The sequence below is a fragment of the Gossypium hirsutum genome, chromosome A13 (genome assembly GCF_007990345.1).
Source record: "Gossypium hirsutum isolate 1008001.06 chromosome A13, Gossypium_hirsutum_v2.1, whole genome shotgun sequence".
NCBI classification, from domain to species: Eukaryota; Viridiplantae; Streptophyta; class Magnoliopsida; order Malvales; family Malvaceae; genus Gossypium; species Gossypium hirsutum.
In genome coordinates, this window is record NC_053436.1 from 99,750,806 (window position 1) to 99,822,894 (window position 72,089).

The following is a 72,089-nucleotide window of genomic DNA, read 5'->3' on the forward strand; positions in this document are numbered from 1 at the left end:
TAGGCATTCCAAAGCCTATAAATACGCACTAGAAGAGGGGGAAAAGGAGGACAGAGAATAGGGAGTGAGGAATTACTCCAAAGAAGCCGATTGATCCATCTCAGAAGCCAGATTCGTCATCAAGACTGAAGATCTCTCCTCAAATTCCCTTTGGGAGTTTTGGGTTTTCTTTATGTTTTGTATTATTTATTCTTCTGAGATGTTTTCTATTTAGTTATGAACTAAACCTCTAAATACAGTAGTTTGCTCAGTTTGATGGTTTGCAAGATGAAGACTCCAACGCTCACTTAGCAAATTTTTTGGAATTTTGCGATACATTCAAAATCAATGGCGTTTCTGATGATGCGATTCGTCTTCGGTTATTTCCCTTTTCACTAAGAAACAAAGCTAAACAGTGGTTGAACTCGTTACCACGAGGGTCTATCACTACTTGGGAACAAATGACCAAGAAATTTTTACTAAAATATTTTTTGCCACTAAAACAGCTAAATTACGTAATTATATCTCTTCTTTTGTGTAGATGGATTTAGAAACACTTTACGATGCATGGGAGAGATATAAGGACTTACTGAGAAGGTGCCTCACCATGGGTTACCACTTTGGCTTCAAGTACAAACATTCCACAATGGCCTAAATCCCTCGACTCAGCAAATGGTTGGCGCAGCTGCTAGCGAAACCATCAACAATAAAACACCAGAAGATGCCTATGAATTTATAAAGGAGATGTCACTAAATAACTATCAGTGGAAAGTTATGAGGATAAAGCCAACGAAAACAGCTGGCGTCTATAACATCGATTCAGTCACCATGCTCTCAAATCAGGTAGAACTTCTCAGTAAAAAGATTGATAGTTTTCTTGGTTTTAAACAGGTACATCCAGTAATGAGGTGTGACTCAAGCGGAGGAGGTGTGCATACAGAATATCAATCCTTCAATCCCACAACCGAAGAGGACAAGTCAACTATATGGGTAACAATAACTTTAGATCTCAAACTAACCCATACAGTAATACTTATAATGCAGGTTGGAGGAACCACCCAAATTTTTCTTGGGGTGGTCAAGGAAATCAAAAGCCACAAAATCCTCAGGGCTTTCAACAGCCACCTTATCAACAAGAGAAGAAACCAAACCTTGAAGAGGTGCTTTCTAAATTCATCTCGGTGTCAGAAACCTGTTTCCAAAATACTGAGACAACACTTAAGAATTAACAAGCATCGATCCAAAGACTCGAAACTCAGATAGGCCAACTTTCCAAACTAATCTTCGAACGACCACAAGGTAGCCTACCAAGTAATACTGAACCTAATTCGAGGGAACACCTCAATGCAATTGGTACTCAAGATAAGGAAGGATTCATTGCACCTGAGCCAGAATTACAGCAAGACAACGCGATGAACAAAGGACGAGAAGAGGTAAACAAGAATGATCTCAAACAGGTAAGTACGAATCATGAACCTCGTGTGCCATATCCTAAAGCGATAACGAAAGACAGAACAGAAGAACAATTCGGTAAGTTTGTCAAACTCTTAAAAAAATTACATATTAACTTACCATTTATTGAAGTTTTTTCGCAGATGCCCAACTCAGCAAAATTCTTAAAGGAACTTCTGAGCAATAAAAGGAAATTAGACACTACATCACATGTGGAACCCAATGCAGTCTGCTCAGCTATTCTAAAGAATTAGCTACCTAACAAATTGAAAGATCCAGGAAGTTTTACAATTCCTTGCTTAATTGGTAGTCTATCTGTGAATAATGCTTTAGTTGATCTAGGGGAAAGTATAAATGTTATGCCATATAAAATGTTTAAACGATTAAGTCTCGGTAAACCTAAATAGACTAGGATGAGCATACAATTGGCTGATAAAATAGTTAGATTTCCTAATGGTATTATTGAAGACATTCTTGTTAAAATTGATAAATTTATTTACCCAGTAGACTTCATTGTCTTAGATATGGATAAGGATAAAGAGGTACCTTTAATTTTAGGACGACCATTTTTAGCAACTGCCAGAACCATTACTAATGTAGGTACAGGAGAGCTAACACTTTGTGCAGGTGACGACGCAGTAACATTCCAAGCACGCGACTCAGTCAAAACCTCTAAGACTCAAGATAATGCTATAAAAACTGTCGATGATAAAACTAATATTCAAACGTCCTTGTAGGAACTTCCTCGAACAGAGACAACAGAGATAGTGCACTACTATCATGAAGAGAACAAAGACATCCATGAAGAATGAAGACTACGGATAGAAGAGCTAGATGAATGGTGAGAACACAAACTGAGAACACGTGATAAACCGAAACTATGCAAAAACAAGCCCAATATCTCTCCTAATCAACTTAAGGTCAGTGATACAGTCTTACTAGATGCCGTCGATCCTCACATTGTCACTACCACACCAAATGAGGAAGTCTCTCTTATGGTACTTAGTATTTTTCCATTCGGTACAGTGGAGGTGAGTCATCCCAAGTTCAGCACTTTTAAGGTAAACAACACTGTTTAAAACCTTATTTTAAAATTGACAACAGGAATGAGGAGTATGAACTCCTCGAACCACCATGATCATTCAATAGGAGAGGTAAGTCGAGCTTAGACTATAAATAAGCGTTTCTCGGGAGGCAACCCGAGCACTAACTGTATTAACTTCTTTAAAAATTTAGCCATCAATACCTAACTTACTAACAAAGCTTTTTGAATACAGGTTTTTCACAGAGACACGGCCAAGCACACGGGTGTGCTTACGGCCGTGTGAAAACAGGGCACGAAATTCCCCAAACACGGGCTATGATAACATGCCACGGCCATGCGACATGGCCGTGGTTGAGCCTACCAAAACAACACAGGCGTTTCGAACGCCCGTGTTAGAGAACCGTGGTTGAACCTGTTAAGACAACACGGATGTGTGACATGTTCGTGTCTAACACCTGTGGTAGAGCCTGTTCAATTACCACAGGCGTGGGGCTTGAATACACGGGCGTAGGAGAAGCGAACAATGCCAGATATGGTCGTGCGACACGGCTGTGTGCACCCACACGCCCACACAATACAGGCATGCATGAAATGTCAGACGCGTCAAAATAGTAAAAACGTGAAACACACGGGATAAAATTGGGGCACACGGGTGTGTCCCATAGCCGTGTGTCCCAAAATCTATAAATAGGCTGCACTATTCATCGTCTTCCCTACTCAAAAACTCTAACCCTAGCCGCTACAAGTCTACACGGCCTCCTTGCCAATCCCGTGCGCCGCTCCTCAATCCATGTTTTGACGACCAATCTCTCTCCCTTAGCGTTTGTTCATTCTTTTCACCTCTATTCTACTTATTTTCCATGCTTATTCTTAAAATAATTGTTATTTTTATCACACTATGTTCATCTTGTTCATAAGATTATCTATTATGCATTTTATATTAATGTAGGTTGTTAGGAAAGCTTCATTCCTTTGTCATTCACATACCGTTATTATGCCCATCCTCATGCCCTTACAATGTTACGGAATTATGCTATCAAAAAGAATTTTGTTGGTTGAATTTGGTTCATGTTTTGGCGAAAGTAGTAGTTAAATTTATGGCTTTCCAAATTCATGTATTTACTATTTATAGGTATACGATGTCGTCTTCACGAGGAACAAAATCTGCTGTCCCTGCCTCAAAGAAAAGAAAGGGAGCATCATCTTCCTTGGGTCCTACCGCAGAAATTCGTCACCCTTTCCTCCAATTCCCCAACGAGCCCCAAGAAGAACTGTTTCAAATACTACGGGCTCGACCTTTAACAGCGGGCCGTTGCATCGACTGGGCTACTGTCAAACAAGTCCAGTTGGCTGACGTGATCCTTGCTCTATTAACCACCGACCCGTGGGAGCTGTTCTTCGCAATTATCAAGTCGACGTACCTTGAACTCACGATGGAACTCTGTTCAACGTTCCATCTCCAGATAGTAATGACAAGGTACGATGATCCCGGCATGGTCCAGTTTTGCCCAGGCGGATTAATCCGCCAGCTAACCGTCCTTGAGTTTGGTGTTATATTAGGCCTATATACGGAAGAGTTCAGGGAAGAGAATGAACTACATGCTCTCAGTCGTCACATACATTTCTCTCCTTCGAAGTGCTGGCACACTTTGGCCCCTAGCACGGCCTCGTACAATCCTAGCCGCTCCAAGGCATCAGTTCTCCCACCATCCTTGAGGTACTTACACGCTATTTTAGCTCACACGATTGCAGGGAGGCGACAGAGCACTGGTGTCGTCAACACCCACGACATCTACTTCTTATGGTGCATGTCGTAAGGGCACATCATTGACCTTGCCCATTTCATCGCCCTTACGATTCAGCACCAGACAGAGAGGCATTGAAAGGGGGTCATCTCCATTGGCCCCTACGTGACTAGGCTAGCGCGACACTTCGAGCTCCCAAGAATCATCCCTCACCCTCATCGGCCAGATGTCTCCACAAGGCACCTTGAGCATGCTTAGCATGAGGATGATCGAGAGGCGCCGAGGAACCTACCCTCCCTAATATTGTCTCACCCAATCTACCGAGGAGGAGGCCTATGAGGACATTCCTGATGATGTCCCACAGCACGAGGACCCACTGACTCAGCCTCCACCACCCACTCGTCCAGTTCATGCGGCGGCTTCGTATGCTGACATCTCTGAGCGCCTTACCAGATTCGAGCAAAAATGTTTTCAACGATTTGACAACATTGATGCTACTTTACAGCAGATTTTTCAGCACCTCCACATCTCATCGCCAGTCCCACATTGCGAACCATCCAACGATGAAGATATTTAAAAATATTTATAATTTTATGTTTTTTTCATTTTCATTGCAACTAATTTTTATTTTTATTTTTAGTTGATTTTAGAATTTTATTTTTAATTTATTAATTTCGGTTATTCCTTTCTGAGTAATTACTCTCCCTAATATCATCTAAAAAGTTCCTAATTTTATCTCAGTAATATAGAGCTCTTAAGCTCACCATCGCAAAGGAACTAAAAACTCCACCGGAAAAGGTTCTCCATGACTGCCATGTCCACGACCATAGCCACCACTAGATATAATATTCTTTTGGCGTAGAACTTATGGCCCAATGAACCTCTACAACCGCCAGAGTATGCTCCTCCACTCTCAAACTGATCACCCCCAAAACTCTATGTTCGAGGAATTCATCATACAGGAAGTTTCACTTCTCTCCCTATCTTATTTTTATTCTCTAACATCTATTATTGTACATTGAGGGCAATGTACATCTTAAGTGTGGGGGGGGTATGTATTTCATTATCAGAAAAATCCCTGAATAATCACCTTATTCTCATAAAAAAACTCTCATATCATATTTAGAATAAATTTTAATTAATTTATAATTTTGATTGATATATCTTGAATTAAAACATAGGCATTTATGCATTGATTTTTTAAACTTTAAGACATTAGAGAATCAAGCATGATAAGTTGATTTTTAAGAAATTAAATTATAGGTTGTTTCCCCAAGTCTAGGTATTACTTTGAATTAGAATTCACGAGTCTAAACATCAAAAAGCCATAATTTTTTGTGAGATTTTTTAGCCTTTTGAGCATCTATTCATCCTTTCATGCTCACTTTTATTATTGCTTTGAATGCTTCAGTATTGAATTGTTATTCTAGAACTTGCTTGATTATGCATGTCGAGACCACACCATTTGATTTGATATATCAAAATGATTAAGGCACTTAGGATTAATCCACTCATGCCATGAAAAACCTACCTCCACGATTAACCCCTAGTAAACCCCCTTGAGCCTAACAAACCATTCTTTGTATTACCCTTAATATTAAACCTTAACCCATTATTATTGAAATCCCCTAAATTAATCCTTATTTTTTGTCGAGATTTGAGTTGAATTGATTGCTTAGCTATGTTATGTTCTGGATATTTAGTCTATATTTTTTAACTTGTTCTTAAAAAAAAAACCACAACTATGTATGCATATTTGTAATGTCATATTCTGAGAGTAGCTCTGTTGTACGCAAGTGAAGATTAACTCTTTTTCTAGTCAGACAACTTTTCAATTCAATCTCGATTCTAACCCTTTCTTTCAGCTTGCGACAACACCCCCTAACCAAGCTTCATTACAACCCTCTAAAGACCTTTTGATTGATGTATCATCTTAAATTATAGTGGTGGAGATTTGATTTTCATGCAAGCCTATGGTAATGACTTTCCATTATTGACTATTGAGTGCTTCTTTTATTGTCCTTAAAACACCTCGAGTGATTTGAGTGAATCTTTAATGAGGATGTGAAACTCTATGATATTCTGAATTGAAGGTAAGTACTTAGATGAGGGGAGACACCTATGTTTTCGGAATAAAATGCTCGACTTGGAATGATTGAAACTTTTATGTTCTTTTAGTTGAATTCTCAATGTATGATTACTAACGGATTAATGTAAGATATTATCGATAGAAATTATAAGTTGAGAAGATTTTATTTTGATTACGAGTTGAGAATTTTTCATGAGGACAAGCAAATGCTTAAGTGTGGGGGTATTTGATAAACCGTGAATTATACATATTTTTACCCCATGTTTAATGCATTTTATGGATGATTTCTCAATAGAATTAGTGAATTCGATGCTCCTAATGCTTTAATTTCATGTTTTATACTTAGGAGAGCATAGGAGAGTGAAAGGAACGAGAAACGGGCCAAAAATGGAGAAAATGGGCCAAAATACAAAATCAACATGGCCTGGACCTCCTGACACGGGCAGACCACATGGCAGTGTCAATTTGGCAGGCTCGAACACGGCCTGAAGTAATCGAACACGGGCGTGTGCCGCGAGTGTGTCCCTGCCGAGCCCAAGTTAAGTCCAGTTTGGAAAAGGCAACTTTTGAGGGTTTCTAGGCATTCTAAAGCCTATAAATACGCACTAGAAAAGGAGGAAAAGGGGATCAGAGAATAGGGAGTGAGGAATTACTCCAAAGAAGCCGATTGATCCATCTCGGAAGCCAAATTGTCATCAAGACTGAAGATCTCTCCTCAATTTCCCTTCGGGAGTTTTGGGTTTTCTTTATGTTTTGTATTCTTTATTCTTATGAGATGTTTTCCTATTTAGTTATGAACTAAACCCCTAAATACCTAAGGGGAATGAAACCGAAGACGAATCTTGTTATTATTTTCTGAATCGTATGATAAATATTTAACTTGTTCTTAATTATGTGTTCTTAATTCTTGTTTTGATATCCTAGGATACTAATTCAAGACACGCTCTTATTCAGAGGAGGAATAGACCCTGTCTAGGAGTACATTTGTCATAATTAAGCGGAGTCGATTGCGCGCCTGGAAATAGGGTGACAAGATTTTGCTGGATTAGGGTGAGACCTCATAAGGGGATCCATAGATCGAGTTAATGCAACCCTAGAGTGTTAATTAGAGAAAAGTCTTGATTATTCAATCTAGCGATTAAACGTTAGTAGTCTTGAATAGGGATAATAACATAACTTAAGGATCTCTACGGAACAAGTTGAATGAATAAATCGTCTGATTCGGAGCCAGAATAACAAGTAAAGTCTAGGTGGATTTTTCCTTAGGTATTGTCTCAAGTCAATCGATTTTCCCAAAAGTAATTCCCCAATTATTTTTTCTGTGCGTTCTTAGTTTAAATAATTAGTTAAAACAAACCCTTTTATTCTTAGGCTAGATAATAAAAAGAGAGTTATTACTAGTACTTTTGGTTCCCTTGGGTACGATATCCTGGTCCTGCCATTACTATACTATTGTTCGATAGGTGCACTTGCCTTTTCGTCGTGATAATAGTTAGTCTAGGTTTGATCTTCATTATAAATATTTATTATTTGTTACGAAACACGCGATCAACCGAATAAGCTGGCCAACAAATTGAAAGATCTAGGGAGTTTTACGATTCCTTGTTTAATTGTTAGCTTAAATGTTAATAATGCATTGGCTGATTTAGAGGTGAGCATTAATGTCATGCCCTATAAAATGTTTAAACAACTAGGTCTTGGAAAACCCACACAAACTAGGATGAGCATTCAGTTAGAAGATAAAACCATTAGATTTCCTAGGGGTATCATTGAAGAGTACTTGTCAAAATCGATAAATTTATATTCCCAATTGATTTTGTTGTTCTAGACATGGAAGAGGATAGTGACGTACCTTTGATTTTAGGACGACCCCTTTTAGCAACTGCTAGAACTATTATTGATGTTGGTATAGGTGAACTCACACTTTGTGTGGGTGATGAAAAAATCACTCTTCAGGCTCGTAATTCTACTAATCATGTGGTGCATGGTACGTGATATTCGCGACAGGTTTTAAAAATTTATAATTATTTGTTCTTGAAACTAACTATTATCACGATGAAGGCAAGTGTACCTATCGAACAATTGTATAGCTTTAGCAAGACCGGATTGTTGAACCCAAAGGAACCAGGAGTACTAGTAATTACTTTCTTTTTATTAACTAGCCTAAAAATTAAGGGATTTGTTTATCTAAACTACTCAACTAAACTAAGGGTGCACAGAGGGAAAATTGGGAAAAAGCTTTTGGGAAAACTCGATTGATCAAGACAATACCCAAGGAAAAATCCACCTAGACTTCACTTGTTATTTGACTCTGAATTAGACGATTTATTCATTTGACTTGATCTGTAGAAATCCCTAAGTTATATTATTATCTCTCTCGAGACTAATAACGTCTAACCCTAGGTTGATTAATTAAAATCTCTTTCTAATTAATGCCCTAGTGTTGCATTAACTCGATCTATGGATCCCCTTATTAGGTTTCACCCTAATCCAGAAAAATCTTGTCACCCTATCTCTAGGCGTGCAATCAACTCTGCTTCAATACAATAAATTTACTCTTAGACAGGGTCTATTCCTCCTCTGAATAAGAGCATTAACTTGAATCAATATCCTGGAATATTAAAATAAGAATTAAGAACATATAATTAAGAACAAGTCAAATATTTATCATACAATTCAGATAATAATAACAAGATTTGTCTTAGGTTTCATTCCCCTTAGGTAGTTAGGGGGTTTAGCTCATACTTATGAAAGAAAACATTTCACAAGAATAAAGATAACAAAACATAAAGAAAATCCAAAACCCCTGAATGGAAATTAAAGGGAGATCTTCAGTTTTGACGATGAATCCGGCTTCTGAGATGGGTCAATCGGCTTCCCTTGAGTAACTCCTTGCCTCCTACTCCGTGTCTCTATTCTAAGTGCCTCCCTCGGTGTTTAAAAAGGCTTTATAATGCCTAAGAGCCCTCAAAAGTGGCCTCTTCCAAATAGGGCTATGCTTGGGCTCGGCAAGGATACGCTCGTGTGACACGCCCATGTGCGATTACTCAAGCCCGTGGTTAAGGCTGTTGAATAGGCATGGGTGTGTAGTCTACCCGTGTAATTCATGCTTCGATCCTGCCAAATGAACACGACCGTGTGACACGCCCGTGTAAGGAAGTCCACGCCGTGTTGATTTCCCACGTGGGTCCATTTTCTCCGTTTTCGGCCATTTTTGCGTTCTTTTTACTCTCCTATGCTCACCTAAGTATAAAACATGAAATTAATGGATTAGAAGCATCAAATTCACCAAATCCAAGGAGAAACCATCCATAAATGTGCTAGGCATGAGATAAAAATATGTATAAATTACGGTTTATCAAATACCCCCACACTTAAGCATTTTCTTGTACTCAAGCAAAATCCTCAACTCACAATCAAAATAAATTCTTCTCAATTTATAATCCCTATCAATAATATCTCAACATAATCCATAAGTACTCATACATTGAAAATTCAACTAAAAGTACATCAAAGTTTCAAACATTCCAAGTTGAGAATTTTATCATGAAAACATAGGTGTCTCCCTCATCTAAGTAATCACCTTTGATCAAAATATCACAGAGTTTAACATCCTCACTAAAGGTTCACTCAATTCACTCGAGGTGTTTAAGGACATCAAATAAAGCACTCATTAGTCAAATATGAAAAGTTATTACCATAGGCTTGCATGAAAATCAAATCTCCACCACTATATATTGAGATGATACATCAATCAAAAAGGTCTTTAAAGGGTTGTAACGTGGCTTTGGTTAGGGGGTATGGTCACAAGCTGAAAGAAAAGGTTAGAATCGATATTGAATTGAAGAAATCACCTAACTAGAAAAATAACTAATTATCAGTTGAATACAAGTGAGTCTCTTCTCAGAATATAGAATTAACACTCAAGCCCAAAAATGACGAATTACTACTAATATGTATGTAAGTATTTTTTTAACTATAAGTCAAATAACATAGAGCTTAATTGTTGTAATGAAGAATAAAACATAGCTAAGCAATTAGTTCAAATCAAATCTTGACAAAAATAAAGATCAAATTATGGGATTTCAACAATAATGGGTTATGAGTTAATATTGAGAGTAAACCAATTGATGGTTTGTTAGGCTCAAAGGGATTTACTAAGGGTTAATTATGAAGGTAGGCTTCGGTAGAGTGAGTAGGTTAAACCTAAGTGCCTTTATCATCTCGACATATCAAATCAAATGGTGTGGTCTTGACATGCATAATCAAGCAAGTTCTAGAATAACAAATCAATACTGACGCACTCATAATAAAAGTAAGCATGAAAGAAATAAAATATGCTCTAAAGGCTCAAGATCTCACAAAAATTATGGCTTTTTGATGTTTAAACTTGTGAATTTCAACTCAAGATAATATCTAAAATTAGGGAAACAACCTAATTTTTTTTATTCTAAAAAATCAACTTATCATGCTTGATTCGCTAATGTCTTAAACTTTAAACGATCGCATAAATGCCTATGTTTTAATTCAAGACATATCAATAAAAATCATAACTTAATTAAAATTCATTCTAATAGTGATATGAGTGATTCATGTGAGAATAAGACAAAATTCAAGGATTTCTGATAATAATATAAAAGACCCCCCACACTTAATATGCACATTGCCCTCAATGTACACAGGTAGATATATTGAAAAATATAGATATATAATCATAAGATAGGGAGAGAAGTGAAACTTCCTCAATGATGAATGAACTCCTTGAATTGGAGTTATGGAGAATAATCGGCAAATGTAATGATGAGGAGGAGGATGCTCTGGTGGTGGTAGAGGTTCATTAGTCCATAAGTCCTGCGCCAAAAGAATATTATATCTGGTAGTAACTATGGTCGTAGTCGAGCAGGACATGGCAGTCGTGGAGAACCTTTGCTAGTAGAGTTTTTAGTTCCTATTTGATGATGAGCTTTAGAGCTTTATATGATTGTAATAAAATCAAGAACTCTTTAGGAAATATGAGGAAGCATAATTACTCGTAACGAAATAGCCGAAACTAAAAATTATTCAATAAAAATTATAAAAACTAAAATTAAACTAAAATTAAAGGGAAATGAAATAAAAAGTACTTAAAGAAGATAAATAAAGATAAAAGTGGAAATAAAAAAAAAATAAAAATTTTTTAAACATCGTCATCGCCGGATGGTTCGCAAGGTGGTGGCGGCGATAAGATGTGAATGTGCTGACAAATATGATAAAAAGTAGCATCAATGTGATCAAATTGCTGAAAACACTGCTGCTCAAATCGAGTAAGGCACTCAAATATGTCAGAGTATGAAGACGCCGCATGAATTGGACGACGTATGGGTGGTGGGTATGGGCGTGTCGCACGCTGGTGCTAAATTCTTAGTTTAAACCACGATTTCTCGACACGGGCGTGGCGCACGCTCGTGTTGTTTTGACAGACCCACCCACGGTTATGTCGCACGGCCTGGTGACTTGTTGCATCCCGTGTTTAAGGAAAATTTTGCCCTGTTTTCACACAAACGAATCGCACAGCAGTGTCTCCTCTCGTGGTGTGGGCACGGCCAAAGGCACGCCCGTGTGCCCTGTCGTGTAGATTAGAGAACTTATGTTTCAATGACTCAGTTAGTGATTAGATGTTAAAACTAAAATTTTTAAAGAAGTTAACATCGTTAGGGCTCGGGTTGCCTCCCGAGAAGCGCTTATTTATAGTCTAAGCTCGATTTACTTTTCTGGTGCATGGTTATGGTGGTGCGAGGAGTTTACACTCCTTATCCCAGCTATCAATTTTATCAACATAAGGTTTAATACGAGTGTTGTTTACCTTAAAAGTGCCATATTTGGGATGAATTACCTCAACTGTACCATATGGGAAAAGATTGAGTACCGTAAGAGGGATTGCTTCATTAGGTTCAGAAGTGGCAATGCAAGGGTCTGCTGTATCTAGTAGTACTTTGTCTCCAACCTTAAGTTGATTTTGTGTGACATTGAGCTCGTCATGGCTTGGTTTTGGTTTATCGTGTATCCTCGATTTATGTGTCCGCCATTCATCTAGTTTCTCGATTTGTAGCCTTCGTTCTTCATAGATAGGTCCTTTATTGTTACTTGAACATAGCTCATGTAGGTTCTTCGAACTTATTTCCTGCAAAGTAGGTTGCACTACATGTTCAGTTTTAGTAGAATGATTTATATGACCATCTTCAATCTTTGATGTGTTACTCGTATTACAAGCTTGAAGGGTGATTGTTTCGTCTCCCACACGAAGTGTGAGTTCACCTGTGCCAACATCAATAATTGTTTTAGCGGTTGGTAAAAAGGGCCTCCCTAAAATTAAAGGAACGTTACTATCCTCCTCTATGTCTAGAACAACAAAATCAACTGGGAATATAAATTTGTCAACTTTAACGAGTACATCTTCAATAATCCCCCTAGGAAATCTGATTGTTTTATCGGCTAATTGAATACTTATCCTAGTTTGTCTGGGTTTCCCAAGACCTAGTTGCTTAAACATTTTGTAAGGCATAACATTAATACTAGCCCCTAAATCAGCCAAAGTATTATTAACATCTAGGCTACCAATTAGACAGGGAATTGTAAAACTCCCTGGATCTTTTAATTTGTTGGCCAACTTATTCTGTAGTATGGTTGAGCAAACTGCATTTAGCTCTACATGCGATGCCTCATCCAACTTCCGCTTATTTGTTAAAAGCTCATTTAGGACTTTGACTGCGTTTGGCATCTGTGAAAGAGCTTTAATAAATAGTAAGTTAATATGTAACTTCTTTAATAATTTAAGGAATTTACTGAATTGTTCGTCTGTGCGGTCTTTCCTTGTCGCATTGGGGCATGGTACACGAGGTTTGTACTCTTTACTTACCGGTTTCTGGTCATTGTGGTCCACCTCACCTTTACCTTTATTTACCATAGTTTTTTTATCTCGATTCTGGTTCAGGTGCAACTAACCCTTCCTCATCTTGAATGGTACTTGCATTGAGTTGCTCCCTTGGGTTAGGTTTAGTGTTAGTCGGCAGGCTACCTTGTGGTCATTCAGATATCAATTTAGTGAGCTGACCTATCTGAGTTTTGTGCCCTTGGATCGACGCTTGTTGATTTTTAAGTGCTGTCTCGGTATTCTAAAAATGAGTTTTTGACACTGAGATGAATTTTGTTAGCATCTCCTCAAGGTTCAGCTTTTTCTCTTGTTGGTAGGGTGGTTGTTGGAAGCCTAGAGGTGGTGGTCTTTGATTCCCTTAGCCTCCCCATGAGAAATTTGGGTGGTTCCTCCAACCTGCTTTGTAAGTATTACTATAAGGATTATTTTGAGATCGAGGATTATTACCCATGTAATTTAACTGCTCGTTCTCCATGTTGTAGCCATAGGGTGGGTATTCTGAATTGCTTGATCCACCTCCACTTGCTTCACACTGTATTACTGGGTGAACATGTGAAGAACCAAGAAAACCGTCAATTTTTCTATTCAAAAGTTCTACCTAATTAGAGAGTGTGGTGACAAAGTCAATGTTAAAAACGCCGGCTGTTTTCGTTGGATTTGTCCTAATGACTTGCCACTGATAATTACTCAGTGACATATCTTCTATAAATTCGTAAGCATCCTCAGGTGTCTTATTATTGATAGTTCCTCCAGCAACTGCGTCGATCATCTGTTGAGTCGAAGGATTTAGGCCATTGTGAAATGTTTGAACCTGTAGCCAGAGTGGTAACCCATGGTAAGGGCACCATCTAAACAGATCCTTGTATCTCTCTCATGCATCGTAGAGTGTTTCTAAATCCATCTACACAAAAGAGGAGATATCATTATGTAATTTGGCAGTTTTAGCCGATGAAAAATATTTTAATAAAAACTTTTCGGTCATTTGTTCCCAAGTTGTGATTGAGCCTCGTGGTAATGAGTTCAACCATTTTTTAGCCTTATTCCTCAACGAAAAAGGAAAAAACCGAAGGCAAATGGCATCATCAGAAATGCCATTGATTTTAAAAGTGTCGTAAAACTCTAAGAAATTTGCCAGGTGAACGTTGGGATCCTCGTCCTGCAAACCATCAAACTGAATAAACTATTGGATCATTTGAATGGTGTTAGATTTCAGTTCAAAATTATTTGCAGCAACGGCAGGCCTAACTATGCTCGATTTAGTTCCTGTTAAAGAAGGTTTAGCATAATCATACATAGTTCATAGAGCAGGATTCTGATTAGCAGCAATTGCAGGAGGAAGTGAATTTTCTTGGTTTTAAGCCATCTCCTCGGTTGTGGTTGAAGTATCGTCCTCTTGCTTTTCCTCTGTGTATCGTAAGCTTTGCCTTATTTCTCTTCGATTTCTACGAACTGTGCGATCAATCTCACTATCAAACAGTAATGGTCTCGACGGGTTTCTTCTAGTCATACACTATAAGAACCTGCCAAGAACGAACAAAAGAAAAATTAGAAAAGAAAATAAAAATTGCAAATAAAGTAGAATGACTAAAGTAATAAAAATCAAGTGTTCCTAATATCCTAGCTCTCCGAAAACGGCGCCAAAAACTTGGTACGTAATATCTGCGACAGGTTTTAAAAATTTATAATTAATCGTTCTTGAAACTAACTATTATCACGATGAAGGCAAGTGTACCTATCGAACAATAGTATAGCTTTAGCAAGATCGGATTATCGAACCCAAAGGAACCAAGAGTACTAGTAATTACTTTCTTTTTATTATCTAGCCTAAAAATTAAGGGATTTGTTTATCTAAACTACTCAACTAAACTAAGGGTGCACAGAGGGAAAATTGGGAAAAAGCTTCTGGGAAAACTCGATTGATTAAAACAATACCCAAGGAAAAATCCACCTAGACTTCACTTGTTCTTTGACTCTGAATCAGACGATTTATTCATTTGACTTGATCCGTAGAAATCCTTAAGTTATATTATTATCTCTCTCGAGCCTAATAACATCTAACCCTAAGTTGATTAATTGAAATCTCTTTCTAATTAACGTCCTAGTGTTGCATTAACTCGATCTATGGATCCCCTTATTAGGTTTCACCCTAATCTGGCAAAATCTTGTCACCCTATCTCTAGGCGTGCAATCAACTCCGCTTAATTATGACAAATTTACTCTTAGACAAGGTCTATTCCTCCTCTGAATAAGAGCATTAACTTGAATCAATATCCTGGAATATTAAAACAAGAATTAAGAACACATAATTAAGAACAAGTCAAATATTTATCATACAATTCAGATAATAATAACAAAATCTGTCTTAGATTTCATTCCCCTTAGGTATTTAAGGGGTTTAGCTCATACTTATGAAATAAAACATCTCAAAAGAATAAAGACAACAAAACATAAAGAAAACCCAAAACCCTTGAATGGAAATTGAAGGGAAATCTTCAGTTTTGACGATGAATCCGGCTTTTGAGATGGATCAATCGGCTTCCTTTGAGTAATTCCTTGCCTCCTACTCTGTGTCTCTGTTCTAAGTTCCTCCTCCGGTGTTTAAATAGGCTTTAGAATGCCTAAGAGCCCTCAAAAGTGGCATTTTCTGAATAGGGCTATGCTTGGGCACGGCAGGGACACGCCCGTGTGTGATTACTCTAGCCCGTGGTCAAGGCTGTTGCATAGGCACGGGCGTGTAGTCTACCCATGTAAGTCGTGCTTCAATCCTGCCAAATGAACACGGCTGTGTGAGGAAGTCCAGGCCGTGTTGATTTCCCATGTGGGTCTATTTTCTCTGTTTTCGGCCCGTTTCGCTCTCTTTTTACTCTCCTATGCTCACCTAAGTATAAAACATGAAATTAAAGTATTAGGAGCATCGAATTCATCAAATCCAGGGAGAACCATCCATAAATGTGCTAAGCATGGGATAAAAATATGTGTAAATTATGGTTTATCAGTACAACCTTCTTTGCAAGAATCACGTGCAAAGAGCATACATGAGCCATGTTTAAGTAACAACAAAAGACCCATCTATAAAGAGCGAAGGCTACAAATCGAGGAACTAGATGAATAGCGGATACAGAAATCGAGAACACAAGATAAACCAGAACCACACCATGACAGACTCAATGTTTCACCAAATCAACTTAAGGTTGGAGACAAGGTACTATTAGATGCAGCAAACCCAATGGAGCAATCCCTTTTATGGTACTCAACATTTTCCCATACGGTGCAGTTGATGTAACTCATTCCAAATTTGGCACGTTTAAGGTAAATCGTACTCGTCTAAAACCTTATTCTGATAAAATTGATAGAATGAATGAGGAGTGTAAACTCCTCACACCACTATGACCACACAACAGAGAGGTAAGTCGAGCTTAGACTCTAAATAAGCGCTTCTCGAGAGGCAACCCGAGCACTAACGGTGTTAACTTCTTTAAATTTCAATTTTTAACATCTAAATCACTAACTGAGTCCTTGAACACAGGTTTTCTAAAATCCACACAGCCAGGAACACAGGCGTGCCTCAGGTCGTGCGCATACCTCGGGCGGCGACACGATCGTGCGATAGGGCCGTGTGGAAACAAAGTAAATTTTTTCCCAAAAAACAGGATTCGATACATTACCACGATCGTACGATATGGCCGTGGGCAAGCCTGTCAAATTAACACGGGCGTGAGACACGCACATGTTTCTGAGCTGTGGTGGAAACTGAGAAATTAACACGGGCGTGCGAAACGCCCGTGCCCACCATCCGTGGTCGAGACTGTCAAAATAACACGGGCGTACTCATTTATACATGGGCGTGGGAGAAGTGAACGAAGCTGGTCACTGTCGTGCGACACGGTCGTGTGCACCAATACGCCCAACGAACACGGGTATGGGCCGAATTTTAGACGCTCCCAAATTTTAAAATCACAAAACAGACAGGCTGAAATATGGGGACACGGGCGTGCCCCACAGTCGTGTGCCCCAATATCTATATAAACCCCTCACTATTCATCATCCCCTTCCCCCAAAACCCCTAATCCTAGCTGCCGAAATCTTCCCCCTCCACCGACCGACCATCCCTAGCTCTCCTCTCTTCTTTCATTTTCCCCCTTTCTTTTCCCTCTCTCCTCTTCTTCCCTTGCACGAACCGCACGACCTCATCGCCCACGCCTGTGCATTCCACCACCGTTCTACTCCAGTCCACCCTAACCACCATCGGTTCTCTTTTCCTATTTTATCCTTCACATATTTTTTCCTTTTTATTTTTATTTCATTTTGTTTTAGTTATTTTATTTAGTAAATTACTTTCGTAATCATTATTATTATTCTTCATCATTATATTTGTTCTTGTTGAAATGGTCATTCTTAGTTTTTATTATTATGCCAATTTTAGTTTCTAGCTATTTCTTGTTACCTTTACTCTTTGTTTTCATCATATTTTACTATGCTAAGTATTAACAATATGTTCCTATAAAGTTCCTATTAGTTTTTAGTTTTTGCCATAATTAGTGTTAGGGTATATCCTTTCGACTCTTGACTGACTATTCAGGACTATTTTCGACTTCTGTTATTTTCAGGTACAACATGACGAACACAAGAGGCAAGAAGACTGCTGTCCCCGCCTCGAAGAAGCGCAAAGGAGCAGCATCTTTCTCGAGTCCCACCTCTGAAACCTGGCACCCATTCCTCAAATTTCCACCGGGACCACAAAAGGAACTATTCCAGATACTACGGGCCCGACTCCTAGGTGTGGGTCGTTGCATTGATTGGACCGCCCTAGAGCAGATCCAACTCGCTGATGCGGTTCGGGCTCTCCTAATGACTGACCCATGGGGAATCTTTTTCGATATCGTCGAGCCGACGTACCTTAAACTCACGCTAGAACTCTGTTCGACTTTCCACCTTCAAACCGTTATGACATAGTTCGATGATCCCGAAACGGTCCAGTTCTGTCTTAGTGGTTTAGTTCGCTAGTTGAGCATGCCTGAATTTGATGTCGCATTAGGACTCTATACGAAAGAGTGCATGGACGATAACGACCCCGACACTCTCCATTGCCACATCCACTACTCTCCTTCAAACTGCTAGAAGGCCTTAGTTCCTGCTTCGGCCACTTATGACCCCAACCGTTCCAAGGCATCGCTCTCGCCCCGTCACTAAAATACTTGCATGCCATCCTAGCCCATACACTGACAGGGCGGCGAGAGAGTACCGGCGTCGTCAACACTAACGACGCCTATTTTTTATGGAGCATGGCACATAGGCACGTGTTCGACCTCACCTATTTCATTGTCCTCACCGTTTGCCATCAGACGGAGTGGCATAGGAAGGGAATCATTTCCACTGACCCTTATGTGACTCGCCTGGCACGGTACTTCGGACTCCTCAACACGGCGGTGCAGGCATCCTCCTTCACCCTCATCGGTCAGATGTCACCATAAGGCATCTCGAGTATGCTCCATATGAGGATGATCGAGCGACGACGTGGATTTGATCCTCCTCAGTATCGCCTTGTCCAATCAGCCAAGCAGGAGGACCCAGAGGACATTACTGATGATGTCCCTTCATCTCACGAGGATCTACCCTCTCAGCCACCACCTATTTATCGTCAAGTTCATGCGGTGGCTTCACTCTCTGACATCTCTGAGCGTCTTAGTCGATTCGAGCAGCAATGTTTTCAGTGCTTTGATCACATTGATACAACCTTACATCAGATTTGTCAGCACTTTCACATCTCATTGCCACCCCCACCTCGCAATGAAGGTTTTTGAAGATTTTTATTTATTATCTTTATGTTTTTACTTTTATCTTTTTAAAACTACTTTTTATTTTATTTCTCTTTAATTTTATTTTTACTTCATCCTTAGGTTTTACAATTTATATTAAGCAATTTATGTTTTTGGCCATTTCTTTACAAGTAATCATGCTACTTTATATTTCTTAAAGAGTTATTGATTCTATCACAGTTATAAAGAGCTTCAAAGCTCACTATTACTTAGGAATATGCAACCCCACTAGAAAAGGTCCTCCACAACTACCATGCCCTGCTCGACCACGACCATAGCTACCACTAATTATAATATTCTTTTGGCACAGCACTTGTGGAACCCAACCTCTACCACCACCGGAGTATCCTCCTCCACTTTTCAAAACTCCAATTTAAGGATTCCATTTAACATTCAGGAAGTTTCACTTCTCTCCCTCTCTCTTTTGATATTATCTTTATAATAGTATTATACATCCTTGTACATTGAGGGCAATGTACATCTTAAGTGTGGGGGGTTATCTATATCATTATCAGAAAAATCCCTGAATTTATTATTTTTTTATATATCTTGAATTAAAACATAGGCATTTATGCATTGATTGTTTAAACTTTAAGTAATTAGAGAATCAAGCATGATAAGTTGATTTTTGCGAATTAAAATTTTTTTTAGTTGTTTCCCCAAGTTTAGGTATTATCTTGAAGTTGAAATTCACAGGTTTAACATCAAAAAGCCATAATTTTTGTGAGATCTTGAGCCTTTAGGGCATATATTATTTCTTTCAAGCTCACTTTTATTATTGCTATGAGTGCGTAAACATTGATTTGTTATTCTAGAACTTGCATCGATTATGCATGTCAAGACCACACCATTTGATTTGATATGTCGAGATGATAAAGGCACTTAGGTTTAACCCACTCACTCCATAAAAGCCTACCTTCATAATTAACCCTTAGTGAACCCCCTTGAGCCTAACAAGCCATTCATTGATTTACCCTCAATATTAACCCATGACCCATTATTGTTGAAATCCCCTCAATTAATTTGATCCCTATTTTTGTCGAGATTTGATTTGAATAAATTGCTTAGCTATGTTTTATTTTTTTATATAGTTATCAAAGTTATAAATATTTGATTCGTTCTTAAAAAAAAATTATGTGATGCTTGGATTAAAACGATATTATCCATGAAGAAAAGCTCAATTCTAGGATCTTCTAAATTAGGAATGTAATTTGTCAGCTTTAGTATTTTTCTAGTTAGGTAATTTTTCAACTCAATCTCAATTCTGACCTTCTCTTTCAGCTTGTGACCACACCCCCTAACCAAAGTCACGTTACAACCTTCTAAAGACCTTTTGATTGATATATCATCTCAATATATAGTGGTGGAGATTTGATTTTCACGCAAGCCTATGGTAATAACTTTTCATATTGACTAATGAGTGCTAAATTTGTTGTCCTTAAACACCTTGAGTGATTTGAGTGAATCTTTAGTGAGGGTGTTGAATTATGTGATATTTTGAATCAAATGTGATTACTTAGATGAGGGGAGACATCTATGTTTTTTGTGATAAAATGCTCAACTTGGAATGCTTGAATCTTTGATGTTCTTCTAGTTGAATTCTCAATGTATAATTACTTATGGATTATTTTGAGATATTATTGATAGGAATTATAAGTTAAGAAAAATGAATTCTTAATTTTGAATTGAGGATTTTGCTTGAAGACAAGCAAACGCTTAAGTGTGGGGGTATTTGATAAGTCATAATTTATACATATTTTTATCCCATGCTTAGTACATTTTTCGATAAATTATCATTAGATTTATGGAATTTGATGCTCCTAATCCTCTGATTTCATGTTTTACAATTAGGAGAGCATAAGAGAGTAAAAAGAGCGAGAAATGGGCCAAAAACAGAGAAAATGGGTCAACGTGAGAAATTGACACGGCCTGGACTTCCCTACATAGGTAGACCACATGCTCGTGTATTTTTAGCAGACTCTAACATGGCTTGGATCTCCTCACACTGGTAGACTACAAGCCCATGGCTATTCAACAGACTCTAACACAGTTTGAAGCACTTGCACACAGGCGTATCCCTATCGAGCCCAAGTCTAATTCTATTCGGAAAAGGGCACCTTTGAGGGTTGGTAAGCATTCTAAAGCCTATATAAACACCCTAGAGGAGGCACTTAAAGGACACACGGAGTAGGAGGCAAGAAATTACTCGAACAAAGCCGATTGATCCATCTCAGAAGTCGGATTCTTCTTCAAGACTAAAGATCTCCTTTCAATTTCCTCCAGGAGTTTTTGGGTTTCTTTATGTTTTGTTATTATTATTCTTCTGAGATGTTTTCCTTTATAAATATGAATTAAATCCCCTAAATACCTAAGGGGAATGAAACCTAAGACGGATCTTGTTATTATTTTTTGAATTATATGATAAATACTTGATTTGTTCTTAATTGTGTGTTCTTAATTCTTCCTTTAATATTCCAGTATATTGATTCAAATATTGATGTGCTTATTCAGAGGAGCAAAAGTCCCTGTCTAAAAGTAGATCTAGCATAATTAAGCAGAGTTGATTGCACCCCTAGACATAGCGCGACATAAATCTACCGGATTAGGGTCAAACCTAATAAGGAAATTCATAGATCGAGTTAATGCAACACTAGGGGTTTTAATTAGAAAGAGATTTCAATTAATCAACCTAGGGTTAGACGTTGTTAGTATCGAGAGAGATAATAATATAAATCAGGGATTTCTACAGATCAAGTCAAATGAATAAATCGTCTAATTCAGAGTCAAATAACAAGTGAAGTCTAGGTGGGTTTTTACTTGGGTATTGTCTAAGTCAATCAGTTTTTCCCAAATTATTTCCCTAATTTACTTCCTGTGCAATCTTAGTTTAGTTAATTAGTTTAGATAAAAAAATCCCCTTATTTTTAGGCTAGATAATAAAAAGAAAGTTAATACTAGTACTTTTAGTTCTTGTGGGTTCAACATTCCGGTCTTGCTATAAACTATACTATTGATCGATAGGTGCGCTTGCCTTTATCGTGATAATAGTTAGTTTTCAAGTACGATCATAATAAATATAAAACTTATCACGATTGATGTTCATCACTCACCCATAGCTTTAAAATTGAATAAGATTTTAGTCACTTCGAACTTGTTCTTCATGAAGTACACCCAATATAACCTTGTACAATCATCAATAAATAACACAAAGTACCTACTTCCACTTAGCGAACTTGTTTTCATGGGTCCGCAAATGTCAGTATGTACTAAGTGTATCTTTTCACTAGCTCACCATGCTTTGTTCACAGGAAATGAAAGCCCCGTTTGCTTCCTAATCTGGCACACTTTGCATGCATCTTCATGATCAACCATACTTGATAAATTTTCAACCAATTTAATCTTGGACATTTGACTTAAGGATTTTAGTCAATGTATCCTATTCCCTTGTGCCATAATTTTGTTTCATCTAGCAAACTAGTATAATCTACAAAAGTTTCCAAGTTCCAATTAATGGTCGTGTAGCCACACACAGTTGCATAACACAGCCTTGTGGCATGTTAAATTTGGGTGCAGGTTTGTCCATACGGTCGCAGTGAGTTGCACGGCTGTGTGACCTATGTTTTCAATTTTTACCTGAATTTTGGTAAAAGTTTCAGTTTAATCTAGAATTGTTCTCAGTTTTTTTTAAAGATTTGTATGCTTGATTGAGGTCCAGATATAATCGAATAATATGGAAACAACTATAATTTAATTATGATACAAATTATTTGGTTATTTATGACAGAATAGTGAACAATGTTAATGTTTTACAGTTGTAATACCTTATTGTTCGAGTCGGATGACCGGACCTGGTATAGGGTGTTACACAATTTACAGGGAGAGGGAAAACAACAAGGTAAGAATATGCAATGCTTAGTAAGTTCATAGGCATTAAACCAAGTAACTTAGCTTAAGTTATAATTAAACACTACATGCTAATTAGCTTGGTAAATTTTGTCTATCATGGCAAATCAAATATAAAAAAGGTGAGCTCAATATTTATCATACCATATAGTAACTCAATTATATAACATTCCAATTCACATATTCAACATTTCATTACCATTCCCAAACAAATAATCATTTAGTCAATTCACTATCTTAATCATATCATACAATCTATTTATCTGCAATACATCTAATTTCAAATTAACGCCAAACATTATTTTCATTTCATAATTTGAATTGGATTGTATTAAACCATATGAGCTTCATTCTCATATAATATAAATTCATCTTTATACCAAATATACAACAAATGTCAATTTAATGTCAATCACTACTTCGTTTCATAATACAAATTTCGAATCACATTCATCAATTTGTCATGTCTCCATATTGGCCCTCTAGGCTTGTATAATTGATTCACAATATGTATATGTATTATCCGATCATCATATTAACTTAATTTGAATATCATTTATTCCATTCACATTATACATGTCCGTATTAACCTAACTTGAACTCGAACGGATACACAGATTCAACCAATCACATTAATTTGGCACCCAATACCTATCGGATAAATTTGAAATAGTAAGTTGCACCTAGTGCTAGTCGGTAAACTTGAAAAATAAACCTGAACTCTTCCTATCCTATGCTATGCCAACTATATTTGACTCTGCTCGGACAGTTAATAGGGTAATAGTTTTTCAATTTCATTACATAATTTCATAAACCAATCACCAATTCTCAAATATGGTAGCATATCACATAACAATGATGAGTCAATTTCACATTTATAACATTATATCATATTTCAACATATATTCAATCCTTATCACTATCAATCGGTCTAAATCGAACCAATTCAACACATTTCATCAAATCATCACTTTATCACATAATATATCTGATCGTGATTTTCGTGATAGGTAAGTTTTTTATTTTTATAATTAATCGTTCTTGAAACTAACTATTATCACGATATAGGCAAGTGTACCTATCGAACAGTAGTATAGTTTTAGCAAGACCGGATTGTCGAACCCAAATAAACTAAAAGTACTAGTAATGACTGTCTTTTTATTATCTAGCCTAAGAATAAGGGGGTTTTGTTTTAACTAACTAATTATCTAAACTAAGAGTTCACAGAAAATAGAATTGGGGAATTACTTTTGGAAAAACGATTGAATTAAGACAATACCTAAGGAAGAATCCACCTAGACTTCACTTGTTATTCTGACTCCGAATCGGACGATTTATTCATTTAACTTGTTCCGTAGAGATCCCTAAGTTTTGTTATTCTTCCTATTCAAGACTAATAACATCTAATCCCTAGATTGAATAATTGAGACTTTTCTCTAATTAACACCCTAGGGTTGCATTCACCCGATCTATGGATCCCCTTATTAGGTTTTACCCTAATCCAGCAAAATCTTGTCACCCTATCTCTAGGCGCGCAATCAACTCTGCTTAATTATGAAAAATGTACTCTTAGACAAGGTCTATTCCTCCTCTAAATAATAGCTTATCTTGAATAAATATCCTGGGATATCAAAACAAGAATTAAGAACACATAATTAAGAACAAGTTTAAATATTTATCATACAATTCAGAAAATAATAGCAAGATTCGTCTTAGGTTTCATTCCTCTTAGGTATTTAGGGGATTTAGTTCATAACTAAAAAGGAAAACATTTCAGAAGAATAATGAATACAAAACATAAAGAAAACCCAAAACTCCTGAAGGGAAATTGAGGGGAGATCTTCAGTCTTAATGGTGAATCCGGCTTCTAAGATGGATCAACCAGCTTCCCTTGAGCAGTTCCCTGCCTCCTTTTCTCCGCGTCCCTTTCCTCTTCCTTTAGGGTGTATTTATAGGCTTTAGAATGCCTAAAAGCCCTCAAATTTATCTTTTTTCGAATTGGACTCAACTTGGGTTCGATAGGGACATGCCCGTGTGTGATTTACTTCAAGCCGTGCTCGAGCCTGTTAGAACGGCACGGGCGTGTGTTCTACCCGTGTGAGTCGTGCTTCAGTTCTGCCAAATTGACACGGCCGTGTGGTCTGCCCGTGTGAGGAAGTCCAGGCCGTGTTGATTTCGTGCGTTGTCCAATTTCCCCGTTTTTAGCCCGTTTCTAGTTCCTTTCTCTCTCTTATGCTCACCTAAGTATAAAACATGAAATTAAGGCATTAGGAGCATCGAATTCACCAATTCTAAGGAAAAATCATCCATAAAATATGTTAAGCATGGGGTAAAAATATGTATAAATTTCAGTTTATCAAATACTCCCACAATTAAGCATTTGCTTATCCTCAAGCAAAATTCTCAACTCATGATCAAAATAAATTTTTCTCAACTTATAATCTCTATCAAAAATTTTTCAAACTAATTCATGAGTAGTCGTACATTGAGAATTCAACTAAAAGAACATTAGAGCTTCAAACATTCCAGGTTGAGTATTTAATCATGCAAAACTTAGGCATCTTCCCTTATCAAAGTGGTTACCTCGATTCGAAATATCACGGAGTTTAACATCCTCACTAAAAATTCACTCAAATCACTCGAAGTGTTTAAGAACAATAAGTGAAGCACTCAATAGTCAATAATGAACAGTCATTGCCATAGGCTTGCATGAAAATCAAATCTCCACCACTATAAATTGAGATGAAACATCAATCAAAAGGTATTTAGAGGGTTGTAACGTGGCTTTGGTCAGAGGGTGTGGTCACAAGCTGAAAGAAAGGGTTAGAATCGAGATTGAATTGAAAAATTGCCTAACTAGAAAATGACTAGTCATCAATTGAGTACATTAGAGCTTTTTCTTAGAATATGGAATTTAACTTCTTTAGCTCAAAATATCACTACTACTAATATGTATGCATTTTTTTAGGAACAAGTCAATTTACAAAAAAGAATAAAACATAGTTAAGCAACTATTCCAACTCAAATCTCAACAAAAATAGGGATCAAATTAATTTAGGGGATTTTAACAATAATGAGTTATCGGTTAATATTAAGGGTAAATCAATGAATGGGTTGTTAGGCTCAAGGGGGTTCACTAGGGGTTAATTGTAAAGGTAGGCTTTTCATGGCATGGGTGGGTTAATCCTAAGTGCTTTAATCATTTTGACATATCAAATCAAATGGTGTGGTCTTGACATGCATAATCAAGCAAGTTCTAGAATAACAGTTCAATATTGATGCACTCAAAGCAATAATAAAAGTGAGCATGAAAGAATTAATAGATGCTCAAAAGGCTCAAAAATCTCACAAGAATTATGGCTTTTTGATGTTTAAAACTTGTGAATTCCAACTCAAAGTAATACCTAAACTTTGGGGAAACAACCTAGGATTTTAAATTCTTAAAAATCAACTTATCATGCTTGATTCTCTAATGTCTTAAAGTTTAAACAATCAATGCATAAATGCCTATGTTTTAATTCAAGATATATCAATAAAAGTCATAAATCAATCAAAATTTATCCTAAACATGATATGAGAGCTTTTCAAAAGAACAAGGCACTCATTCAGGGATTTTTCTAATAGTGAAATGAATACCCCCCACACTTAAGATGTACATTACCCTCAATGTACAAAGATAGATAGAATATATAGAAAAGAATGTCAAAATAAGATAGGGAGAGAAGTGAAACTTCCTGAGTGATGAAAGAATTTCCTTGAACTGGAGTTTCAGAGAATAATCAGCGTTAAGGTGGAGGAGGATACTCCGGTGGTGGTAGAGGTTCATTAGTCTATAAGTCTTGTGCCAAAAGAATATTATATCTAAAATTTGTTATGGTCGTGGTCGAGCAGGACATGGCAGTCCTGGAGAACCTTTCCCAGTGGAGTTTCAAGTCCCTGAGTAATAGTGAGCTTTGGAGTTTTTTATAATTGTGATAGCATTAGGAACTCTTTTAGAAAGTATATAAGGAAGAATGATTACTCGGTAGGAAATAACCGGAATTTAAAATTGTTAAATAAAAATTATAAATCCTAATAAAAATAAGATGAAAGAAAAATAAAAAGTAGTCTGAAAAGAAAATAAAAGTAAAAATATAAAATAATAAATGAAATTTTTTAAACATCTTCATTGCTAGATGGTTCGCGAGGTGGGGGTGGCGATGAGATGTGGAGGTGCTGACAGATCTGCTATAGAGTAGCATCAATGTTTTCAAATCATTAAAAACACTACTGCTCGAATCGAGTAAGGCGCTCAGAAATGTCAGCATATGAAGCCGCCGCATGAACTGGACGAGAGGGTAGTGGTGGTTGAGATGGTGGGTCCTCATGCTGTGAGGGGACATCATCAATAATGTCCTCAGGGGCCTTCTCCTCGGTAGATTGGGTGAGACGATATTGAGGAGGGTAGGTTCCTCGGCACTTTTAGATCATCCTCATGCTAAGCATGCTCAAGATGCCTTATGGAGACATCTGGCCAATGAGGGTCAATGATGATTCTTGGGCCGTGGTGCAGAGGAGCCCAAAGTGTCGAGCCAACCGAGTAACATAGGGGCCAATGGAGATAACCCCCTTCCTATGCCGCCCTGTCTGGTGTTGAATGGCGAGGGCAATGAAATAGGCAAGGTCGATGACGTACCCGTGCGAGATACACCATAGAAAGTAGGCGTCGTGAGTGTTGACGACGCTAGTGCTCTCTCGTATTCCTGAAATCATGGGAGCCAAAATGGCGTGTAGATACCTCAGAGATAGAGGGAGAGCCGATGCCTTGGAGTGGCTAGAATTGTAGGTGGCCGAACCTAGTACTAGTGCATCCCAGCATCATGAAGGAGAACGATGGATGTGGCGGTTGAGAGCATGTAAGTCATTCTCCTCCTTGAATTCTTCCGTATATAAGCCCTGTGTAGTACCGAATTTTGGGACGCTTAGCTGGTGGACTAATCCGCCTAGGTGAAATTGGACTATGCCGGGATCATCGTAGTTCGTCATTACAGTCTGAAGATGAAATGTTGAACATAGTTCCATCACGAGCTCGAGATATGTTGTCTCGATAATCCCAAAGAAAAGCTCCCAAGGGTCGGTGGTTAGGAGGACCCAAATTGCATCAGCCAATTGAACTTGTCCTACTGCACCCCAGTCGATGCAGCAGCCTGTAATTAAAGGTCGGGCTCGAAGTATTTGGAAAAGTTTTTCTTGGGGCACGATAGGGAATTCCAGGAAAGGGTGGTGAATTTTCGCGGTAGGACCCGAGGAAGATGACGCTCCCTTCCTTTTCTTTGAGGTAGGGATGGCGGCCTTTTTACCACGTGAAGACAACATTGTATGCCTGCAATATAAAAAGAATAATAGTAGGTACATGAATTTGAAAAGGAAAAAGCCATGAATTAACAATTTCAGCCAAAGCTACTGATACTAACCAAACTTAACCAAAATAATCGATTTGATAGCATAATTTCGTGATATTAGCATGGTAATAGCATGACAATAAGTATAGTAATAAAATGGGTATGATAATAGAATGAGGCTTTCCTAACAACTCGATTCAACATGAAATGTATGATAAATAACCTAATAATGCAAATTAAATGATAATAATGAGAAAAATGGAAATAGTATGAGAAAAATAAAGATTATTTTGATAATAAACATTTAAAAATAAGTAAAATAGAAGTGAAAAGACTAAACACGCTAAGGGAGAGAGATTAAGCGTCAAAAATGGAGTGGGAATCGGCGCACGGGCGTGGTTGGGAGGGCGTGTGGACTTGCAGTGGCTAGGGTTAGGGTTTTTAGGTGAAGAAGACAATGAATAGTGCAGCCTATTTATAGATTTTAGGGCACATGGCCAGGGAACATGCCCGTGTTCCCCAATTTTTGCCCGTGTGATTCGCGAATTTTGAATTTGGGCGCGTCTGGCATTTTGTCCATGCCCGTGTCCCTTGGGCGTGTGGGTGCACATAGCCGTTAGCACGACTGTGTCTGGCTTTGTTCGCTTCTCCCACGCCCATGTTAATTTAACAGGTTCGCCCACGGTTGCTTGGCACGAGCATGTCATACGCCCGTGTTAATTTGACAGGTTTAACCACGGGTTCAAGGCACGGGTGTGTCGCACGCCCGTGCTATTTTGGCAAGATTTCCCAAGGCCATGTCGCATGGCCGTAGTGATTTGTCGTACCCCGTGTTAGGGAAATCTTTGCCTTGTTTCCACACGGTCATAAGCATGCCCGTGTGCTTGGCCGTGTCTGTGTGGTAAACCTGTATTTAAGAGCTCCGTTAGTAAGTTAGGTCTTAAACACTAAAATTGAAAGAAGTTAATACAGTTAGTACTCGGGTTGCCTCCTGAGAAGCACTTATTTATAGTCTAAGCTCGACTTACCTCTCCATTGAATGGTCATGGTGGTTCGAGGAGTTTATAATCCTCATTCCTGCTACCATTCTCATCAAAATAAGGTTTTAGATGGGTGTTGTTTACCTTAAAAGTGTCAAACTTGGGATGACTTACCTCGACTGTACCGAATGGGAAAATGCTAAGTACCGTAAGAGGGATTTCTTCATTTGGTTTGGTAGTGACAATGTGAGGATCTGCGGCATCTAATAATACTTTATCTCCAACCTTAAGTTGATTTGGGAAGGTATTGAGCTCGTTCTGACGTAGTTTTGGTTTATCGTGTGTTCTTGGTTTATGCGTCCGCCATTCATCTAGCTCCTCGATTTGTAGCCTTCGATCTTCATGAATAGGTCCTTTGCTATTGCTTGAGAATGGCTCATGTACTTCCTTCAGACCCATTTCCTACAAAGTAGGTTGCACGATATTGTCAGTTTTAGTAGAATGGTTTTGACGATCACCTTCAATTTTTGATGTGTTTCCAGAATTGTGAGCTTCAAGGGTGATTGTTTCGTCCCTCACATGGAGTGTGAGCTCACCTGTGCCAACATCAATAATCATTTTAGCAGTTGCTAAAAAGGGTTGTCCTAAAATCAAAGGAGTGTTGCTATCCTCCTCTATGTCTAGAACAATGAAGTCAACGAGGAATATAAATTTATCGATTTTAACTAGCACATCTTCAATAATACCCTTAGGAAATCTTATAGTTTTATCTGCTAATTGAATGCTCATCCTAGTCTGTTTTGGTTTCCCAAGACTTAATTGTTTGAACATTTTGTAGGGCATGACGTTAACACTAGCCCTTAAATTAGCTAATGCATTATTAACATCTAAACTACCAATTAAGCAAGGAATCGTAAAACTCCCTAAATTTTTTAGTTTGTTGGGTAGTTTATTCTATAGAATAGCTGAGCAAACTGTGTTTAGCTCCACATGCAATACTTCGTCCAACTTCCACTTATTTGCTAAAAGCTCATTTAAAATTTTCATTTCGCTTGGCATCTGTGATAAAGCTTCAATAAACGGTAAATTAATATATAAATTTTTAAGAGTTTAAGGAATTTACCAAATTGTTCATCTGAGCAGTCTTTCCTTGTCGCGTTGGGGTATGACACACCAGGTTTATATTTGACATTCACTGATTTGTTTTTATTATGACCTACCTCACCTTGATCTCTGCTCACTACAGTTTCTTGCCTTGGGTAGAGCTGTTCCCTTGAACATTAATCGCGTTGAGCTGTTCCCTTGGGTTGGGTTCAGTATTACTTGGCAAGCTACCTTGTAGTCATTTGGAGATTAGTTTGGAAAGCTAGCCTATCTAAGTTTTGAGCCCTTAGTTCGACGCTTGTAGATTTTTAAGTGCTGTCTCGGTGTTCTGGAAATGGGTTTCTGACACTGAGATAAATTTAGACAGTATCTCTTCAAGGTTCAGTTTCTTTTCCTGTTGATAGGGTGGTTGTTGAAAACCTGGAGGATATTTTTGTCTTTGATTTCCTTGACCGCCCCAAGAGAAATTGGGATGGTTCCTCCAACCTGCATTATAAGTGTTACTATATAGGTTATTTTGGGATCTAGAGTTATTGTTACCCATATATTGGACTTGTTCCTCCTCGTTGTTAGGGTTGAAGGGTTGATACTCTGTGCATGCTCCTCCTCCATTCGTCTCGTACCTCATTACTAGATGTACCTGAGTAGAACCAAGTAAACTATCAATCTTTTTATTTAGAAGTTCTACCTGGTTTGACAACACAGTAACCGAATCGATGTTATAAATGCCTGCTGTTTTAGTTGGCTTAGTCCTCATGACTTGCCATTGATAGTTATTCAGTGACATCTCTTCAATAAATTCGTAAGCCTCTTCAGGTGTTTTGTTGTTGATGGTTCCCCCGGCTACTGCATCAATCATTTGCCTTGTCGAGGGGTTCACACCATTATAGAATGTTTGAACTTACAACTATAGAGGTAGTCCATAGTGAGGACACCTTCGCAGTAGGTCCTTGTATTTCTCCCATGCATCGTAAAGAGTTTCTAAGTCCGGCTGCACAAACGAAGAGATATCATTATGTAATTTGGCTGTTTTAGTCGGTGAGAAATATTTTAATAGAAATTTTTCAGTCATTTGTTCCCAAGTAGTAATTGACCCTCGTGGTAACGAGTTCAACCACTGTTTAGTTTTGTTCCTCAATAAAAAAGTGAATAACCGAAGATGAATAGCATCGTCAGAAACACCATTAATTTTAAATGTATCACAGAATTCTAAGAAATTTTCCAAGTGAGTGTTTGGATCCTCATCCTGCAAACCATCAAACTGAACAAATTGTTGTATCATTTGAATAGTGTTAGGTTTTAGTTCAAAAGTATTTGCAGCAATAGCAGGCCTAACTATACTTGACTCAGTTCCTATTAAAGTAGGTTTAGCATAATCTTACATAGTACAAGGAGCAAGATTTTGATTTGCTAGTTCATCGGGTATCGCAGGAGGTAGCTGATTGTCTTGGTTTTTAGCCATCTCCTCGGTTGGGGTTTGAATATCGTCCTCTTGCTCGTTTTCTATGTATCTTAAGCTTCGCCTTATTTCTCTTTGGTTTCTGCGAGCTATGCGATTGATTTCTTCGTCAAAAAGTAGTGGTCCTGACGGGTTTCTTCTAGTCATAAACTATAAAAACCTGCCAAGTTAAAGAAAAATTTAATTAATAAATAATAATAATAAAATAGAATTAACTTGCAAGAAAAATAAATGGCTAAAGTAATAAAAATTGAGGGTTCGTAATATTTTAGTTCCCCGGCAACGACGCAAAAAACTTGATCGCGATTTTTGTGACAGGTAAGTTTTTTATTTTTATAATTAATTGTTCTTGAAACTAACTATAATCATGATGTAGGCAAGTGTACCTATCGAACAATAGTATAGTTTTAGCAAGACCGGATTGTCGAACCCAAAGGAACTAAAAGTACTAGTAATAACTGTCTTTTTATTATCTAGCCTAAAAATAAGGGGTTTTGTTTTAACTAACTAATTAACTAAACTAAGAATTCACAGAAAATAGAATTGGGGAATTACTTTTGGAAAAACGATTGAATTAAGACAATACCTAAGGAAGAACCCACCTAGACTTCACTTGTTATTCTAACTCCAAATCGGACGATTTATTCATTTAACTTGTTCTGTAGAGATCCCTAAGTTATGTTATTATTCCTATTCAAGACTAATAACGTCTAATCCCTAGATTGAATAATTGATACCTTTCTCTAATTAACACCCTAGGGTTGCATTAACTCGATCTATGGATCCCCTTACTAGGTTTCACTCTAATCCGACAAAATCTCATCACCCTATCTCTAGGCGCACAATCAACTCCGCTTAATTATGACAAATGTACTCTTAGACAAGGTCTATTCCTCCTCTGAATAAGAGCTTATCTTGAATCAGTACCCTGGGATATCAAAACAAGAATTAAGAACACATAATTAAAAACAAGTTAAATATTTATCATACAATTCAGAAAATAATAACAAAATTCATCTTAGGTTTCATTCCCCTTAGGTATTTAGGGGATTTAGTTCATAACTAAAAAGGAAAACATTTCAGAAGAATAATGAATACAAAACATAAAGAAAACCCAAAACTCCTGAAGGGAAATTGAAGGGAGATCTTCAATCTTAATGGTGAATCCGGCTTCTGAGATGGATCAACAAGCTTCCCTTGAGCAGTTCCCTGCCTCCTTTTCTCCGCGTCCCTTTCCTCTTCCTTTAGGGTGTATTTATAGGCTTTAGAATGCCTAAAAGCCCTCATATTTATCTTTTTTCGAATTGGACTCAACTTGGGCTCGATAGGGACATGCCCGTGTGCGATTTACTTCAAGCCGTAATCGAGCCTGTTAGAACGGCAAGGGCGTGTGTTCTACCCGTGTGAGTCGTGCTTCGATTCTGCCAAATTGACACGGCCGTGTGGTCTGTACGTGTGAGGAAGTCCCTGGCTATGTTGATTTCGTACGTTAGCCCATTTTCTCCTTTTCTGACCCGTTTCTCGTTCCTTTCACTCTCCTATGCTCACCTAAGTATAAAACATGAAATTAAGGCATTAGGAGCATCGAGTTCACCAATTCTAAGGAAAAATCATCCATAAAATGTGTTAAGCATGGGGTAAAAATATGTATAAATTACGGTTTATCGGTATCCTATTTCAATCCAATTTAAGGTCAATTCCTCAATTATTTCAATTTGCAATTCATCGTATTCAATTTAATTCTCTATCTCACATTTTTGTATCGAATCGTAAACAATTAAAATTTTAATTAAACATATTTACAATTATAATTCTAAAGGCATAACACTTTAACACAATCATATCGTATGAACTTACCTGGACAAATAGATAATGGACAATTCTCTAAGGACTAATTAGTAATTTTGCATTTTTCCATGATTACTTCTAGTTTGGTCCAATTCCCGATCTATACAATTATTCAATTAAATTATCAATTTCAACCGTATTATTTCACCCTATTAAAACATATATCCGCTCAATTTCATTATTTGGAAGCCCCTCAAATTTTGCTTTTTATTCAATTTAGTCCCTAAAATCGAAACTATCATAATTTTTATATTTAAGCTACAAATTTCAATCTAATTTCAATTCTATCCTTATACATCCATATATAATCAATATTTATAGAAAGCTCATGTAATATTTGAAATATTTTTATTTTAGTCGTTAAATTTAAAACTAGCAAAATTTCTTTTACAACTTAGTCCTATTTCATTTCTAAGCTTCAAAATTTACCATTAAAGTTCAAAAAATTCAATTAAAATCAATGGAAAATTTTATAAATTTTAAATTTTTTTAAAATGAAGGTACATTTTAGCTAGATTAAATTACAACGATTTTAAAAATATAAAAATTACAAAAAAAAGAGCTCTAAAAGGACTTACATGCAAGATTCAAAAGCTTGGTTGATTCACTCTTGGCCTAACACTAGAGGATTTGGGTGGAGAAGAACAATTGAAAGAGATGATGGCTTTCTTTCTTTTATTCATGTTTTAATAGTTATTTAATTACCATTTTAACCTTATTTTTACTTTGTAATTTCACTAATTTATCAAGCATTAACTGTCTCATTTATTAAAAAGGGGTTAATTACTACATTAAACTTTGTACATTAATTAATTAAGTCTTTTAGCTAATAAAAATCAGTATCGATTAAATTTATAGTTTTTACGATTTAGTCTTTTTCTTTAATTAGTCATCCAAACTCTAAAATTTTCAGACTAAACTTCAATTCACCAATATAATAACTTTGTAAATATTCAATAATATAATTTATGGACTCATTTCATGGAAATGAGGTCTCGATACCTCATTTTCCAAAACTACTGACTTTCAGTACGAACCACTTGTACCTTGACTAACTAACCAATTAATAAAATCTATAAAATCAAAATTCACAATTGATAAAACTTAATATATACATATTTTTACCCCATGTTTGGCATATTTATGAATGGTTTTTCCTTGGTTTTAGTGAATTTGATGCTCCTAATTCTTTAATTTCATGTTTTATACTCAGGAGAGCTTAGGATAGCTAAAAGAGCAAGAAACGGGCTAAAAATAGACAACTTGGGCCTAAATCAGTGTTTCATACAGCCTAGGCACTTCCACACGGGTTCTCCACATGCCCGTGTGTGACACACGAGTAGACCACACACCGATGGCCATGTCGACTAGAAACCAACTCAGAATTACACCACGCCCGTGTCTCTGTCGAGCCCAAGTCTAGTTCTACTCGAAAATTGCCACTTTTGAGGGTTTTGAAGCATTCTAAAGCCTATATAAACACCCTAGGAGGATTAAAGAGGATATACAGAGTTGAAGGCAGAAAACACTCATGGACAGCCATCGGGATCACCTCAGAAGAAGGATCTACATCAAGACTGAAGATTTCCATCCAATTTCCTAGAAGTTCTTTGGGTTCTTTATGTTTTTTTGTTTTCCAATTTTTGAGATGTTTTCTATAATTATGAACTAAACTTCCTAAATACCTAAGGGACATAAAACCTAAGACGGATCTTATTATTATTTAAGTTATATGATAAATTCTTGTTCTTATTCTTAATTGTGAATTTAACATTCCAGGATATTAATTCAGGTTTTTGATATGCTTATTCAGTGGAGCAAAAGTCCCTGTTTAAGAGTAGATCATTCGTAATTAAGCGGAGTTACAAGCATTCTAGGGATAGGACGACATAAATCTACCGAATTAAAGTCAAATCTAATAAGGGAATCCATAGATCGAGTTAATGCGACAATAAGGGTTTTTATGAGAAAGAGATTTCGATTAATCAACCTAGATTCAGTTGTTATTAGTCTCGAAAGGGATATTAACATAAATTAGGGATTTCTACAAGCTAAGTCAAGTGAATAAATTATCTAATTCAAAGATAATAAGTGAAGTCTGGGTGGATTCTTCCTTGGCTATTATCTTCTCCATCGATTTTCCAAAAAGTATTTTCCAACTTTCATCTCTATCGTAATCGTAATTAATTAGATAATTAGTTTAGTTTAAAAGCATTCTCTTAAATTTTAGGCTAGATAATAAAAAGATACTAGTTTTAGTCCTTGTGGATACTATATTTCCGGTCTCACCATAACTATACTACTGTTCGATAGGCGCGCTTGCCTTAAGTCGAATTTTTAGTTAGTTTAACAACCATTAAGTTTTTGGTGCCGTTGCCGGGGACTAAGATATTAGGAACGCTTAATCTTTATTACTTTAGCCATTTTTTATTTTTATTGCAATTTAATTTTATTTTTAATTTTGCTTAAATTACTAAATTTTCTTTTATTTACTTCTGGCAGGTTTTTATAGTTTAGAAGAAACCCGTCAGAACCTCTACTTTTTGATAGTGAGATTGAAAGCACAGTTCACAGAAATTGAAGAGAAATAAGGCGAAGCCTACGATACATAGAGGAAGGGCAAGAGGATGATATTCAAACCACAACCGAGGAGATGGCTGACAATCAAAATAATCTGTTACCTCCTGTGGTTGCTGCAAACCCAGTAAATCACCTCATACTATGTATGATTATGCTAAACCTATTTTAACAAGAACTGAATCGAGTATAGTTAGGCCTGTTATTGTTGCAAATAATTTTGAACTGAAACCTAACACAATACAAATGATACAACATTTTGTTCAGTTTGATGGTTTGCAGGACGATGATCCAAACACTTATTTAGCAAATTTTCTGGAATTCTATGACACTTTTAAGATCAATGGTGTTTCTGATGATGCCATTCACGTTTGGTTGTTTCCATTCTTATTGAGGAACAAAGCTAAACAGTGGTTAAACTCGTTACCATGAGGGTTAATCACAACTTGGGAATAAATGACCGAAAAATTTTTACTAAAATATTTTCTGCCTACTAAAACGGCTAAACAAAGGAATGATATCTCTTCCTTTGTGCAGATGTATTTAGAAACTCTTTATGATGCATGGGAGAGATATAAGGACCTATTGAGAAGGTGCCCTCACCATGGGTTACCTCTATGGTTGCAGGTTCAGACTTTTTACAACGGAGTGAACCCCTCAACAGGGCAACTTATCGACGCAGCCGCTGGTGGAATATTAAACAAAAAAACACCTAAGGAGGCTTACGAATTTATTGAAGAGATGTCACTGAATAACTATCAGTGGCAAGTCATGAGAACGAAGCCGACGAAAGCTACTGGTGTTTTCAACCTCGACACGGTTAGTATGCTATCTAACCAGGTAGAACTTTTAAATAAAAAGATTGACGATTTGTATGGTTCTACTCAAGTACATCCAGTGATGAAGTGTGATTCAAGTGGAGGAGGAGTACACAACACAGATTATTCATCCTTCAATCCTAGCACCGAGGAGGAACAAGTCCACTATATGGGTAATAATAATCCTAGACCTTAAAATAACCCATACAGTAATACTTATAATGCAGGTTGGGTTGTAATAAGGCCATTTTAACTTTATTTTTCTTTACTTATTTTCTGTATTTTATTTTTAATAACTTTAATCTGGTTGATAACAAATGGGCTAGACTTAGGACGAGTTTTCAAAATGATACTTGATTTCGAAATAACACAACACCACGATTATCCGATTTATCAAAATTCCCACTTAAATAAATTTCAACTCATTATAACCAAGTGTGGCAATGGTCGTGGGCATGTCTAGGATTGGATCCAATCAAAGAGCTTGGTATTTAATCAGCCTTCATGGCTCACCTCCTCTGTTACGGATTCCTACCTGGTGTCCATCTTCCATTCACTTTGTTAGCTTAACAAAAGTCAGTTTTTACAACAAGAAAATGAATCATAGATTGTTAACTTCAATGTGGCACGTCAGATTTGGCCATAACATCTGGGCCGGGTTTGGAGTGTTACATTTAGTGGTATTAGAGCCAGGTTGCAACAACTCAGCTGTGGATCGGGTCCAAAAATTTTTCGAAAACTTAAGCCTAAGAAGGGTATTTTTGGAAATGGTTTTTGAAAATTCTTTTCAAAGATGTTTTATAGAGTATACATGTTAAAATGGTTCAAGTTTTTCTGTTTTTAATCAAGGTTAAAATCAAGAGTTTCAAAACAAGGGTGTTTCAAATCGAAATTTTAAATTCCTATTTTTGGGATCAAATAGTTCTTGAGTTTTAAATGGATTGAGAAAGAAGTGGCGCACTGAATCCCTGGCACCAAGTCTATAAGTATATTTACTTTACGATATGTGATAATGATATGATGCTATGAATAGAATTGAGACCCTACTATGATACTTTAGATAGGGTAGAGCTGTAAAACGGTAGAAATGAGACTGTAGCTAGGCTACGACGATGCGAAAATAATTTTTGAACTGCTATATTTCTATAAGACATTTTCTTAATAAACAGTGGAAAATTATGCTAATATCATAAAATTCGTAATCAGATAAGTCGATATGAGTACAAGAGGAACTCGTGGACGAGGCCGCGGACGCGGTCGCGGAAGGGTGCAAGCTGAACTTCATCCTCAGGGTATAGGCCAGCTGAGGAGGCATCTGTGCCACAAGTAACGGAGACTTGGTCTTATGATCGGGCTGCGGGGGATGACGCTTTGTCCCAAGCCATGTTAAGGGTTTTAGAAAGAGTTGCTGGAGCTAGCACTAGGATAGTGAATAGGGGATCCATCTCGGAGCGACTCCGGGCCAACGGAGCAAAAGTATTTAGGGGTGTATCTGGAGTAGCCCCAAATGTGGCAAAATATTAGCTAGAGGCAACAGAGCGGATCATGGACGATCTAGACTACTTAGTGGAGCAAAAGCTGAAAGGGGCTGTGTCGCTGCTACGTGACGAAGCACACCGATGGTGGATCACCGTGAGGGAGAGTACCCCAATGGAGCGAGTAACCTGGGAATTGTTCAAAACTGCCTTTAAGGGGAGATATGTTGGAGCTAGTTATGTGGATGCTTGCAGGAAGGAATTTTTGAATCTGACTCAGGGTAATAAGACTGTCGCAGAGTATGAGGCGAAATTCTTGAGGCTGAGTCGATATGCCAGCGGGATAGTTGCAACTGAATATGAGCGCAGTGTTGGATTTGAGGATGGCCTCCGTGATGAGCTTAGGATATTGATAGCTCCACAGAGGGAGCGTGATTTTGCTGTATTGGTAGAGAAGGCTAAGATAGCCGAGGAGGTAAAACGGACTGAGCGGCAGAATCGTGAGAAGGATCGACCCAGATTTAAGAGGGATTTTAGACTCTCGAGTGCTGCGAATCGAAATGTTAAAAGAGCTAGAATGGAAGAACCGGTTCGAGCAGTTCCAGTGAATACTTTTAGACCACAGGCTTGCAGGGACTATGGTAGGGTGCATGTGGGGGAGTGCTGGAAACGAACGGGGGCATGTTTTCATTGTGGGTCGAAGGAGCATAAGTCAGGAACTAGCTGCGGAACAAAGGGATGTCCAACCACAGCGAGGAGGACCACCACCACAGAGAGGTCATGGGCAAGGTAGAGGTGGTAGTGGAAATGGACGAGGACGTGGGCCACCTGGTAGGGGTGCTGGACATGTTGAAGCTCGACAACCGGTGTTGGTTTATGCTGCACGACGTCTTGAGGAGGGTGACGCTCCTGATGTTATAACCGGTACGTTCTTCATTCATAGCACGCCTTATACTGCTTTGATTGGTGTGGGTTCCACTCACTCGTATGTTGCTTGTGATGTATCTGGGGCTTTGGGTGTGCTTTCTGAGGAGACTGTGAGTGAGGTATCGGTGATAAGCCCTTTAGGACACTCGGTCAAGGTAGATAAACTTTTTAGGGCAGTGCCTTTGGAGACACAAGATACGATTTTTGAAGGAGATGTGATGGAGTTGCCATTTGGGGATTTTGATCTTATCTTGGGAATGGACTGGCTAACTAAGCATAAGGCGATGTTGGATTGTGCTGCAAAGAGAATGGTATTAAGAACTGCCGAAGATGAGGAGATAATGGTCATAGGGGAACGAAGGAATTATTTGTCAAATGTTGTGTCGGCTTTAAGAGCCGAGAAGTTGATTCAAAAAGGTTGTAAGGCATACTTGGCATTGGTAAGTCAAGCTGAACCTGAGGAGATAACTGTGGAGTCGGTTAAGACCATTAAGAAATTTCAAGATGTATTCCCGGAGAAACTTCCTGGATTACCTCCGAACAGAGAAGTCGAGTTCGGAATCGACTTGTTACCTGGAACAGCACCTGTGTCCATTGCGCCTTATAGGATGACACCAAAGGATTTGGTGGAATTGAAAGCTCAGATTCAGGAGCTATTGGATAGAGGGTTTATAAGACCAAGTGTTTCTCCATGGGGCGCACCAGTGTTGTTCGTAAAAAAGAAAGATGGGACTATGCGAATGTGCATTGACCATCGGTAGTTGAATAAATTGACGATCAAGAACAAGTATCCGTTACCGAGAATCAACAATCTGATTTACCAACTAAGAGGAGCCTCGATATTTTCTAAGATCGACCTTCAGTCAGGATATCATTAGTTGAGAGTCAAAGAGGTGGATATTCATAAGACGGCGTTCAGGACTCGATATGGTCATTACGAGTTTCTGGTGATGCCTTTTGGTTTGACTAATGCACCGGCAGCATTCATGGATTTAATGAATCGGGTGTTTCAGCCATACTTGGATCGGTTTGTAATCGTTTTTATTGATGATATCTTGGTGTATTTGGAAACAGAGGAGAAGCATGATGAGCATTTTCGGGTTGTGCTGCAAGTGCTAAAGGAGAAAAAACTTTATGCAAAGTTTAGTAAGTGCGAGTTTTGGCTGAAGGAAGTCACTTTCTTGGGGCATGTTATGTCTGCTGAGGGGATCAAGGTGGACCCTCGAAAGATTGAGGCAATTCTAGAATGGAAGCCACCGAAGTCAGTAACAGAGATCCAAAGTTTTCTGGGGTTGGCAGGTTATTATCGGAGATTCGTGGAAGGATTTTCGATGTTGGCAGCACCGTTAACGAAACTTATAAGGAAGGGAGCACCTTTTGTTTAGACGGATAAGCAGCAAGAGGCTTTTGAGAAGCTGAAGAAGGTTTTGACAGAACTGCTAGTGTTGATTCAACCAGAGTTTGGTAAGGATTTCACTGTGTACAGCAACGCGTCACATGTAGGTTTGGGCTGCGTGTTGATGCAAGAGGGGAAAGTGGTCGCTTATGCTTCACGACAGCTTAAGCCTCGCGAAGTGAACTATCTTACGCATGACTTGAAGTTGGCAGCGGTAATTTTCGCACTTAAGATCTAGAGGCATTACTTGTATGGGGAGAAATGCATCATCTATACGGATCACAAGAGTTTTAAGTACTTGCTGACTCAAAAGGAGCTGAACCTTAGACAGCAAAGGTGGATAGAGTTGTTAAAGGACTATGACTGTTTGATCGAGTACCATCCAGGAAAAGCAAATATCGTGGCTGATGCGTTAAGTTGAAGGACTATGGCAGAGTTGAAGGCAATGTTTGCTCATCTAAGTTTGTATGACGATGGAAGCTTATTGGCGGAGTTACAAGTGAGACCGATGGGTAGAGCAGATTAAGAAGCAACAATTGGAGGATGAGTCATTAGTTTCTCGGATTTAGCAAGTTGAGAAGGGGGAGAATCCAGACTTTGGGTTAAATAACGATGGAGTTCTTTGTTTTCAAGGAAGAATTTGTATGCCGAGGGACTCTAATTTGAGGTTGATGATTTTGAAAGAGGCACATAGCGGACCTTGTGCAATGCATCCAGGCAGGAGTAAGTTGTATCGAGATTTGCGAGAGCTATATTGGTGGCCTGGGCTTAAGCGAGAAGTGACCGAATTTGTTGGGAGATGTTTGACATGTCAACAAGTGAAGGCCGAGCATCAACTGCCTTCGGGATTGTTACAGCCGGTAAAGATACCACTTTGGAAGTGGGAAAGGGTAACTATGGATTTTGTAAGTGGGTTGCCTTTGACACCTTCTAAGAAGGATTCGGTTTGGGTAATTGTGGATAGGCTCACGAAATCTACCCATTTCATACCTGTCTGAACCGATTACTCACTTTAGAAGCTAGCCAAGTTGTATGTGGCGGAGATTGTGCGGTTACATGGGGTGCCAGTATCGATAATTTCTGACCGAGACCCAAGGTTTATATCTCAGTTTTGGCAGAAGTTGCATGAGGCGTTGGGAACGCGGTTGGATTTCAGTACGGCTTTTCACCCTCAGTCGGATGGGCAGTCAGAGAGGGTCATTCAGATTTTAGAAGACATGTTAAGAGGTTGTGCTATTGAGTTTAGGGGCAGCTGGGAGGACCATTTGCCATTGACAGAGTTCGCGTATAACAACAGCTACCAAGCAAGTATCCAGATGGCTCCTTATGAGGCACTATATGGGCAAAGGTGTCGTTCGCCCACTTGTTGGACGGAGTTGGGAGAAAGGCAAGTCCTTGGGCCGGAGTTGGTAACAGATACCGAAGACAAGATTAAGGTGATCAGGAATCGATTAAAGGAGGCAGTGGATCGACAAAAGTCTTATGCCGATCTGAAGCGTAAGGATATTGAATATCCAGTTGGGGACATGGTCTTCTTGAAAGTTTCGCCTTGGAAGAAGATATTGAGATTTGGTAAGAAGGGCAAGTTGAGTCCACGATTTATTGGGCCTTATCGAATTATTAAACGAATAGGGCCGGTGGCTTATCAGCTAGAGTTACCCCCAGAACTGGATCGTATTCACGATGTTTTTCATGTGTCCATGCTAAGGCGATATCGTTCTGACCCAACTCATATCGTGCCAGTTGCGAAAATCGAAGTACAGTCGGATCTAACTTTCGAAGAAGAACCTGTGCAAATACTTGATCGCGACGTCAAAGTGTTGAGAAGGAAGTCAGTCCCATTAGTGAAGGTACTTTGGAGGAACCATGGCAAGGAAGAAGCTACTTGGGAGACCGAAGAGGCAATGCGTCAGCAATACCCTCAACTGTTTGGATCAGGTAAATTTCGAGGCCGAAATTTCTTTAAGGAGGGTAGAGTTGTAACATCTTGATTTTCGGGTTTTTTCGCGATTCTTGATATTTTAGTAAAGTTTTTAAAATTTGGTATGTGGTTGTGAAATTCATAATTTGAGTATGTAAATGGGCTTATGGAAGGCCCATGTGTTGGCCAAAACCCGGTGGAATTTTTGAATTTTGGACTTAAGAAGTTAGGGGCCTTGGATAGGTGGTCTTATTAAAATTTGTGGGTAAAATGTAACACAAATGAGCCTTTGGTAAAGTGGCTAAGTGACGCCACTAGGGAGCTATAAGGGTGGCGTGTAAGTGTTGTGGGAAGACCTGGGTTCGATTCCCTGGAATAGCAAAGGTAATGTTATTTTTATGCTTGTGCATGCTAGAGTTTAAAGCTAGATGGAACTCTGTGGGAGAGAGTTTGAAATAGTCAGATGCATGGATTAAGGAGGGATAAGGGGAGAGATTTTAGGGATTTGAGAGAAGGATAGAGCTTAGCCGATTTGAAGGGATTAGAGAGGGGATTTCAGCAGAAGGGTATTAGGTTAGCAATTTCAGCATTAGGGTCTTAGCTGTGCCATTTTTTCTTTTGGTTTAGTTTTTTTCTCTTCTTTCTTCTTCCCTAGTCGAATCTACCACCTTTCCTCTCATCTTTTCTCCCTTTTCTTTTTTCAAAAATCAGCCCATTACTTTCCTCTACTCATTTATTGTTTATTTCCCTTACCTCCACTTCTGCCAAAATACCTCAAAAGCCGAAATCTGTGAAGCTGGAGGGAGGCCGATTTCTTGTTGACCAGCAAACCTCTTTTTCTTTTCACTTTTTGGTGTCTAATCCCTTTATCTTTTAAGCATAAGTGGATTCAAGAAGAGAAACTGTGGTAAGTGATCGAACTCTAAACGATTTCTTATAGTAACTGTTGACAAAAGCCGAAACCCCTATAGTTTAGGAGATGGTCGAATGTGGGTATAGGCTTGATTGGGTTTTTCTTTTAACCTTTTTATGGTTTGTATAGTAGAGAACCAGAAAGGCGTGGCGTCGACTTGGATTAGTTTGGATCATCGGAGAAATTAGAGTTAGTCATCAATTTCGGCAAGGTAAGGTTTCTAAGGCCATTATAGAGGGTGGCCAAATGTGTAAGTGTTTACTATAGATGATTCTTGATTTGGGTTGATTATTGTAAGCTGATCCATTAACGGTTGATTATAGGAGAAAACGTGTAGGAGATTTCGTCGAGGAATATCACAAATCAGGTGTGTAACGAACCCTTTTTCATAGCTTAAAGCGATAAATGCCGAAAATCCGAAATGCCAAAATTCTGGCATTTCGAGGACTTGTGAGCAAGCGAATGCTCATTAGTTAGTTAGATTCACTAAGATGATGATTGGGAATTTTGGAAAAGGTAAAAGCGTGATTTTTGGCATTCACGGTAAGTTGGGCCTCGAGGGGCTGAAATAGGGCCCAATAGGCTTTCTGGCCTTTTGGGTAAAATTGATAGAAAATAGGAATCTATGAAATTGCATGTTAAAACTGTTAATACCGTTATGGATTATAGGCTAAATAGGCCTAGATGACAAAATAGGCTATGTAGGGTCCATTAGAGGTTTTAGGCCCAATAACTCGGTTTCGCTAAAAATGGGCCAGAATCACTGTTTGCACACATGAATTGTTAATAACTGTTAATGAACATGGAAAACCCTAATTTTTGGTAAAATTACGGAATTACCCCTATGATATGAAAATGACTATTTTGCCCCAGGTAAAAAAATGACCATTATACCCCTAGGGTTGAATTTTGAATTTGATACATGGGATTTTGATATACATGATTGATATGACATGCACATGATATGTGTGATATGCACATGTTATGTATGATATGCACATGATGTATTCATAAATGCATTGGGTTGGGTTTTTATATGGATGGAGGAAGTGCAAAAGGGCTTACGCCCTAGTTTACTGAAAAATGGCTTATGCCCCAGTTTACCGAGAAGGGCTTATGCCCCAGTTATTAAAAAGATACAAGGCCTCCAGTTATATGATAAAGCAGCTATGCTGCCAGTGGAGAGTTTTGGTTGGGTGGGTTGAGTTATTCCCCACATGGAGAGCTTGGTTGGTACGGATAGAGAGTAGCGGATGGTGGGTCGAGTAGTCTCCCCAAATGGGCTTGCATTCATTCTCTCATTGACAGTGCATATAATATTGAAATGGGCCTATGGGCCAGACCATTTACAGTAAAGGCTTCGGCCCAGTAATATGAAATATGAAAAGGCTTCGGCCCAGTATTATGAAATGTGAAATATGAAAAGGCTTCGGCCAGTATATGTTGAGATTGGATTTGGGCTTAGGCCTAGCAGGATGATATTGTTTTGGGCTCTGAAAGGGGCTTGTTGCACACTGAGTTTCCAAACTCACCCCCTTTCCTTAACCTTGCAGGTGAGCCTTGATTTGGGGACTTGGAGCCGGAGGGGATTTAGAGTGGCCACGGTGATCGCCTTTGGGCTTTTAAATAAGCATTTGGTTTTCTTTATTTATTATTTATTTTTGGGTTGTAATAAGGCCATTTTAACTTTATTTTCCTTTACTTCTTTTCTGGGATTATTTTATTTTTAATAACTTTAATCTGGTTGATAACAAATGGGCTAGACTTAGGACGAGTTTTCAAAATGATTCTTGATTTCGAAATAACACAACACCACGATTATCTGATTTATCAAAATTCCCACTTAAATAAAATTCAACTCATTATAACCAAGTGTGGCAATGGTCGTGGGCATGTCTAGGATTGGATCCAATCAAAGAGCTTGGTATTTAAGCAGCCTTCATGGCTCACCTCCTCTGTTACGGATTCCTACCTAGTGCCCAGCTTCCATTCACTTTGTTAGCTTAACAAAAGTCAGTTTTTACAACAAGGAAATGAATCATAGATTGTTAACTTCAATGTGGCACGGCTGTACGACACAGCCATGTGAAGTACATGGCCTGGACACATGGTTGTGTCTTAGGCCGTGTGAAAAATGGAGCTAAATTTTCAAATTTTAAATAAGTCAGGGAGCTACACGGACAAGGCACATGGCCGTGTGTTCAGTCACACGGGCATGAGAGAAAAGAAGGACATGGAACAAGACCATGCGACACAACCGTGTGAACCACACGGGACCGCCACACGGGCGTATCCCCAGGCCATGTGACAATTAGGCATTCAAATTTTACGACAAACACGGGCTAAACTTGAGCCACGCAAGCGTGTGACACAGCCGTGTGGCCCAACACGGGCTTCACACGACCGTGTGCCTTTTTAAACCCCCCAAACCCTAACTTTTTCTTTTGTCTTCTTCCCCAACTCTCCCAACCCTAGCTGCTGCTGCCCCCCTAAGCCCCTTCCTCCGGCCACCGTCGCCCACCACCGATCACCCCTCTTTCTTTTCTCTTCTTTTCTTCCTTTTTCTTTCTTTCTCTCTTCTTTCCTTCTTTCCTTTCTCTTTAACTTTCTCCCATCTCCTCTTTCTTTCCAAATTTTCTATCTTAACCGAATAGCCACCCCTACCCTCACCCTTCTTCGCACCGCATGGCCTAGTCACCATGCCCGTGTCTTCCTCTAAACAGCAGCCCCCTCCCTGGTCCAACCAACCCACGCCAGCACAGCCTAGCGCCCACACTCGTGCCCTCCCTGTTTACCACCGTTGACCTATACACCTCATCGGTTGGCCATTCCACCATTGTTTTTCGTTTCTTTATTTTATTTTTTTTATTCTTAACTTTTATTTTTCATTTTATTTCTATTCTGTTCTTTATTTATTTATTTTCTTTCATTTATGTTTATTATTTTGATTTGGAGTTAGGTTTTGATGATTTCTATGTTAAGTTTAGTTTAGTTCTTATTATTATTTTAACTCTATTGCTACTAGTATTCCCTTTTTATTTCATTCTTAATACTCAATGTTTAGTTCATTATTTTAGTCATATCTGTCTCTTGCTAATGCGTTTAGTATATTGACTTATACTCATATTTTAATGTTCATTGCATCGTCCTTTTAGATTCTTTGTCATTTGATTTTTCACTTTTGAATTTTGCACAGTTTTGAATATTTGAATATAAGATTTTAGGAATGGATTACTATAATGGATTATTTGGATTCTATGTAAATGCTAAATTTTTTTCTTATTAATCCATTCTTCTAATTTTGTAAGCCTATAATGACAAACACACGAGGCAAGAAAATTGTTGTTCCTGCTTCGAAAAAGTGGAAGGGTCCTGGCACAACCTCCTCGAGTGCCTCCACCGAATCTCGTCATTCTTTGCTTCGATTCTTCTCCAGCCTACAGGATGACTTGTTCCAGCTTCTTCGAGTACGACCATTAGGAGTGGGATGATTTGTTGATTGGGCCGCTTTGGAGCAGGTCCAACTTGCTCACCTCGTTCGATTCTATCTCGATACAGCGCCATTGGATTGGTTCTTTGCAATCATCAAGCCCACATATTCAGAGCTGAGCATGGAATTTTGCACTACATTCCACCTACAGCACGTGATGAATACATATGATGAGGCTGGTACTATCGTTTTTAGACTTGGTGGACTCGTCAGGCATATGAGTGTACCCGAGTTTGGAGCTACTTTGGGCCTTTACACGGAGGAGTACATAGCTTTTGAGAATTTCTTACAGCTTCACCGTCACATACACTACTCGCCCTCTTGCTGTTGGACTGACCTTACGGCGAGTACGGTTCCCTATGATGCAAGTCACTCAAAGGTGACTTCTCTTCCTCCAGCACTACGCTATATCCATGCCATCTTGGCTTACACTTTGACTGGGAGGAGAGAGAGCACCAGAGTAGTTAGCATCACTGACGCGTACTTCCTATGGAGCATGGCGATTGGCCATGTATTCACTTGGCATATTTTATCGCCCTCGCCTTTTGCCGCCAGACGGATCGCCATAGGAGGGGCCCCATCTGCCTTGGCCCTTACGTGACTCGACTCGCTCGACACTTTGGCCTCTTTGACACTTTAGAGATGTCATCGACACTCAAACTAGTCGGCCAGATGTCTCCTCAGGGAATTTTCAGCATGATCCACATGAGGATGATAAAGCGACACTGTGGAGTCGACCCTCCTCAGTACAGACTCATTCAATCTAATAACCAGATGAGCCAGAAGACATTACTGATAATGTCTCTCCCCCTTACGAGGACCCACCCCCACCCCCACCACCACCATCGCGTCACCGACCTCCTGCTGCCACTTTGACAGATTTATCCGAGTGATTCACTCGCTTTAAGCAGCAGTGTTTCGAGTGATTCGACAGCATTGATGCCAGTCTCCGATAAATTTGCCACCACCTCTATATCTCTTCTCCAGTGCCACCGGCTTACGACTCTGATGATGAGGACCTTTGAGTCCCTTTATTTTACTATTATGTTTATTTTTATTTAAATTTTATTGTCTCTTATTTTCTTTGAAGACTTATGTTTTATATTTTAAACTCTGCTTATCTTTGTGATTATTATCGAATTATCCCTTAATTCTCTTCCACAGTGGTGTTTATTTACTTATTAGTCCCTCAAAATCATGCCTTTTATTCAGTTTTTTCTACAATTCTAACCCTCACTAACCCAAGGATTTCATCCACAATTTCAGGGCAGTTTCGCTTCTCTCCCTCTCTTCTGATATTATGTTTATATTGTCATTATTTATCTTTGTACATTGAGGACAATGTACATTTTAAGTGTGGGGAGGTTATTTATTATCAGAAAATCCCTGAATTTTTATCTTGTTCTCAAATAATTTTCTCATATCATTATTAAAGTAAATTTTGATTGATTTATGATTTTTGTTTAATATGATTTGAATTAGATCATAGGTAACTGTGTATTGATTGTTTAAGCTTTAAGACATTAGAGAATCAAGCATGACAAGTTGAAACTTTTGAGAATTAAAATTGCTATGTTGTTTCCCTAAATTGAGGTATTATCTTGAAGTTTTAAATTTACAGGATTGACATCAGATACCCATAATTTTCGTGAGATTTTGAGCCTTTTAGAGCTTATATCTTTCTTGCTCACTGATTTTATTGGTTATGAGTGTGTCAACATTGATTTGTTATTCTAGAACTTGCATCGATTATACATGTCGAGACCACATCTTTGATTTGATATACTAAAATGATAAAGACACTTAGGTTTTAACCCATGTACCCCATAAAAAGCCTACCCTCATAGTTGACCCTTAGTAAACCCCTTTGAGCTTAACAAACTATTTTTTTAATTTGCCCTCAATTTTAACCCCTATATCATACTTTTTGATTCGTTGAGAATTTTTCCCATTTTATTGATTCCCTTTTTTTCGAGATTTGATTTAGTTAATTGCCTAACTATGTTCTTTCATTCGAATCATATAATTCTCTCTTATACTTGTACTTGTACTTGTTCTTATTCTTAAAAAAACAAAAATACATACATACATACATACATACATATTGGTAGTAATTCTTTGTTTTTGAACTTAAGTATTTAATTCCATATTCTGAGAAAAAGCTCATTTTTATTCAATTGATGTTAGTTATTTTTCCAGTTAGGTAATTTATCAATTTAATCTCAATTCTAACTATCTTTTTCAGCCTGTATCCATACCTTTAAACCAAAGCCCCGTTACAACCCTTCAAAGACCTTTTGATTTGTGTATCATCTCATTTATAGTGGTGAAAATTTGATTTTCTTGCAAGCCTATGGTAATAACTTTTCATGCTTGATTAATGAGTGCTTAATCATTGAACCTTAAAAACATTGAGTGATTTGAGTGAACCTTTAGTGAGGATGTCAACCATTTGTCAATTTGGAATTAAAAATAATTACTTAGATAAAGGGGGATGCCTATAATTTTATGATTAAAATGCTTAACTTTAACTATTTGAAACTTTAATGTTCTTTTGGTTAAATTTTCAATGTATGACTACTTATGGATTATTTTGAAACATTATAAATGAGAATTATAAGTTGAGAAGAATTTATTTTAATTGTGAGTTGAGGATTTTGCTTGAGGATAAGCAAATGCTTAAGTGGGGATATTTGATAAACCGTAATATATACATATTTTTACCCCATGCTTGGCATGATTTTTCCTTGATTTTAGTGAATTTGATGCTCCTAACCCTTTAATTTCATGTTTTATTCTCAGCAGAGCTTAGGATAGCAAAAAGAGCAAGAAACGAGCTAAAAATGGGCAAATTGGGCCTAAATCAGTGTTTCACATGACCTAAGAACTTTCATATGGATTATCCACACGCCCATATGTGACACACAGGTAGACCACACACCGGTGTGTCATGGTCGTGTCTACTAGAAACCAACTCAAAATTACACACGGCTTGAGCACTTGCACACAGGCGTGGCACATGGCCGTGTCCCTGTCGAGCCCAAGTCTAGTTCTACTCGAAAAATGCCACTTTTGAGGGTTTTGAAGCATTTTAAAGCGTATATAAACACCCTAGAAGAGGATTAAAGGGGATATGAAGAGTTGAAGGCAGAAAATACTCAAGGACAGCCATCGGGATCACCTCAGAAGGAGGATCTACATCAAGACTGAAGATTTCGATCCAATTTCCTAGAAGTTCTTTGGGTTCTTTATGTTTTGTTGTTTTCCAATTTTTGAGATGTTTTCTATAATTATAAATTAAACTCCCTAAATGTGACAGCCCAAAGTTGACCCTAGTCGGAAAGTGGTTTCGGGACCGCTAAACCGAGTCACCGAAATGTTTGAATGTGATACTTATTGTCTAGAATATGTAATTATGAATGTGTGAAAATTTCAAGCTTCAATTTGGTTGATTTCATGTGAATTTAGTCAATAGGACTTATGTGAGAAAATTCTAAAATGTGATAGGTCAATGTGTGAGGACCTATTAGTGCATGTGGACAAAGGGGGGGACTTGCATGTCAAATTCCCCCCCCCTAATGAGTAGTGGCCGGCCATGACAAGGAATGATGGGCAAAACATGTCATGAAACATGTTTTGTTAATGGAAGAATAAAATAAGGAGTGTGGGTAATAAAGAAATGGAAACAAAAGAAAAAAAAATGTGTAGTTGCCCCCCCCATTGCCGTGAGCTAAAGAGAAGAAAGGAGAAAATTTTGTGTTCATCCTTTCTCACCTTCATTTTAGCCTAAATTAGAAAGAAAAACAAAGAAAAAAATTTCTCATCCTTTGGTTCATCCTTGGCCAAAAATTTTAAGGAGGAAAGAAGAAGAAAGGTGAAGAGATTCGGCCATGCATGTAGCTAGGCTAAGGTATGTTTGATGATGTTTCATGAGATGCATGCATGATTTAGTTGTTAGCTTGAGTTCTACCTAGCCCATGGTCTAAATCTTGCTATGTGATGGAAATGGCACTTGACCATGGATGCATCATTCTTGGTTGATGTTTGATGTTGTGGTGATGAGGTATGAGGATGAGTTAAGATTTGGCCTAGGTGGAGGTTGTGTTAATGCCATTGCATGCCAAATATGAAGCTTGTTAATGATGCATGTGATGATGGCTTGATGATTCTTGAACCTCCTTTTTAGCATTTTTGTGTGAGCACATATGTGCATTGGTTGCTAAATGGAGAAGAATCGGCTAGCAAGATGTGTGCTAAGGCCGAATGTAACTTTGCATGTTAATGAGCAATGCATGTGTTAAATTGATGAAAAGGGGGAGGATGCTTTACTAGTGTGTATATGTGTGTATTAAGTGTTGAAATCGACCCCAAAAATAGACATGCATATTCGGCCAAGGGGAAAGAAATTAGCTAATATGTTGTGTTGATGCATGATTTTTGCATGTATGAGACTTTAATGTCTAATGTATAAATATGGGCTAAGTGCCTTGTGTTCATCTTTTTGATGCCTAAATGATGAAATCAATTTATTTGTTTGATTAAGCTCAAGAGCAAAGGGGAAATAAATCCGATAAAGGGAAGGAAAAAGTGGTTGAATAGCTAGCGGAATCGTTCGACAACACCCGAGGTAAGTTCTTGAGTAAGAGAGCTTAAATTACAATGTGATTAAATCATGCTCTATGTGTGGCTATTGAGCCGAATGTGCAAGGACGATATGTGCCTTGTGTTTGAGTTTCGTAAATGAAAATGAAATGTGAATGTGCATGATTAATTGAATGCTGTCCGGGCTAAGTCCCGAAGGCTTTGTGCTAAGTGAATATATCCGGACTAAGATACGAAGGCCTTTGTGCGAGATACTAAATCCGGGTTAAGTCCCGAAGGCATTCGTGCGAGTTATTAAATCCGGGTTAAGTCCCGAAGGCATTCGTGCGAGTTATTAAATCCGGGTTAAGTCCCGAAGGCATTCGTGCGAGTTGTTAAATCCGGGTTATGTCCCGAAGGCATTGTGTGAGTTACTAAAACCGGGCTATGTCCCGAAGGCATTTGAACGAGGAGCTATATCCGGTTAAATCCCGAAGGTACGTGATTTGGTAATGAATGAGCTTGCTGTAAAATTCCAGCGAATACTCGAAAAACATCCCAATATGGGGATATGTTACGTATGTGTTAAATTTAATTGAGCCCTTACAAATAAATGTTCGCTCAGTTGATAAACGAGCTACCGGCCTTCGGCCAAGTTAGTTTATTGTGTATGTACATAAGGGTTGTTAATGTTGTGAAGCAAGTTTGATATCGGTAAATTGCGTATTATGAAATATTCCGTTTAGCTAAATGTGTGCTATTCTTTGTGCATGCTGGAATTCCTTGCTCAAACTTACTAAGCATAAATTGCTTACTCGTTACATTGCTCCTCTGTTTTATAGATTTTTGGTTCTCCAGCTATCGGACTCGGGATCTTGAAGTCGAAGTCGCCCACACTATCCAAGGCTCTTTTGGGTACTATTTTGGTTGAATTTTGATATGGCATGTATAGGACTACCCATTGTTGTCTTTCGAGTACTTTATGAAATGTATAGGTGTACAGCCATGCGAAAATGGCTTGTAGAAGTGGAGTATGGCATTAGACCATTCGTATTTATGAATGTATAGATGGTTTCATGATGTAACTATAGTTGGAATGGAAGTGTTGAGCAAATGATCAGCCACTAGAATGGCTAAGTATGATCATATGTGGGCTTGTATGACAAGGCCCTAGTTGGTCCATGAAACCCCAAATTAGGTAAGGTTACTTTGAAAACAGAAGCTGATAGCAGCAGTGGTGTGGATTGGAAAAATCACAAGAATTCGTAGGAGTGGAATTAAATAGTGAATAAATTATGTAATCGAACCTTGATGAATCTACTTTCATATGGAAGTAACGAAACAATCATAGGAACAGTACAGTAAGAGATATTCGGGTTCTTGTGGAATAGGGCCAGAACAGTTTCTGGATTCCCTGTTCCGCCTTTAGAAATTCACTATAAATTGACCAGAGATAATTAGGGGTCATACCATATATGTATGGATTCCTCTCTGAGTCTAGTTTCCATAGAAACAAACGGCATCAGTATTGAAGCTCTGTGCAGAGAGATATCCCAGTCGTAATGGGAAAGGGTCAGTGTAGTCGACCCCTGTAACATGGGAGACTTTGACTAATAAACTGTACTAATTGGTCCGACCAAAAATTCTAGAAAAAAATACATAGGTGGGGACATGAGTCTAGTTTCAGGGAAAAATCACAAAACTGATTTTCGAGTTGTGAAACTCAAGATATGATTTTTGAAGCGACTAGTACTCAGACTGGGCAGTGTCTGGAAAAATTTTTTCAAAGTTTGTTAACATCTCGTGTCCGACTCCGGTGTCGGTCTCGGGTTCGGGGTGTTACATTTTATTGGTATCAGAGCTACGGTTTAGTCGATTCTAGGACTACCGTAATGTTTTGGGTCTAGCTATACATGCCATTTTATGTGATTACTTGATAGTGTGGTGATTTCTGACAATTGTAAATGTGTTTATTTATAGTAATGGATCCCGATCGTGACAGAGAGGTAGCTGATGATCTTGAGAGTGTAGCGCCTGCTCCCGCACAAGGGACAGTGCCGGCAGACTCTCAACCTAATGCTAGTAATCCGAATGATGAAGCTAGACAAGCATTCTATAGCGTGATGAATGATTGGTTTAACCAATACATTCGAACTAATATGGCTGTTCCACAACCTCCATTCCCGACAAATACTACCCCCGCACCTACAATACCACCGGTAACGGACCAAATAAGGTCAAATAAGCCCTCAGTTGACAGAATCCGAAAACATGGGGCCACTAAATTTAAGGCTATGGATAGCGATGATGCCGAGCAAGCTGAATTTTGGCTGGACAACACTATCCGGGTACTCGATGAGCTATCTTGTACACCCGATGAATGCCTAAAGTGTGCTATCTCCTTGCTACGTGATTCTGCCTACTATTGGTGGAGTACTCTGACTTCTATTGTGCCCCGAGAGCAAGTAACTTGGGAGTTTTTCCAAACTGAGTTTCGGAAAAAGTATATCAGTCAGAGATTTGTTGATCAAAAACAGAAGGAATTTCTTGAGCTTAAGCAAGGCTCCATGTCGGTTACTGATTACGAGCGAAAATTTGTTAGACTTAGCAAATACGCTCGGGAATGTGTTTCGTTCGAGGCTATTATGTGTAAACGCTTCGAGGATGGGCTGAATGAAGATATAAAAATGTTCGTTGGCGTTCTTGAGATACGAGAGTTCGTGGTACTTGTTGAACGAGCTTGTAAAGCCGAAGAGCTTAGAAAAGAAAAGCAAAGAGTTGATGAGGGAACTGGAGAGTTTCGTAAAAGATCCTCGGGGAGGTCTCTTCAACAGACATCGAAGAGATTTCGAGATGATGCGGGCCAGTTTAGAGGCACTTCGGGCCTTTTTAGACGAGATCGTGATCGACCCCCTGTGGGTACACGAGGCACTTTGGTCGCCAGTGTTGGGAATGAACGTCGAGACAGGACGAAATGCTGATATTGCGGTAAATGGCATTCGGGGAGTTGTAGATTTCCTGACCGCTCCTGTTACAAATGCGGATCAGTTGACCACTTCATTAAAGATTGCCCGAGGTTGTCGGGACAGAATGCAAATCAGAGTGGGAGACCGGGTGCTACCACTGCTCGAGGTAGACCATCTGGAAATATGGGCAATGCTAGTGGTGGTCAGAGAGGATCTAGAGATGATATAACCAGATCCGAAGCCCGTGCGCCTGCTAGAGCTTATGCTATACGTGCCCGCGAGGATGCTTCTTCGCCTGATGTTATTACCGGTACATTCACTCTCTTTGATACTAATGTAATTGCTTTGATTGACCCCGGTTCTACTCATTCTTACATATGTGAAACCTTAGCCTCCAGTAAGACTTTACCTATTGAGTCTACTAAGTTCGTAATTCGGGTGTCAAATCCCTTGGGTCGTTACGTGCTTGTCGACAAAGTGTGCAAGAAATGTCCCCTGGAAATTCGAGGTTCCTGTTTCCCGGCGAACTTGATGCTTTTGCCGTTTGATGAATTTGATGTTATCCTTGGTTTGGATTGGTTGACCGCGCATGATGCGATTGTGAATTGCAAGAGCAAGACTATTGATTTGAGATGCGCAAATAACGAAGTAGTCCGAATTGAGTCTGCGGACTTGGAGGGGATGCCAGCTGTAATATCAGCAATGTTGGCACAGAAATATGTAAGAAAAGGGTGCGAAGCATACCTTGCGTATGTACTTGGTGACAAAGAATTTGAAAAGAAACCCGAATCTGTGCCGGTGGTTTGTGAATACCCGGATGTTTTTCCGGAAGAATTACCGGGTTTACCACCTGTTCGGGAGGTAGAGTTTGGTATTGAGCTTGTACCTGGGACTACGCCGATTTCGATAGCTCCGTATCGTATGGCACCAACCGAGTTAAAGGAGTTGAAAGCTCAGTTGCAAGAACTGGCGGATAGAGGTTTCGCTCGACCAAGTTTCTCACCTTGGGGTGCACCAGTATTGTTCGTGAAAAAAGAAGGACGGAACCATGAGGTTGTGCATTGACTATCGTCAGCTGAATAAAGTGACGATAAAGAACAAATATCCGTTGCCGCGCATCGATGATTTGTTCGACCAACTGAAGGGAGCCTCAGTGTTCTTAAAAATAGATTTGAGATCGGGCTATTATCAGTTGCGAATCCGAGATTCAGATATTCCCAAAACTGCCTTCAGAACGAGATATGGTCACTACGAATTCTTAGTGATGCCGTTTGGGCTCACTAATGCCCCTGCAGTATTTATGGTTTTGATGAATCGGATCTTCAGGCCGTATTTGGATCGGTTCGTAGTGGTGTTCATTGATGACATTTTGGTCTATTCAAGAGACGAGACCGAACATGCTGAGCATCTGAGGCTAGTGCTGCAAATTTTGCGGGATAAGCAGTTATATGCTAAGTTTAGTAAGTGTGAGTTCTGGTTAAGAGAGGTTAGCTTCTTGGGTCATGTGGTATCCGCGTCGGGTATTCGAGTTGACCCGAACAAAATTTTAGCCATACTTGACTGGAAACCTCCGAGAAATGTTACTGAAGTTCGGAGCTTTTTGGGGCTCGCCGGTTATTACCGACGATTTGTGAAAGGTTTCTCGATGATAGCCACACCAATGACGAAGCTACTTCAAAAGGATGTTAAGTTCGAGTGGACGGAGAAATGTCAGAAAAGTTTCGACCAACTGAAAACTCATTTGACTGAAGCTCCAATTTTGGTGCAACCCGAATCAGGTAAAGAGTTTGTCATCTATAGTGACGCATCCCTACTTGGGTTGGGTTGCGTATTGATGCAAGAAGGTCGAGTCGTGGCCTATGCGTCGAGACAATTGAAGCCACACGAGAGGAATTATCCGACCCATGATCTCGAACTAGCTGCCATCGTGTTTGCTTTAAAAATATGGCGACATTATCTGTTTGGTGAGAAGTGCCATGTATTTTCGGATCACAAAAGTCTCAAATATTTGATGACTCAACGAGACTTGAATCTGCGACAAAGACGTTGGCTTGAGTTGTTGAAAGATTACGAGCTTGTCATTGATTACCACCCGGGAAAGGCTAACGTGGTTGCGGACGCCTTAAGCCGGAAGTCATTGTTTGCTTTACGAGCGATGAACGTGCATTTGTCTGTTCTACCAGACAGTGTGTTAGTAGCTGAATTAAAAGCTAAACCATTATTGACTCACCAAATTCGTGAAGCTCAGAAAGTCGATGATGAATTGGTTGCAAAACGGGCTAAGTGTTTTCCGAACGAGGAATCGGAGTTTCAAATTGATGATGATGATTGTTTGAGGTTCAGAAATCGTTTGTGTGTTCCAAGGAATTCGGAACTCATTTCGATGATTCTGAACGAAGCCCATTGTAGCCGAATGTCAATTCACCCGGGGAGTACGAAAATGTACAACGATTTGAAACGTCAATTTTGGTGGCATGGTATGAAACGGGACATCTCCGACTTTGTTTCGAGATGTTTGATATGTCAACAAGTGAAAGCGGAACATCAAGTGCCTTCAGGATTACTCCAGCCGATCATGATACCCGAGTGGAAATGGGATCGAGTCACAATGGACTTTGTGTCCGGACTGCCCTTGTCAGCAAGTAAGAAGGATGCGATATGGGTTATTGTTGATAGACTGACTAAGTCGGCTCATTTCATCCCCGTACGTACGGATTTTTCATTGGAGAAACTAGCTGAATTGTACGTTTATCAAATTGTGAGATTACACGGGGTACCTGTTTCTATCGTGTCGGATAGAGATCCGAGATTCACCTCACGATTTTGGAAGAAATTGCAAGAAGCTCTGGGTGCCAAGCTGCATTTTAGCACTGCTTTTCACCCCCAAACCGATGGTCAATCCGAGCGGATAATTCAGATACTTGAGGATATGTTGAGATGTTGCATCCTCGAGTTCAGTAGTTCATGGGAACGGTATTTACCTTTGATTGAATTCGCTTACAACAATAGTTTTCAATCAAGTATTAAGATGGCACCTTACGAGGCTTTGTACGGTCGTAAATGCCGTACACCATTGTTTTGGACCGAGCTCGGTGAAAGTAAAATTTTCGGAGTTGATTTGATTAGAGATGCTGAACAGAAAGTAAAGGTAATCCGTGAAAGTCTGAAGGTAGCCACGGATCGTCAGAAATCGTACGCAGATTTGAAACGAAAAGACATCGAGTATCAGGTGGGAGATAAAGTGTTCCTTAAGGTTTCACCTTGGAAAAAGATACTCAGGTTCGGTCGTAAGGGCAAGTTGAGCCCAAGATTCATTGGGCCGTACGAAATCTCCGAGCGAGTTGGCCCGGTTGCGTATAGATTGATTTTGCCCCCGGAGCTTGAAAAGATTCATGACGTCTTTCATGTTTCGATGCTTCGACGCTATCGATCTGATCCATCGCATATAATTAGCCCATCAGAGGTTGAAATTCAAGTTGACATGAGCTATGAAGAAGAACCGATGCGTATCCTAGCTCGTGAAGTGAAGGAGTTGCGAAACAAAAGAGTTCCGCTAGTAAAGGTGTTATGGCTCAAACACGGGATCGAGGAAGAAACTTGGGAGACCGAGAGCTCGATGAAAGAACGATACCCAAACCTATTTACCGGTAAGATTTTCGGGGACGAAAATTTCTTAAGTGGGGGAGAGTTGTGACAGCCCAAAGTTGACCCTAGTCGGGAAGTGGTTTCGGGACCGCTAAACCGAGTCACCGAAATGTTTGAATGTGATACTTATTGTCTAGAATATGTAATTATGAATGTGTGAAAATTTCAAGCTTCAATTTGGTTGATTTCATGTGAATTTAGTCAATAGGACTTATGTGAGAAAATTCTAAAATGTGATAGGTCAATGTGTGAGGACCTATTAGTGCATGTGGACAAAGGGGGGACTTGCATGTCAAATTTCCCCCCTAATGAGTAGTGGCCGGCCATGACAAGGAATGATGGGCAAAACATGTCATGAAACATGTTTTGTTAATGGAAGAATAAAATAAGGAGTATGGGTAATAAAGAAATGGAAACAAAAGAAAAAAAAATGTGTAGTTGCCCCCCCATTGCCGTGAGCTAAAGAGAAGAAAGGAGAAAAATTTGTGTTCATCCTTTCTCACCTTCATTTTAGCCTAAATTAGAAAGAAAAACAAAGAAAAAAATTTCTCATCCTTTGGTTCATCCTTGGCCAAAAATTTTAAGGAGGAAAGAAGAAGAAAGGTGAAGAGATTCGGCCATGCATGTAGCTAGGCTAAGGTATGTTTGATGATATTTCATGAGATGCATGCATGATTTAGTTGTTAGCTTGAGTTCTACCTAGCCCATGGTCTAAATCTTGCTATGTGATGGAAATGGCACTTGACCATGGATGCATCATTCTTGGTTGATGTTTGATGTTGTGGTGATGAGGTATGAGGATGAGTTAAGATTCGGCCTAGGTGGAGGTTGTGTTAATGCCATTGCATGCAAAATATGAAGCTTGTTAATGATGCATGTGATGATGGCTTGATGATTCTTGAACCTCCTTTTTAGCATTTTTGTGTGAGCACATATGTGCATTGGTTGCTAAATGGAGAAGAATCGGCTAGCAAGATGTGTGCTAAGGCTGAATGTAACTTTGCATGTTAATGAGCAATACATGTGTTAAATTGATGAAAAGGGGGAGGATGCTTTACTAGTGTGTATATGTGTGTATTAAGTGTTGAAATCGACCCCAAAACTAGACATGCATATTCGGCCAAGGGGAAAGAAATTAGCTAATATGTTGTGTTGATGCATGATTTTTGCATGTATGAGACTTTAATGTCTAATGTATAAATATGGGCTAAGTGCCTTGTGTTCATCTTTTTGATGCCTAAATGATGAAATCAATTTATTTGTTTGATTAAGCTCAAGAGCAAAGGGGAAATAAATCCGATAAAGGGAAGGAAAAAGTGGTTGAATAGCTAGCGGAATCGTTCGACAACACCCGAGGTAAGTTCTTGAGTAAGAGAGCTTAAATTACAATGTGATTAAATCATGCTCTATGTGTGGCTATTGAGCCGAATGTGCAAGGACGATATGTGCCTTGTGTTTGAGTTTCGTAAATGAAAATGAAATGTGAATGTGCATGATTAATTGAATGCTGTCCGGGCTAAGTCCCGAAGGCTTTGTGCTAAGTGAATATATCCGGACTAAGATCCGAAGGCCTTTGTGCGAGATACTAAATCCGGGTTAAGTCCCAAAGGCATTCGTGCGAGTTATTAAATCCGGGTTAAGTCCCGAAGGCATTCGTGCGAGTTATTAAATCCGGGTTAAGTCCCGAAGGCATTCGTGCGAGTTGTTAAATCCGGGTTATGTCCCGAAGGCATTGTGTGAGTTACTAAAACCGGGCTATGTCCCGAAGGCATTTGAACGAGGAGCTATATCCGGTTAAATCCCGAAGGTACGTGATTTGGTAATGAATGAGCTTGCTGTAAAATTCCAGCGAATACTCGAAAAACATCCCAATATGGGGATATGTTACGTATGTGTTAAATTTAATTGAGCCCTTACAAATAAATGTTCGCTCAGTTGATAAACGAGCTACCGGCCTTCGGCCAAGTTAGTTTATTGTGTATGTACATAAGGGTTGTTAATGTTGTGAAGCAAGTTTGATATCGGTAAATTGCGTATTATGAAATATTCCGTTTAGCTAAATGTGTGCTATTCTTTGTGCATGCTGGAATTCCTTGCTCAAACTTACTAAGCATAAATTGCTTACTCGTTACATTGCTCCTCTGTTTTATAGATTTTTGGTTCTCCAGCTATCGGACTCGGGATCTTGAAGTCGAAGTCGCCCACACTATCCAAGGCTCTTTTGGGTACTATTTTGGTTGAATTTTGATATGGCATGTATAGGACTACCCATTGTTGTCTTTCGAGTACTTTATGAAATGTATAAGTGTACAGCCATGCGAAAATGGCTTGTAGAAGTGGAGTATGGCATTAGACCATTCGTATTTATGAATGTATAGATGGTTTCATGATGTAACTATAGTTGGAATGGAAGTGTTGAGCAAATGATCAGCCACTAGAATGGCTAAGTATGATCATATGTGGGCTTGTATGACAAGGCCCTAGTTGGTCCATGAAACCCCAAATTAGGTAAGGTTACTTTGAAAACAGAAGCTGATAGCAGCAGTGGTGTGGATTGGAAAAATCACAAGAATTCGTAGGAGTGGAATTAAATAGTGAATAAATTATGTAATCGAACCTTGATGAATCTACTTTCATATGGAAGTAACGAAACAATCATAGGAACAGTACAGTAAGATATATTCGGGTTTTTGTGGAACAGGGCCAGAACAGTTTCTGGATTCCCTGTTCCGCCTTTAGAAATTCACTATAAATTGACCAGAGATAATTAGGGGTCATACCATATATGTATGGATTCCTCTCTGAGTCTAGTTTCCATAGAAACAAACGGCATCAGTATTGAAGCTCTGTGCAGAGAGATATCCCAGTCGTAATGGGAAAGGGTCAGTGTAGTCGACCCCTGTAACATGGGAGACTTTGACTAATAAACTGTACTAATTGGTCCGACCAAAAATTCTAGAAAAAAATACATAGGTGGGGACATGAGTCTAGTTTCAGGGAAAAATCACAAAACTGATTTTCGAGTTGTGAAACTCAAGATATGATTTTTGAAGCGACTAGTACTCAGACTGGGCAGTGTCTGGAAAATTTTTTTCAAAGTTTGTTAACATCTCGTGTCCGACTCCGGTGTCGGTCTCGGGTTCGGGGTGTTACACTAAATTCCTAAGGGAGATAAAACCTAAGACAGATCTTATTATTATTTGAGTTATAGAATAAATACTTGTTCTTATTCTTAATTGTGAATTTAACCCTTGCTTTAATATTCCAGGATATTAATTCAGATTTTTTATGTGCTTATTCAGTAGAGAAAAAGTCTCTATTTAAGAGTAGATTATTCGTAATTAAGCGGAGTTGCATGCAATCCTAGAGATAGGACGACATAAATCTGTCGGATTAGAGTCAAATCTAATAAGGGAATCCATAGATCGAGTTAATGCGACAATAAGGCTTTTAATTAGAAAGAGATTTTGATTAACCAACCTAGAGTCAGTTGTTTTTAGTCTCGAAAGGGATATTAACATAAATTAGGGATTTCTACGGACTAAGTCAAGTGAATAAATTATGTAATTCAAAGATAATAAGTGAAGTCTAGGTGGATTTTTCCTTGGGTATTGTCTTCTCTAACGATTTTCCAAAAAGTATTTTCCAACTTTCATCTCTATCGTAATCTTAGTTAATTAGATAATTAGTTTAGTTTAAAAACATTCTCTTAAATTTTAGGCTAGATAATAAAAAGATAGTAATTACTAGTACTTTTAGTCGTCGTGGATACGATATTTTCGGTCTCACCATAACTATACTACTGTTCGATAGGTGCACTTGCCTTAAGTCAAATTTTTAGTTAGTTTAGCGACCATCAATAATAACATCTTATTTAACTCGTAAATATTATTGTTGTAATGCCCCCACGCCCGAAATCGTCGCCAGAGTCGAGCTTGAGGAGTTACCGAACATAATTTATCAAATTAAGAACTTCAAATCATTTGTTTCTACATTCACAACTTTCTAGCTACCCGCGTCACAGTTACAAGAAAAATCATATCTCGAGTTACGAAACTCAAAATCAAAATCCGTAAATATTTCCTACATCTAGACTTATATATATATTTACTAATTTGTTTCTAGAATTTTTGGTTGGGCCAATTAGTACAGTTTATTAGTTAAAGTCTCCCCTGTTTCAGGGTTCAACTGCTCTGACCTCTGTGTATTACGAATCAGATATCTCTCTATACAGAATTTAAATAATGACTATGAGGTTTGTTTCTATTAAAACTAGACTCCATAAGGAATCTTTACATATAAATAAAAACTTATAATTATTTTTGTACAATTTATTATGAATTTCTAAAGTCAGAACAGAGGACCCAGAAATCACTCTGGCCCTGTTTCACAAGGTTTCAAATATCTCATAAAGTATAATTTATATGCCTGTTTTTTTTATCCATATGAAAATAGACTCATTATGCTTCAATTTCATAACTTTCTCATCATTTAATTCCATTTATACTATTTTTAGTGATTTTTCAAATTCATGTCATTGCTGCAGCAATATTCTGTTTTAAGGCAAATTTCATCTTTTCATGAGTTGTTATGAACTAGATAACCTATTAAACTTCCATGATATCAAACATGATATAAATTTAACCATCACCATGATTTATCAATATCAAAAATTTTCTCAACCAATCATGGCCATATCATAAAATTATTTACACAAAATAAGTATGTTGCTATACATGCCATACTTAAGTTTTACAAGCCATTTACCCAGATGAAAGTCCTTTGGATAGTGTGATCGAACCTTCGACCTGTCCCGATTCCCGAGCTGGCTTGTTCAAAACTACAGTAAATAAAGAGGAGGGAGTAAGCATAAATGCTTAGTAAGTTATATGTAAATAACAAGTAACATAACAATACAAATATACCAAACAACTTTAGCATGGTATCACCAAAACATATATCACATTTCTAAACATCATTCATCATCTTACCACCTTTTCGTTGTTGTATCTATTTTCAACCCGAGGGTTAAGAACATACCTGTCCAAAGTGTCCATTTCACAACACTTACCAAAACGTCGCTTGCACCTTAAGTGTTCTTCCATTTCACTAGAAATTTCACCCTTTGAACACATCGGAATACAACTCGGATACACGGATAATTTGCACATAAGTGCCTCATATGTAATCAAGAAATCATGTAACCCGCCCCTAAGTGAACTCGGACTCAACTCAACGAGCTCGGGCGTTCGCATCCATAAGTGAACTCGGACTCAACTCAACAAGTTCGGATGCCTAGTTACATCTCACGAACTCGGATCAACTCAACGAGTTCGGATGCTCAACCATCCTAGTGACATGTCACTTGTATCCTAATCTATTCCTAAGGTTCAAACGGGCTTTTTCCCTCGATATCACATTTGTCGTCTTCCATGGAATATTGGAACCGATACTCAGTAGCAATTCATATTTATCAAGTAGTAAACATAATTTGCATATTACTCAACATTAACCACAAAGCATAATATTTCTCGATTAAAAATCAGCGTATCATATAATTAACATCAATAACTTTAAAATAACAATTATGCTACATTATTTACACATGAACTTACCTTGGTACCAAAATATAAAGATTTTGCAATTTAGTCCACAATCTTTTCTTTTCCTCGATCGCGACTTGAATCTCGTTTCTCTTGATCTACAATGCCAAATTAATCTTATTTAATACATACATTCATCAAAACAACATTTAATACGAACTTTGGAAAATTACATTTTTGCCCCTAAACTTTTGCATAATTACACTTTTAACCCTAGGCTCGGGAATTAAACTTTATTCCTTTTTCTTATGTTTTATAACATGCTGATCATTTTCCCCTTCTATGGCAACATCAAATTCTTACTCTAACATATACTAGAGACTATTAGGTATTTTTGCCGATTAAGCCCTTTTACTCGTTTTCACTCAAAACCGAGTAGCACAAGTTGTCTAACATAATTTAAAACCCCATATTCTATCATAAAACATCAAAATACACAAATTTCACCTATGGGTATTTTTCCAAATATAAACCCTAGGTTGAATTATTGCTAACATAAGCTTAATCGAGCTACCGGGATTCCAAAAACGTAAAGAACATTAAAAACGGGGCTTGGAATCACTTACTATGGAGCTTGGAAGCTTGAAACAAACCCTAACTATGGAGAACCCTTGAAAATTCGGCCTAATGAAGAAGATGGACAAAAATTGGCTTTTAATTTTGTTTTTAATTCATTTTAATAACTAAATGACCAAAATGCCCTTACTACTAAACTTTCCAAAAATTCCTTCCATGTCCTAATTTTGTCCATGAACTTAAAATTGGTCAAATTGCTATTTAAGATCTCCTAATTAATATTTCAATGCAATTTCATACTAAAAACTTCTAGAATGCAAATTTTGCAACTTATTCGATTTAGTCCCTACTTTCAATTTAAGCACTTTAGGCATAGAATTTCATCACGAAATTTTCACACAATCATGCAGTCATATCATAATCATCAAAATAATTATAAAATAATTATTTCTATCTCAGATTTGTGGTCACGAAACCACTATTCTGATTAAGCCCGAATTCAGGATATTACAATTATAATATTAAATAATAATATTTACGGACTCACTCGTTGGAACTATGGTCCCGAAACCACTATTTTCGACATTACTGAAAAACATGTTGTTACTACATAATAGCAAAAACACAAGATACAACACTCAGATTTTTAATAGAATCATAAATATTAAACATAGTTACCTCAACATCAAATTTCATAGTCATCGTACCTTCATGCATGTCAATTTTAGTTCTAGATATTTTCAAAAAAGGTCTTCCTAAAAAAATTTGTACAGGATGAAGGGTAAAATCAATTTTCATATCAAGTACATAAAAATCGACAGGAAAGATCAACCCATTAAATTGCACCAAAACATTTTCTAAGACCCCCTCAAGGTAAACCACGATCTATCAACTAACTGAATTATCACACATGTTCCTTTTTATGGTCCAAAATTTAGAGATGAATGCATGATATTTATTGAAACGCCGAGATCACACATGGCATAGTTAATTCTCACCTTACCTGTTATGCAAGGAATAGTGAACATGTCTGGATCTTCACACTTAGGAGGAAATTTCTTTTGGAGAACGACAGATATATTCTTCCCCATATTTATTTTCTTATTACCTCTCAACTTTTTCTTGTTGGTAAACAATTCTTTGAGAAATTTAGCATATTGAGGTATTCGTTTAATAGCACCAAGTAAAAGAATATTTACCAAGACTTTTTGAAACATCTCAAGTATTTCTTCTTCTTCATTTACCTTGTTAGTCTTAGCAAATCTCTCCAGAAAGGGAGGTTGAATCATGCACCACTTAGATTCATCTATGCTCGATTAATCAATTGATTCTTTAGGAGCAACAATGTAAAGCCCCAAATTTCTTATTTTTGTTTTTATTAAAAAGTGACACAATAGTGTATCTACTTCAGTGGTTAAGTGTTCTAGGTGTGTATAAGAGGTCCCAAGTTAAAGCCTTAGCTTTGGAAAATTTTGATTATTTTTGGAATTAAGCTCTATCCCTGTTCAATGGGCTTAAATTAAGTTATTTGTAAAAACATGTCAGAATGGGCCTGCTGGTCTAGTGGTTTAGTTGAGTGTGGGATTGCTGAAGGTCCTGTGTTTGAATCTCTGCGTAAGTGTGAATGTTACTCTTTTTACTTGGTCTCTGATTAGAGTCTTGAGGGAGTGGGATTCTGAGTGGTTGAGATTGTGTAGTTAGTAGGGAAGAGTTTTAAGGGATGTGTATCATCTTTTTTTCAAATTTTTTCTCTTCCCCGTCGAATTTTACTGGGGTTTTGATGTTTTTCTCTCATTCTTAAGGTTCTTGGCCGTTTCATTTCTTCCCTTTTCTCCACAAATCTAGTCTCTTCATTTTTCTTTTTACTGTTGAATTTTTGCGTCTTATTAAGTTGTGTAACAGCCCAATTTAAACCCTAATCAGAACGATGATTCTGGGACCATGAATCTGAGTCAGAAAAAATATTTAAAAATTATTTTCTCTATTTATTTTGTGTGAATTTATATTTGTGAAATTTTCGTGATTTAATTTTGTCATTTGGGTGTCTGATTAAACAAAAGGGCTTAATTGCATAAACTGAAAATTTGATAGTTTTAATTGTAAGGACTGAATTAGTAATGGCTTTTTAAATGGAAGCCCTTAAGTTGTAAATAGCCCATGTCTTTATAAGTGGTACCATGGTAGGTAAAAATTTAATAGTTTTTATATTATTTTATTTAAGTTATACATATATGTAAAATTAAGCTTTATTTTATAATAAGATATTATGTGTATATATATATTTATATTATAATGCATGAAATTGAAAGCCAACTCATGTCCATTAATTTATTTAAGAGACGAAAAAGGGTTTATAACATAAAGCTTGGTTATAATTTTAAAAGGGGTAATTTAGGAAACCAAGTTATAAATTATATCATATATGTTATATGTTATATCATAAAATTATCCTAAGTGCTCATATACTTCCATTGCCAAAACTTAAGCAAGAAAGAAAACAAAACAAAAAGCTAGGGTTCGGTTATATTCAGACTTGATTAAGGTATGTGTTTAGCTCAGTTTTTGATAATTTTTAAGTTTTTGAGATCATTACTTCGAGTACAACAAAACCCATGCTTAAATTTCGAATTTTGATGAATATTTTTAGTTATGCCATTGATGACAGCTTGTGATTTTTATTGTTTGATGATGAAATATGAAAGATACGTGTTGCGTTAACATATTTTGTATTGGAATTTTTGATGATTTTGAGTAATTAGGACTTAATTGCAAAAATAAAAAGTTGAGGGAATACATTATGAAATTGATGGAAAATATGGACTTGTATGTATATAGGGAGCATTCGGCCTAACTAGAGTGTAGCCAAAATTTGTGTATTTTGTGTTTTATGCAATAGGGACTAAATTGAAAAAATTTCAAATGTTAGGGGCAAAATGGTAATTTTCCTATTTTTGTGTTTTTGGACAAAAGTGAATGAAAATATGTTTGAATGAGCTTAATTTTAATATGTTTAGATCAAGAGCCAAAGAAATCGGATTTGGATCGGGGAAAAACAAAAGTTATCGACTAGCAGCCCCGTCCCGTTTTACGACATCCGAGGTAAGTTTATAAGCAAATATAAGTGTATATTGGTAGTTTAATTTTATAATTACTTATTGTTATGGAATATTAGAAACTAAATATATTGTGGCTGAATGTGAATAAATATGGCTACTACACTTTCGAGTCCGATTCGACCGAGATACGACGTTCGAAAGCCCCGTATGAACCTTAGGAATAAGTAGGATACATATGTCATGACATAGGATACGATATATGTGTGCGAGTAAGTCCATGGCAACGATTTGTGATTCCGATATGTGTTTATGAGTAAGACCCTGTCTAGGACAGTGGCATCGTTTGAGGTTACATGTAAGACCATGTCTGGGACGTTGGCTTTGTACTATTTATGTGATTATCCGAGTGTCCTATCCAATTCTGAATGGTTCATCGGGCAATGATAAGCTATGTTTAAAAAGGTAAAACAAGCTAAATGCCAGGTATGAATTAGTTTGTTACCAAGTCAAGGTAAGTAAGTAAGTAATTAGTATTTGTTATAATGTCTTATTGAATAAGTACGGATGGAGAAATTTTATTATAATAATCGAAATCTATAAGGATGAACATAAATGCATTGTGTTTGTCTTCGAATGATATGCGGTATGTTTATTAATGGTACCAAGTATACTCGGTCATTAATGTACATACGATGGTATATATATTATGATGCTTGAGTAGAAGTTATGAATATATGTGAATTCGTTTGTTTAATGATGTCTTAGCTTGTAAATGGATTATGAATTATTTATGTTAGTTTTATAGGTATTCGGCCAAGGTGAGAATTTTGTATAAAATGAAATGTCATGAATGAATGTGGTAGTTTGAGACTAAGTATACTCATATTAGTATAGTTCGGTTAAATTTACTATGAGATAGTTATATTATTAGTTGTTTATTTGCTTATAGCTTACTAAGCTATAATAGCTTATCATGTGAATATTTGTTTCTGTTTATAGATTTTTCGAAGTCAAGCTACAAGTTCGGGATCGTCTACGAAGCTCATCACACTACCCTCTATTTTGGGTACTTTTATAAGTTAAATTAAAGATTATGGCATGTATAAGCTAAAGCATGTTTTGGAAATGTTAATTTTGGGTTGTGTATAAAGCCATGTGAAAATGGCTAATATGCTATGAATGTATGTGACGCTTTAGTTACATTTATATGTGTTATATGTACTGATAATGGTTGATGAATTTGGATGTGGATGATGAATCGGTCAAGGTACATATTGTCCTAAATATGTTAGTTGATTCGACCATGATTCTTGCTAGGATAAAATATACAAGTGAAATCAGTTGAGATGTTTGGTTAAGGTGTTACACGTGATTTAGCATAAATGGAAACTCAGTTATGTCTGAACTTGATAAGAGTTTATTTTGATATATTTATTACATGGTATGTAGGTTTTGTGTTTGGATAAATATATTTTTATTTGTTTAGGTGATAAAATATAAATGTTATGTAAGTAAGTTAGTCATGATTTGGCATATGTATATGTATAAGTATATAATGATTTGGTCTGATGTGTAAATTATGGTTGGTATATATGTATATTAATTCATTTCTATGGAAGGTTATACGCATATGAAATGGTAGGGTAAAATAAAGAAAATGTAACCTTGAACATAACATTATTTTAGGTGTTTATATTCGGGTAATGCATTGAAATAAATGACCAAATGAATAGTGAACTTCGTATTGGAAACACAAAAGGTAATATGAGTTTTATTCCTTATATGTTCGGTTTGGTCACATTGACATGATCATATTTGATTGGTTTTGTGAGTAACTTACTGGTTTGGTTATATTGATATATATACGAATATGCTTAGATGTATTTATATATGTATGTGGTTTGATTAGTAATGTACTTATGAAATAGACGTTTATAAATGGATAAAATAAAATATGTTTGACTATTATCTAGAAACTTGAATGATGTAATTATTGTTCATATGATTTAGCTATTGGAGTAATAATATTTATGTAATATGATATGATGTTTGTTAGTTGGATCGAATAAGTGATTTAATAAATAAATAAATAAATTTATTTTGTATGTGATTGTGATTTACATAATTGAACAGATGGTTACTAATCTAGTTTTATAATTATTATAAATAAGTTGGTATAATTTTTATGCATGTTTTGACTTGAATGATTGTATTTAACGGTATTATGTTCGGTAACATCTCGTAACCCATGTTCAGCAATGGATACGGATTAGGGATGTTCCATTTTATTAGTATCAGAGCTACGATTTAGTCGGTTCTAAGACTAACGTACCGCGTGTAAGTTTAGCTATACATGCCATAATTATATATTGTGATAGTGTTATGACTTCTGACATTTGAAATGTGTTTTCATATAGTAAATGGATCCCGACAGAGTTGTAGCTGATGATGTCGAGAGTGTAGCGCTTGCTCCCGCGCAGGGGACAGCGCAGGCTTATTTTCGACCGACTTCGACTAATCAAGAAAGTGAGGCTAAACAAGCCCTTTATCAAATGATGAATGACTGGTTCACTCAATATATCCGGACTAACCCGACTGTACAACAACCTCCACCCCTGACTAATCCATCTTTCGTGCCTGTTGTACCTCAAGAAAGTGATCCGTTGCGATTGAGTAAACCACCTATTGATAAAATCAGAAAACATGGAGCTGAAGAGTTTAAGGCCACTGATAATGATGATGCTGAACGGGCTGAGTTCTGGCTTGATAATACCATCCCTGTGTTTGATGAGCTATCCCGTACCCCAGATAAATGTTTAAAATTTGTTATATCCTTGCTCTGAGACACAGCATATCACTGGTGGAATACCCTAGTATCAGTAGTTCCGAGAGAGCAGGTGACCTGGGAATTCTTTCAGTTTGAGTTCCGTAAAAAATATATCAGTCAGAGATTTATCGACCAAAAGCGTAAAAAATTTCTGGAGCTGAAACAGGGTAGGATGACAGTGACAGAGTATGAGCGAAAATTCGTGAGACTTAGCCGATATGCTCGAGAGTGTGTTTCCACTGAAGCCATAATGTGTAAAAGATTTAAAGATGGGCTGAATGAAGAAATTAAGCTGTTAGTTGGCATACTTGAGATAAAAGAATTTGTGTTACTTGTTGAGCGAGCCTGTAAGGCTTAGGAGCTCAGGAAAGAGAAAAAGAAAGCTGATTTTGAAGCAAGAGACTTGCGTAAGAGATCATTTAGCAGGTCAGTTCAGTCGGCACCAAAGAAGTTCCAAGATGATTTTAGCCGTTCTAAAGCCACTTCAGGTTACTCCAGACGGGATCAGAATAGACCACCGGTGAGCTCGAAAGCTACCTCAGTAGCGAGTGTGGGTAATGTTAGATCAAATCAACCTGAGTGTAAGCACTGTGGTAAACAACATCAACGAGCGGGACTGTTTTAAATGTGGATCGACAGATCATTATATTCGAGACTGCCCAATGTTAGCTGAAAAAAATCTGGTGCAAAATACGAGATCGGGTAACACTGTAGCCCGAGGTAGACCACCCAAAAATGTTGGTAATATGAGTGGTAGTCAGAAAGGGACTAAAGATACAGCAATTAGATTTGAGGCTCGCGCACCTGCTAGAGTCTATGCCATACGTGTACGAGAGGAGGCTTCATCCTCAGATGTTATTAATGGTACATTTACTCTTTATGATACTAATGTAATTGCATTGATTGATCCTGGTTCTACTCATTCTTATGTATGTGAGACATTAGTATTCAGCAAGACTCTACCTGTTGAGTCTACTGAGTTTGTGATTAGAGTGTCAAACCCCTTGGGCCGATGTGTTATGGTTGATAAAGTGTGCAAGAATTGTCCCTTGAAGGTTCAAGATCTGTGCTTTCTGGCTGATTTGATGTTGCTGTCATTTGATGAGTTTGATATAATTCTGGGTATGGATTGGTTGACTTTACATGATGCTGTTGTGAACTATAAAAGAAAGACCATTGATCTATCTAGTGATTTGTATGGTTTACCAGCAATGATATCTTCGATGCTAGCTCAAAAATATGTGAGAAAAGGGTGTGAAGCTTATTTTGCCTATGTACTCGACAGTAAAGCGGCTGAAAGAAATATTGAATTAGTACCTGTTGTATGTGAGTATCTGGATGTATTTCTGAAGAATTACTGAATTTACCACCTATTCGAAAAGTAAAGTTTCGTACTAAGTTAATGCCTAGGACGACTTCGATATCCATAGCTCCATACACAATGGCACCTACAGAATTAAAAGAATTGAAAGCTTAGTTACAAGAATTGACAGATAGAGGTTTCACGCGATCGAGTTTCTCTCTGTGGGGTGCACCTGTGTTGTTTGTGAAAAAGAAAGACAGAACTATGAGAATGTGCATCGATTACAGATAGCTTTATAAGGTGACTATAAAGAATAAGTATACGTTACCACGGATTGATGATCTATTTGACCAACTGAAATGGG

General features: G+C 37.9%; 2 non-coding genes across 2 annotated transcripts; one reads left to right on the forward strand and one right to left on the reverse strand.

Moving 5' to 3' along the window:
- The first annotated feature begins 14,047 nt into the window (after window positions 1-14,047).
- On the forward strand, window positions 14,048-14,153 carry LOC121212895 (small nucleolar RNA R71). Its single transcript, XR_005908269.1, has one exon. It is a non-coding gene; the product is annotated as a small nucleolar RNA R71 (small nucleolar RNA).
- Window positions 14,154-36,792: 22,639 nt separating this feature from the next.
- On the reverse strand, window positions 36,793-36,899 carry LOC121213041 (small nucleolar RNA R71). Its single transcript, XR_005908410.1, has one exon. It is a non-coding gene; the product is annotated as a small nucleolar RNA R71 (small nucleolar RNA).
- Between the last annotated feature and the right edge of the window lie 35,190 nt (window positions 36,900-72,089).